Here is a 69302-nt window from a genome sequence, read left to right as displayed (position 1 = left end):
GAGGGGAGAGCGTCTCGGGGTGAGGTGAGAGTGTCCCGGGTGGAGGGGAGGGGAGAGTGTCCCGGGTGGAGGGGAGGGGAGTGTGTTCCGGGGGGAGGGGAGGGGAGTGTGTTCCGGGGGGAGGGGAGGGGAGTGTGTCCCGGGGGGTGGGGAGGGGAGAGTGTCCGGAGGGGATGGGAAAGTGTCCCAGGGGGAGGGGAGGGGACAGTGTCCCGAGGGGAGGGTAGAGTGTCCCAGGGGGAGGCGAAGGGACAGTGTCCCGAGGGGAGGGGAGAGTGTCCCAGGGGGTGGGGAGCGGAGAGTATCCCGAGGGGAGGGGAGAGTGTCACGGGGGGAGGGGAGAGTGTCCCGCGGGGAGGGGGGAGTGTTCCGTGGGGAGGGGAGAGTGTCTCGGGGAAAGGGGAGAGTGTCCCGAGGGGAAAGGAGGGGAGAGTGTCCCGGGGGGAGGGGAGAGTGTCTCAGGGGGAGGGGAGAGTGTCCCGAGGAGAGGGGAGAGTGTCCCGGGGGGAGGGGAGGGGAGAGTATCCCGAGGGGAGGGGTGGGGAGAGTGTCCCGAGGGAAGGGGAGGGGAGAGTGTCCGGAGGTGAGGGGAGAGTGTCCCGAGGGGAGGGGAGAGTATCTCGGGGGGAGGCGAGGGGAGAGTGTCTCGGGGTGAGGTGAGAGTGTCCCGGGTGGAGGGGAGGGGAGAGTGTCCCGGGTGGAGTGGAGGGGAGTGTGTTCCGGGGGGAGGGGAGGGGAGTGTGTTCCGGGGGGAGGGGAGGGGAGTGTGTCCCGGGGGGTGGGGAGGGGAGAGTGTCCGGAGGGGATGGGAAAGTGTCCCAGGGGGAGGGGAGGGGACAGTGTCCCGAGGGGAGGGTAGAGTGTCCCAGGGGGAGGCGAAGGGACAGTGTCCCGAGGGGAGGGGAGAGTGTCCCGAGGGGAGGGGAGAGTGTCCCAGGGGGAGGCGAAGGGACAGTGTCCCGAGGGGAGGGGAGAGTGTCCCGAGGGGAGGGGAGAGTGTCCCAGGGGGTGGGGAGCGGAGAGTATCCCGAGGGGAGGGGAGAGTGTCACGGGGGGAGGGGAGAGTGTCCCGCGGGGAGGGGGGAGTGTCCCGTGGGGAGGGGAGAGTGTCTCGGGGAAAGGGGAGAGTGTCCCGAGGGGAGAGGAGGGGAGAGTGTCCCGGGGGGAGGGGAGAGTGTCTCAGGGGGAGGGGTGAGTGTCCCGAGGAGAGGGGAGAGTGTCCCGGGGGGAGGGGAGGGGAGAGTATCCCGAGGGGAGGGGTGGGGAGAGTGTCCCGAGGGAAGGGGAGGGGAGAGTGTCCGGAGGTGAGGGGAGAGTGTCCCGAGGGGAGGGGAGAGTGTCTCGGGGGGAGGAGAGAGTGTCTCGGGGGGAGGGGAGAGTGTCCCGAGGGGAGGGGAGAGTGTCACGAGGGGAGGCGAGAGTGTCCAATAGTAGTCCAATCTGTGAACAGCAGCACCATTCACAACAATATGTCCAATAGTAGTCCAGTCTGTGAACAGCAGCACCATTCATAACATACAGTGAAATAGATTTCTAGCCAATCCACATACGCTTTAAAACCTTCCCGGTCATGTCTAGATTCCTCCAAATATCCGATTACACCTGCCATTTTTAATCTCGAGATGTTCACACCGTGTGCTTTTTTTTACCTCGGATTTTGTACCTTTTTTTTCTGAGACAGAAACATCCCAAGTCTTCTGTCGGCTGGCTGAATCCTTCACCAACAAAATTTAAGCTTTAAACATCAATAAATCTCCCAATCTCTAACTCTCTCTCTTTCAATCTATCGCTCTCTCTCTCTCTCCCTCTCTCTCTGTATTTTTCTCTGTCTCTCTCTCTCTCTGCCTCCCTCTCTGTGTCTCTCTCTCTTTCTCTCTCTTTCTCTCTATCTGTCTCTGTTTTTCTCTCTGACTCTCTCTATCCCTCGTTCCTTCTCTCTCTCTGTCTCTCTCTGTCTGTCTCTCTCGCTCTCTTTCTCTCTGTCTCTCTCTCAGTCTGTCTCTCGCTCTATCTTTCTCTCCCTCTCTGTCACTCTGTGTTTATCACTCGCTCTCTCTTTCTCTCTCTTTCTGTCTCTCCCTCTCTATCTGTCTATCTCTGTCTCTCTCTCTGTCTCTCTTTATCTCTCTCTCTTTCTGTCTTCTGCTCTGTCTCGCTCTCTCTCTGTCTCTGTGTTTCTCTCACTCTCTCTCGCTCTATCTTTCTCTCATTCTGTCTGTCTCTCTCTCTCACTCTCTCTCACTTTCTCTCTGTCGGTCTCTCAATCTCTGTCTCTCTGTCTCTCACTCTCTGTCTCTATTTCTCTCACTCTCTCTGTCTCACGCTCTCTGTCTCTGTCTCTTTATCTCCCTCTCTCTCTGTTTTGCTCTGGCTGTCTCTGACTCTCACATTCTGTCCCTCTCTATTTCTGTGTGTGTGTTTCTCTCTCTCTGTCTGTCTCTCTGTCACTCTCTCTCTCTCTGTATCTCCCACTCTCTCTCTCTGTCTCTCTCTCCCTTTTTCCCTCTCTCTGTCTGTCTCTCACTCTCACTCTCTCACTACCTCTCGATCTGTATCTCTATCTCTCTGTCTCTCTCTAGCTGTCTCTCTCTCTCTCTGTATCTGTACCTCTCTCTCTCTCTCATTGCCTGTCTCTCTCTATCTCTCGATCTTGCTCTATCTCTGTCACACTCTATCTCTCACTCGCTGTCTATCTGTTGCTCTATCTCGCTATTTATCTCTGTATCTGTGTCTCTCTCATACTCTATTTCTGTCCCTCTCGCTCTCGTGTCTCTTTATCTCTCTCTATCTCTGTCTTCTCTCTATCTCTCTCTCTCTCTCACTCTCGGTCTCTGTAACACACATCTCATGTAAAATGGCTGCTCAATCTCACACAAACTAATCCCACAGCCCCGCTCTCTCCCCATAGCCCTGTCTCAATCTCCAAACTAATCCCACTGCCCCGTTCTCTCCCCATAGTCCTGTATCAATCGTCAAACTAATCCCACTGCCCCGCTCTCTCCCCATAGTCCTGTATCAATCCCCAAACTAATCCCACAGCCCCGCTCACTCCACATAGCCCTGTATCAATCTCACCCAAACTAATCCCACTGCCCTGCTCTCTCCCCATAGCGCTGCATCAATCTCCAAACTAATCCCACTGCCCCGCTCTCTCCCCATAGCGCTGCATCAATCTCCAAACTAATCCCACTGCCCCGCTCTCTCCCCATAGCCCTGTCTCAATCTCCAAACTAATCCCACTGCCCCGCTCTCTCCCCATAGCGCTGCATCAATCTCCAAACTAATCCCACTGCCCCGCTCTCTCCCCATAGCCCTGTATCAATCCCAAACTAATCCCACTGCCCCATCTCTCCCCTTAGCCCTGTATCAATCCCAAACACACAGCCCCGCCCTCTCCCCATAGCCCTGTATCAATCCGCAAACTAATCCCCCTGCCCCGCTCTCTCCCGATAGCCCTGTATCAATCCCCAAACTAATCCCCCTGCCCCGCTCTCTCCCCATAGCCCTGTATCAATCCTAAAACTAATCCCACTGCCCCGCTCTCTCCCCATAGACCTGTCAATCCCAGAATCTATACAGAGTCTCTCTATCTGTCTCTCTCCCTCTCTCTCTCTGTCTCACTCTGCCTCTCTCTCTGTCTCTCTCTATGACTCCCTGTGTCTCTGTCTCACTCTGTCTTTCCCTCTCTCTCCCTCTCTCTCCGTCTCTGTTTTTCTCTCGCTATCTTTCCCTCTCCCTCTTCTTCTGTCTCTCTCTCCCTCTCGCTCTATTTTTCTCTCTCTCTATCTGTATCTCTCCATTTTATCTCTGTCTTTCCCTCTCTCTCTGTCAATCCATCTCTCTGTCTTTCTCACTCTGTCTCTCTCAATCTGTCTGTCTGTCTCTCTGCCTCTTTCTCTTTCTGCCTCTCTCTCTGTATCTCTCTTCAACTCTGTGTCTCTCTATCTCTGTCTCTCACTCTCCCGCTCTCTGTCTCTCTCTCTCTCTCTCTCTGTCTCTCTCTCTCTCACTCTGTCTGTTTGCCGATCGCTGTCTCTCTCTATCTATCTTTCTGTTTCTCTCTCGCTCTGTCTCTCTCCATCTGTGTAGCTCTCTCTGTCTCTCTCTGTCTGCCTGTCTCTGACTCTGTCTCTGTCTCTCTCTCTCTCTCGCTCTCTGACTCTCTCTATCTCTCTGTCTGCATATCTCTCTGTCTCTTTCTCTCTCTCTATCTATCTCTCACTCTGCATATCTCTCTCTCTCACTAGCTCTCTATCTGTCTCACTCTCTCTCTCGCTCTCTCTGACTCTTTGGCTCTCTCTCTGTATCTATCTCACTCTCTCTTTCTCTTTCTCTCTCTCTATGCCTCTCTCTCTCTCTCTCTCTCTCTCTCTCTGTCTCGCTATATATCTCTGTTTCGCTTTATCTCTATCTGTCTCTATCTATCTCGCTCTCTCACTCTATGTCCGTCTCTCTCCCTCTCTCGCTCTACCTCACTCTTTGTATCTCTCGGTCTCTCTCGGTCAATCTCTATGTCTGTTTCTTTCCCTCTCTCTCTCTCTCTCTCTATCTCTGTCTTTCTCTGTTTTCCCCTCTGTCTCAGTCTCTCTCTGTCTCTCTCTCACTCTCTGTCTCTATCTGTCTCTCTCTCTCTCTCTCATTCTCCCTCTCTTTCCATCTTTAATTCTGTCTCCATCTTTCACTCTCTCTCTCTGTCTCTATAATTCTGTCTCTCACTCTCTGTCTCTCTCTCCCACTCTGCCTGTTTGCCTATCGCTGTCTCTCTCTATCTGTCTGTCTCTCTCTCTGTCTCCTTCTCTCCGTCTCTCTCTGTCTCTCTCTCTGTCTCTGTTTCACTATCTCACCGTCTCTCTGTCTTTCTCTGTATTTTTTCTGTCTGTCTCTCTCTCTGTCTCTCTCCCTCTGTGACTCTATCTCTATACCTCTCTGTCTCTTTCTCTCTCACTCTGTGTCTCTCCCTTTCTCTATCTCTCGCTAACTCTCTCCCTGTCTCTCTCTCTCTCTCTCTCTCTCTCTCTCGTTCTCTCTGTGTCATTATCTCTCTCTGTCTCTGACTCTCCCTCTCTCTATCTCTCTGTCTCTCTATCTTTCTCAGTCTTCCCCTCTGTCTCCCTGTCTCGCTCTGTCTCTGTCTCTCTCTCTCTCTCTTTGTCTCCATCTCTGTCTCTCTCTCTTTCTCTCTGTCTGTCTGGCTCTGCTTCTCTCTCTCTGTCTTTCTGTCTCTCTCTCCCTCTTGCTCTGTCTCTCTCTCTCTGTATCTCGCCATATATTTATCTCCGCCTTTCCCTCTCTCTCGCTCTCTATCAATTTCTCTTTCTCTGTCTTTCTCCCACTCTGTCTCTCTCTGTCTCTCTCTCACTCTCTGTCTCTGTGTCTCTGTGTCTCACTTTGTCTGTCTTTCTCTCTGCCTCTGTCTTTCTCTCTCTTTTTCTCTCTCTTTCTCTCTCTCCCTCTCTCTCTCTCTCTTTCTCTCTCTCTCTCTCTCTCTCTCTCTCTCTCTGCCTCTCTCTCTGCCTCGCTCTCATTCTGTCTCTCTCTCTCTCTGCTTCTCTCTCTCTCTCACTCTCCCTATTTCTGTCTCTTTCTCTGACTCCCTGTCGCTCTCGCTCTCTGTCTCTATCACTGTCTCTCTGTTTGTCTCTCTGTCTGTCTTCCTCTCTGTCTCCCTCTCTGTCTCCCTCTCTGTCTCTGTCTCCCTTTCTCTCTCGCTCTCTGTCTATCTGTCTCTCTGTCTTTCTCTCTCTGACTCTCGCTGTCTCGATCTGTCTTTCTCTCTCTGTCTCTCACGATCTCTCTCTCTCTCTCTGTCTATCTCTCTCTCTCTCTCTCTCGCGCTCTCTCTCCCCATCTCTGTTTCTCTCTGGCTTTCTCTCTAGCTTTCCCTCTCTCTCTGTCTCTCTCTCCTTCTCGCTCCCTCTTTCTCTCTCTGAATGTCTCTCTCTGTCCTTATCTCTGTCTTTCCCTCACTCTCTCTATCTCTGTCTCTATCTACCTCTCTGTCTCTTGCTGTCGCTCTGTCTCTCTCTGTATGTCTCTCTTTATCTGTCTGTCTCTCCCCCTCACTCTGTTTGTCTCTCCCATTCTCTTTGTCTCTCGCTCTCTGTCTCTCTGACTCTCTCTCTGACTCTCTCTGTCTCGCTCTGTTTCTCTCTCTCTGTCTGGCTGTCTCTCTCTCCCTCTCCCTCTCTGTCTCCCTTTCTGTCTGTCTGTCTCTCTCTTTCTCTGACGCTCTCTCTCTCTGTGTTTCTGTCTCTCTCTGTCTCTCTCTCTCTCTCTCTGCCTCTCTCTCTGTCCAGCTTTCTGTCAGTCTGTCTCTCTCTGTATACTTCCTCCATGTCGCTCTCTCTCTCTCCCTCTCAATCTCTGTCTCTCTCTCGCTCTCTGTCTCTCTGTCTATCACTCCTTCTAGCTCGCTCTCTCTCTCTCTCTGTATCTCTCTCTCTCTGTCTCTCTCTCTCTCTCTTTCAGACTCTCTGTATTTCTCTCCCTCTCTCTCTCTCTTTCTCTCTGAAGCTCTCCAAGAACCACGGTGACAATGCACAGACAGATCTATAGCCATGCATTTTACATTTGTTCATGGACCCCATTTTATGAAAACACAGCACCGGGAGATTGATCACAGAGGCCGACAACTCTCTAATTTAATATTAACTGCTTAAAGTTGTACCTGCCCTCGGAGTGTGTGATGGAACAGTGTAGAGGGAGCTTTACTCTGTATCTAACACTTTGTACCTGCTCTGGGAGTGTTTGATGACACAGTATAGAGTGAGCTTTACTCTGCATCTAACACTCTGTACCTGCCCTGGGAGTGTTTGATGGGACAGTGTAGAGGGAGCTTTACTCTGTATCTAAACCCGTGCTGTACTTGCCCTGGGAGTGTTTGATGGGACAGTGTAGAGGGAGCTTTACTCTATATCTAAACCCCTGTACCTGCCCTGGGAGTGTTTGATGGGACATTGTAGAGGAAGCTTTACTCTGTATCTAACCCCATATACCTGCCCTGGGAGTGTTTGATGGGACAGTGTAGAGGGAACGTTACTCTTTATAGAACCCCGTGCTGTACCTGCCCTGGGAGTGTTTGATGGGACAGTGAAGAGGGAGCTTTACTCTGTATCTAACCCCGTGTTTGATGGGACAGTGTAGAGGGAGCTTTACTCTGTAACTAATCCCGTGCTGTACCTGCCCTGGGAGTGTTTGATGGGACAGTGTAGAGGGAGCTTTACTCTGTATCTAACACCGTGCTCTACTTGCCCTGGGAGTGTTTGATGGGACAGTGTAGAGGGAGCTTTATTCTATATCTAAACCCCTGTACCTGCTCTGGGAGTGTTTGATGAGACAGTGTAGAGGGAGCTTTACTCTGTATCTAACCCCCTGTACCTGCTCTGGGAGTGTTTGATGGGACAGTGCAGAGAGAGATTTACTCTGTATCTAACCCCGTGTGTACCTGCGCTGGGAGTGTTTGATGGGACAGTGTAGCGGGAGCTTTACTCTGTATCTAACCCCGTGCTGTACCTGTCCTGGGAGTGTTTGATGGGACAGTGTAGAGGGAGCTTTACTCTGTATCTAACCCCGTGCTTAACCTGCCCGCGGATTGTATGATGGGACAGTATGGAGGGAGATTAAATGCCCAACTCTCTCTGTCCCTCTCACTTTCTCTCTGTAAGTCTCTCTCTCTCTCTCTTGCTCTCTCTTTCAGTCTCCCTGTCTCTCCCTGTCTCTCCCTCTCTGTATCTCTGTCTCTCTCTCTCGCTCTCTGTCAGTCTCTCTGTCTCCCTCTCTCCATCTCGCTCTCTCACTCTCTCTTTCGCTCCCAATTTCTATCCATCTATCTCTCTTTCACATTTTCCTCTGTCTCTGCTGCCGTCCATTTCCGATCTCTCTTCCTTTCTCTTTTCTGCCAACACGCTCTCTCTATCCCTAATTCTCTCACTGCTTCTCCCTGTCCAACTCTTTTTTTCTCTCTCCCTGTCTCTCATTCCCATTCTAAGGTCTCCTTGATTGAAAAGTCCCTGACATATTGCAGTCTGACAGTCTCGTCCACACCAGAGCCGACTGGGGGCAGAGTGCCGTGTCTCTGAAACCCTGGCTGTGCATGAAGGTTCTGACGGGTAGGGACCTTCTCACTGCCAACCAAGCTACGGCTTGGTACTTGTGTGAAAGCTCTGGCGATGAGGCCTTCTGCCAAACCAGTTTGACAGTCTGCTTGGGGAACCGTCCGACAGATTCCACCCTCTCCTTCTTTTATCGGGCGTCCAGGACCTTGCGCGCTGACCACTGCTTTACGGCCTTGTGCTCAAAGGTGTTTGTCTTGAAAAACTTTTTCACGAAGGACAGGTGGTGTGGCATGGTCCAACTGGTTGGTGCATTCGGTGGTAGCCTGGCCAGACCCTTCCTTCACAACAGCGGGGAGAGATAGAACCTCAGCACGTACTGACACTTGGTTTCAGCGTACCGAGTGTCTCTGCACAGCTTGATGCAGCCGCATACAAAGGTGGCCATCAGGATGAGGGCCAGGTTCCCAACGGCCTTTCCTCACTTGTCCAGAGATTTCTATATCGTGTCTCTGCGGACGCGATGTTGGATCTCCAGGCGCCAGTGTCAGCTCTGGGAGTGAGTCTCGGGGTGGCTGGGTGATGTCACCCTGGAGGCTGGGCCCACACTACACACAGCTCCACATCACTGTCACCCTGAATTGTGACAATCTGTATTCTGCTCCTTTTACATCAAATCAATCTGTACTTAAACACCCTGATAAAGCAGCATGGCCCCCTCCCTCCCTCTCTCTCTCTCTATTTCTCTCTGTCTCTCTCTCTCTCTGTTTCTCTCTCTCCATCTTTCCCCCTCTCTCACTCTCTCTCTGTCTGCCACTCTCCTTCCATCTATCTGTCTCTTTCTATCTGTCTCCCTTGCTCGCTGTTTCCCTATGTCTCTTTCTGTCACTCTCTTTGTTTCTCTCTCTCTCTATCTGTTTCTCTCTCTCGCTCTCTGTCTTTCCCTCGCTCTCTCTCTCTCTCTCTGTCTCTCTCTACCTGTTTTTCCCTCTCTCTGTCTCTCTCTCTCTCTGTCACTGTCGTGCCCTCTCTCTCTGTGTCTCTCCCGCTCAGTCTCTCTCGCTGTCTTTCCCTCTCACTCTCTCTGTCTCTCTCTCACACTCGGACTCTGCAAAAAGGCTTAAAATGCTTGAACCAGGTTTGTTCACAGATCAACTAGACACTTGTCCTGGTGCAAAATCGTCACAACGCATCTGATGTAAAACGGGTGCTCAATTTCACCGAAACTAATCCCACTGCCCCGCTCTCTCCCCATACCCGTGTATCAATCCCCAAACTATTCCCAATGCCCCGCTCTCTCCCCATAGCCCTGTATCAATCCCCAAACTAATCCCACTGCCCCGCTCTCTCCCCTTAGCCCTGTATCAATCCCCAAACTAATCCCACTGCCCCGCTCTCTCCCCATAGCCCTGTCTCAATCCCCAAAATAATCCCACTGCCCCGCTCTCTCCCCTTAGCCCTGTATCAATCCCCAAACTAATCCAACTGCCCCGCTCTCTCCCCATAGTCCTGTATCAATTCCCAAACTAATCCCACTGCCCCGCTCTCCCCATAGCACTGTTTCAATCCCAAACTAATCCCACTGCCCCGCTCTCGCCCCATACCCGTGTATCAATCCCCAAACTATTCCCAATGCCCCGCTCTCTCCCCATAGCCCTGTATCAATCCCCAAACTAATCCCACTGCCCTGCTCTCTCCCCATAGCCCTGTCTCAATCACCAAACTAATCCCACTGCCCCGCTCTCTCCCCATAGCCCTGTCTCAATCCCCAAACTAATCCCACTGCCCCACTCTCTCCCCATAGTCCTGTATCAATCCCCAAACTAATCCCACTGCCCCGCTCTCTCCCCATAGCCCTGTCTCAATCCCCAAACTAATCCCACTGCCCCACTCTCTCCCCATAGTCCTGTATCAATCCCCAAAATAATCCCACTGCCCCGCTCTCTCCCCATATCCCTGTATCAATCTCCACTCCAAACTAATCCCACCGCCCCGCTCTCTCTCTGTCTGTCTCTGTGTGTGTGTCTCTCTCTCCCTGTGTCTCTCTGTCTATCCCACTCTCCCTCTCTCTCTCTCTCTCTTTGTTTCTCTCTCTTTGTCTCTCTGTCTCTTTGTCTCTCTCTCTATTTCTCTCTCACTCGTTTTCTTTCTCTCTCTCTCCCTCTCTCTCTTTGCCTCTCTCTCTTTCTGTCTCTATCTCTCTCTGTTTGTCTCTCTCTCTCTCTGTCCCCCTCTCGCTCTCTCCGTCTCTCTCCCTCCTTCTCTCTGTGCCTTTCCCTATTTTCTTCTCTCACTCTCTGTCTCCTTCTCTCTCTCTGTCCCTCTCCCTCTCTCTGTCTATCTCTCTATCCCTCTATCTCTCTCTCTCTCTGTCTGTCTGTCTCATTCTCACTCTCTTTCCCTCTCTCTCAATGTCTTTCCCTCTCTCTCTCTCTCTCTGTCTTTCCCACTTTCTGTCTCTCTCTCTGTCTCACCCCCCCCCCCCTCCCCTCTCTCTCTCTCTCTCTCTCTCTCTCTCTCTGTCTCTCTCTCTCTGTCTCTCTCTCTCTCTCTCACTCTCTGTGTGTCTCGGTTTATGTCTCTCTGCCTGTCTCTCTCTTTGTCTTTTCCTCTGGCTGTTTCTCTGTGTCTATCTTTCTCTCTGTCTCTCCCTCTCCCTCTGTCTCTCGCTCTCTGTCTCTCTCTCTCTCTCTCTCTCTCTCTGTCTTTCCCTCTCTCTCACTCTGTCTTTCCCCGCCTCTCTCTCTCTCTCTGTCTCTCACTCTCTGTTTCGGTATCTGTCTTTCCTTCTCTCTCGCTCTCTGTCTTTCCCTCTCTCCCTCTCTCTCTCTATCTGCGCCTTTCCCTCTCTCTCTCTCTCTCTCTGTCATTCACTCTCTCTGACTGTCGCTCTCTCTCCCTCTCTCTCTCTGTCTTTCTCTCTCTGTCTCTCTCTCTCTATATCTGTCTGTCTCTCTCCCTCTCCCTCTCTGTCTCTCTCTCTGCACGCATCATCCGTGACCTGACAACGACTTGACCCCGCGCGGATAGTGTCAGCAGCAGAGGTCAGAGTTCGGGAGTTAGAACATGTAATACCAAATGACACATTGTAAATCCCAGTGAGACTGTAAATAAACCGATACAAATATAAAATGTGAGAAGACTTTAATAAAATGTAAACGCAGACAGCAGCTCCATCCCCGCCCTTTCTCATCACTGCAACAAGTTGTGCTCTGAAAGTGAGCACATTGCTCAGGTATCAGCACCACGCACCATTGGTGATGGGTAATACACAAACTATCTCTCTTCACAGAGACCAGGAGTTTGTAAACCTTCGCTTTAAAGGGCTGAATGTTCACATTTCCTCCGTGTGGGCTGTAAAACTGGAGCAGATGCCCTAACACCCGAGTTGTGGGAGGTAAAAGTGAGAATTCACCCCAGAGTGTTTAACCTTCCCTTGTAGCCCATTGTAGACCACTGACAGCCAGGAGATGGGGATAGTGAGCTGGGCAAAGTACTGTAAAGTTTTACAGTACAATATCACCAGCTGCTGGTGTACATCAGTACTGCAGTAATACCAACATTGGAGAAACATTCGGTTCATTTCACAATTCAGGCAAGGTCTTTCTTCACAACTGAGAGATAATTGGATCAGAGAGAAGGTAAAATAAACAGGGGCCTGGGAAGCTGCCATTAAATCCCCTCACCTTTCTGAGTACATAACTCACTCAGAGAATTGTGAACCTGCGGAATTCTCTGCCTGACTCCAATGACTGAGTGAATCCCTCCCTACACTCAGAGAGGTGAACGGTCTCTCCCCAGTGTGAACACTCTGGTGTATCAGTAGGTGGGATAACTGAGTGAATCACTTCGCACACTCAGAGAGGTGAACGGTCTCTCCCCAGTGTGAACTCACTGGTGTATCAGTAGGTGGGATAACTGAGTGAATCCCTTCCCACACTTAGAGAGGTGAACAGTCTCTCCCCAGTGTGAACTCACTGGTGTATCAGTAGGTGGGATAACTGAGTGAATCCCTTCCCACACTCAGAGAGGTGAACGGTCTCTCCCCAGTGTGAACACGCTGGTGTATCAGTAGGTGCGATAACTGAGTGAATCCCTTCCCACACTCAGAGAGGTGAACGGCCTCTCCCCAGTGTGAACATTCTGGTGTATCAGCAGGTGGGATAACTGAGTGAATCCCTTCCCACACTCAGAGAGGTGAATGGTCTCTCCCCAGCGTGAACACTCTGGTGTATCAGCAGGTAGGATAACTGAGTGAATCCCTTCCCACACTCAGAGAGGTGAACGGTCTCTCCCCAGTGTGAACTCGCTGGTGTATCAGCAGGTGGGATAACTGCGTTAATCACTTCCCACATACAGAGAGGTGAATGGTCTCTCCCCAGTGTGAACTCGCTGGTGTGTCAATAGGTGGGATAACTGAGTGAATCCCTTCACACACTCAGAGAATTGAACAATTTCTCCCCAGTGTGAACTCGCCGATGTGTTTCCAGCTGGGACGGATAGTTGAAACGTTTCCCACGATCGCTACATTCGCACAGTTTTTCTCCAGTGTGACTGCACTTGTGAGACGTGGCTCCAGGATGATCAGGGCTGGGAACTCAACATCCAGGGGTATTCAAAATTCAGGAAAAATAGAATAAAAGGAAAAGGAGGTGGGGTAGCATTGCTGGTTAAGGAGGAGATTAAGGCAATAGTTAGGAAGGACATTAGCTTGGATGATGTGGAATCTATATGGGTCGAGCTGCAGAACACCAAAGGGCAAAAAACGTTAGTGGGAGTTGTGTACAGACCTCCAAACAGTAGTAGTGATGTTGGGGAGGGCATCAAACAGGAAATTAGGGGTGCATGCAATAAAGGTGCAGCAATTATAATGGGTGACTTAATATGCACATAGATTGGGTTAACCAAACTGGAAGCAATACGGTGGAGCCGGATTTCCTGGAGTGCATAAGGGATGTTTTTTTAGACCAATATGTTGAGGAACCAACTAGGGGGGAGGCCATCTTAGACTGGGTGTTGTGTAATGAGAGAGGATTAATTAGCAATCTCGTTGTGCGAGGCCCCTTGGGAAGAGTGACCATAATATGGTGGAATTCTGCATTAGGATGGAGAATGAAACAGTTAATTCAGAGACCATGGTCCAGAACTTAAAGAAGGGTAACTTTGAAGATATGAGGCGTGAATTGGCTAGGATAGATTGGTGAATGATACTTAAGGGGTTGACTGTGGATGGGCAATGGCAGACATTTCGAGACCGCATGGATGAACTACAACAATTGTACATTCCTGTCTGCCGTAAAAATAAAAAAGGGAAGGTGGCTCAACCGTGGCTATCAAGGGAAATCAGGGATAGTATTAAAGCCAAGGAAGTGGCATACAAATTGGCCAGAAATAGCAGCGACTGGGAGAAATTTAGAACTCAGCAGAGGAGGACAAAGGGTTTGATTCGGGCAGGGAAAATGGAGTACGAGAAGAAGCTTGCAGGGAACATTAAGACGGATTGCAAAAGTTTCTACAGATATGTAAAGGGAAAAAGGTTAGTAAAGTCAAACGTAGGTCCCCTGCAGTCAGAATCAGGGGAAGTCATAACGGGGAACAAAGAAATGGCGGAACAATTGAACAAGTACTTTGGTTCGGTATTCACTAAGGAAGACACGAACAACCTTCCGGATATAAAAGGAGTCAGAGGGTCTAGTAAGGAGGAGGAACTGAGGGAAATCCTTATTAGTCAGGAAATTGTGTTGGGGAAATTGATGGGATTGAAGGCCGATAAATCCCCAGGGCCTGATGGACTGCATTCCAGAGTCGTTGAGGAGGTGGCCTTGAAAATAGCGGATGCATTGACAGTCATTTTCCAACATTCCATTGACTCTGGATCAGTTCCTATGGAGTGGAGGGTAGCCAATGTAACTCCACTTTTTAAAAAAGGAGGGAGAGAGAAAACAGGGAATTACAGACCGGTCAGCCTGACATCGGTAGTGGGTAAAATGATGGAATCAATTATTAAGGATGTCATAGCAGTGCATTTGGAAAGAGGTGACATGATAGGTCCAAGTCAGCATGGATTTGTGAAAGGGAAATCATGCTTGACAAATCTTTTGGAATTTTTTGAGGATGTTTCCAGTAGAGTGGACAAGGGAGAACCAGTTGATTTGGTATATTTGGACTTTCAGAAGGCTTTCGACAAGGTCCCACACAAGAGATTGATGTGCAAAGTTAAAGCACATGGGATTGGGGGTAGTGTGCCGACATGGATTGAAAACTGGTTGTCAGACAGGAAACAAAGAGTAGGAGTAAATGGGTACTTTTCAGAATGGCAGGCAGTGACTAGTGGGGTACCACAAGGTTCTGTGCTGGGGCCCCAGCTGTTTACATTGTACATTAATGATTTAGATGAGGGGATTAAATGTAGTATCTCCAAATTTGCAGATGACACTAAGTTGGGTGGCAGTGTGAGCTGCGAGGAGGATGCTATGAGGCTGCAGAACGACTTGAATAGGTTAGGTGAGTGGGCAAAGGCATGGCAGATGAAGTATAATGTGGATAAATGTGAGGTTATCCACTTTGGTGGTAAAAACAGAGAGACAGACTATTATCTGAATGTTGACAGATTAGGAAAAGGGGAGGTGCAAAGAGACCTGGGTGTCATGGTACATCAGTCATTGAAGGTTGGCATGCAGGTACAGTAGACGGTTAAGAAAGCAAATGGCATGTTGGCCTTCATAGCAAGGGGATTTGAGTACAGGGGCAGGGAGGTGTTGCTACAGTTGTACAGGGCCTTGGTGAGGCCACACCTGGAGTATTGTGTACAGTTTTGGTCTCCTAACCTGAGTAATGACATTCTTGCTATTGAGGGAGTGCAGCGTAGGTTCACCAGACTGATTCCCGGGATGGCGGGACTGACCTATCAAGAAAGACTGGATCAACTGGGCTTGTATTCACTGGAGTTCAGAAGAATGAGAGGGGACCTCATAGAAACGTTTAAGATTCTGACGGGGTTAGACAGGTTGGATGCAGGAAGAATGTTCCCAATGTTGGGGAAGTCCAGAACCAGGGGACACAGTCTAAGGATAAGGGGTAAGTCATTTAGGACCGAGATGAGGAGGAACTTCTTCACCCAGAGAGTGGTGAACCTGTGGAATTCTCTGCCACAGAAAGTTGTTGAGGCCAATTCACTAAATATATTCAAAAAGGAGTTAGATGTAGTCCTTACTAGTAGGGGGATCAAGGGATATGGCGAGAAAGCAGGAATGTGATACTGAAGTTGCATGTTCAGCCATGAACTCATTGAATGGCGGTGCAGGCTAGAAGGGCCGAATGGCCTACTCCTGCACCTATTTTCTATGTTTCTATGTTTCTATGTCTCTCCAGGTTGGATGATCGGCTGAATCCTTGCCCACACACACAGCACGTGTACAGTTTATCCCCGCTGTGAACAGTGTTTTTTGCTTCCATGGTCAAAGGCCGAGGATATTCAGGTCCCGATGAAACGAGTGACTCCATCAGATTTGAATGTAATGCTTGGTTTTAACCTCTGGTCGACAAATCCTCCCCGTTTAATACCCTGTAAAGTGAACTTCTGTAAAGTAATGTGAAAGAATAACATTAGAACATAAGAAATAGGAGCAGGAGAAGGCCATACGGCCCCTCGAGCCTGCTCCACTATTCAATAAGATCATGGCTGATCTGATCATGGACTCAGCTCCACTTCGCTGCCCGCTCCCCATAAACCTTTACTCCCATAATCGCTCAAAAACCCTTCTATCTCCGCTTAAATATATTCAACGTCCAATCTTCCACAGCTCTCTGGGGCAGAGAATTCCACAGATTTACAACCCTCAAAGAAAAAATTCCTCCTCATCTCAGTTTTAAATGGGCGACCCCTTACTTTGAATCTGCGCCCCCTGGTTTTAGTTTCCCCTATGAGTGGGAACATCCTCTCTGCATCCACTATGTCACGCCCCCTCAGTAACCTTTTTGTTTCAATAAAATCACCTCTCATTCTTCTTAACTCCAATGTGTAAAGGCCCAAACTACTCAAACCTTTCTTCATAAGTCAACCCCCTCACCTCAGGAATCAACCTCGTGAACCTTCTCTGAACTGTCTCCAATGCAAGTATATCCTTCCTTAAAGACAGAGACCAAAACTGCACGCAGGACTCCAGGTGTGGCCTCATCAATACCCTGTCCAGTTGTAGCAGGACTTTTCTGATTTTATACTCTATTCCCCTTGCAATCCCAGCTTCTCCAGTCTGTCCAGATAACTGAAGTCCCTCATCCCTGGAATCATTCTCGTAAATCTTTCCTGCAACCTCTCGCAGGCCTTCATATTCTCCCTAAAGTGCGTTGCCCACAATTGGGCATAATGCTCCAGTTGAGGCCGAACCAATGCTTTGTGCAGGTTCATCATAATAGCCACACTTTTGTACTCTATACTTCTATTTATGAACAGAGATACTGTCTGGAACAGTGGCTCTCAACCTTTTTGTGTTCACGGCACACTTTCGAATACTAGAATTTTTGGCGGCACACATGAAGGGATTAAAAGGTGAACACAGGTTAAATAAAAGCAAGTTTCAGAAAATTTAAAAAACATTTTATTAATCACAGTATATGAAGATATTCAATATTGTACACATGTATATTATTAATTATTTTTCATTCTGAAAGTAACAATAACAATAACATAATAAACTATAATAATAATTCCTCAAGTTAATTATAGATTAATTAGTATTTTAACGTGATACTTTAACATAACTTTTTAGTTATGTCACCAGTATTTGGGCGTATAACCGATAAGGCGACTCTCATTTCGTGTTCAATTCCGCCAGCTTTTTCCCATTTTTTTACATTTGATGTTCGTAAGAGTTGAGAACCCGAATTCACAGAGATATGATGTTGAAAACTGCATCAGTATTATCAAGGCTTTTTTTGATATTACAGGATATTCTTCTTCAATAGAAATCCAGAACGCATCAAGAGACATACCTGAATGTTTCATTTTAAGACCCCGGTCTGTAGAAATAGAAGTCAATTCTTCTTCTTGCAATTTAAGATCAAAATCTGACATACTAATTGGAGAAAATGGATTTCTTACCCAATCACACCTCTACATCCAAAGATGGAAAATATGTGTTGATGTTCTCTTCCAGTGATGCCAAATGCTCTATCACTATAGAAGCAACCTTTTTAATACTGTGATTTGGTATCAAAGGGAACATTTCAAGATTGTTTTCTGTTGCTCTCTTTTTCCAGATAGAAATGTTTCCTGAACAGCTAATAGCTTGTCTGTAGAGGTGAGAATGTTTACATTTGGCCCTTGCATACTGGTATTAACACTGTTAAAACAATTAAATATACCTGCCAAATATGCTAATTTAGCACACCACATTTTACTCTTAAGATATTTGCAAAAGTTATCGTTTCCTTCTCTTTCAAAAATACTGAGAATTCTTCTTTTAAGTTCAAATACACGACATAAGACATTTCCCTTTGAAAGTCATCTTACGTCTGTTTGCAAAAGTAAACATTCGTGTTCTGCATCCATAGCTTTGCAGAGCTGTTCAAACAAGCGAGTTTTTGAAGCACTTGATTTTATATAATTTACAATATTAACAACTTGATCTAACAAGATTTTAATTCTAGTGGTAATGTCTTTGCAACAAGTGCTTGTCTATGCAAAAAGCAATGGGTGAATAAGATATTTGGATTATTTTTTTTGCGAGGGTAATGCATCATTTGACACATCCCACCATAGATGGAGCACCGTCCGTGCAGATTCCAACACATGGGTCCCATGAAATTTTGAAGTCTTCTAAATATGAATTCACAGAATCAAACATGTCTTGACCTCTAGCATATTCTGGAAGTTCTCTCCAGCACAGAAATTGGTGCAATATCTCGTTTTCATTAATGAAGTGAACAAATGATAATAATTGTGCTTTACCAATAATGTCGACAGACTCGTCGATTTGCAAAGCAAAATTCGAGTTTGTAAGTTTCTGGAATACATTTTCTTCAATGTTAGATGACATATCATTTATCCTTCTCCGAATTGTATGGTCAGACAGCGGAATTTTTGCAATTTCTTGTTGCGCTTCATCAACAAGCATTATTTTGACAATTTTACGATATGCAGGTAAAATAAGTGAGTGAGCTGTAGTATGAGACTGCATTTTCTGCACTATTAATTCAGCAACTTTTTACACTATCATTTACATTCATTTTTCTGCAAGGTGCTGGTGCAATGCCCGACCTCTTCCGTGCTAAAGACATATATTTCTGATTCAATTGCCAACCAGAACTCCCACAGTGAGACGGATGAGTGACGAACGCCTGGAGTGGTGTAAACATTGAAACATGTTTCAGAATTCGGGGAATTCAGTTGGTGCATCGACAGGATTTAACCGTCTCACATACCAGGAGGAAAACTGGAGCTGCTTCTGTTAAATGTGGTGCAGCAGAGCCCGGCTTTCTGTACATTGTTAGTTAGAAATGTGAGCAAAATATCACTCCAATCTTTGGGTGGTTTCACGTCAAACACTTGTATTATTAGTTTGGATATAATTAGTGCAGCACAAACATTACTGTGCAGGGTGTTGACGCGCTGCCAAATGACTGGAAGTAATATCAATACTCCTGATCTTTCATGGTCCCACGGGAAATCTCCCGCAATTATAATTACGTTTTTCTCTTCAGCTCTCATCTCACAGTCAGTTGGAGCCCTGTGTTCAGTGCCAAGAGTCATCATCACTTCTCGGACAGAATGAGAGTTCCGTTTGTTGCCTATCCATTTTCCTGGTTACCACCAGTTCTACAGGTGGTAATGATTTACTATCCGATTATAGCAGCCGTGGGAATCCCCGGTAAGTGATTATATTCCGTTACTAACGTCGTGAATAAAGTTGGGATTAACTTTATTCCTGCTCTTATGTCAGTAATTATATTTTTAAACTATTCTTCTCAATTCAATTAAAAGGCTGAGAGTCAGTGACTGTATTTCCCGCTCGACCTTTTTAAGTGACTGATGATTTGGTGCCTTTCTAATTTTCTTTAACCCCCCATAATATCTTCAGATTATTTCCCCATGTAATGTCTTTCAAACTGGTTCGGTTTTATCTGAGAATCGTGCAATGAGTGATTCAATGGATTATTTTAATCTCATGTTTCCGTGCCTGCTCTCCTTTCCCGTAACACTCGGTAATATCTGACAGATTATATTTTACTGAACATTCAGCGTGTTGTAAAATGTTCCATTGACTCCCGCTGTGGAGACAGACACTGACAGCCGATCATGGACATATACCTGGGAATTCGGACAGTCAGGACCGGGATTTGTTCAGTCCCGTTAATCAGAATCTACCCGCTGTTCTCGGTCTGGTTCCAGCAAAGTGCCAGATATTATTCCTGGTGATCACAATCCATGCCGAGAGTGCGATTGTGCTCCATGCAGGAACACAGACTCTCTCCCTCATCTTCTCCACTGACCGGTGACCAGCCTGTTCTCAGACTCGCCTTCACCCTCCCGGCGGAGATTGTTCTACCTTCAGCCGGTGGGAGGCAGCTGGTTTCTGTCACATCCATTCCTGCAGCGGTACAGGTCAGACCGGGAATCCGTGCTGTGAGAGAGCGATTGAAACAAGGCAGCGGCGCTCTATGCAGCTGTCCTGGGTTTGTCCATATTTAAAAACCCGTTTTAGATTCAATACCTGCATTTTAACCAAAGCACCGTCTCCATGCCGGGTCATGGTCCCATTATACTAATCGCACACATTTATTGTTCAGACCAAACGCTTGCAGGGTGATAGAACATCGACTGTACCCTCAGTAAGTCTGTCCGCTCGGTGATCCACACACATTCACTTTAATTTCGCTTCAGATACTGAGAGATAGAGGAATTTCTAGTCACATTTACCCACCCGGTCTCCATATCCCTTTATCGCCTCTTCCTCCAGCCACGGACCCAATCTACTTTGAATTCTGACAGTTTCTGCCTCAACCTCTATCCATGTGACTGAACTCCACCTCCTCCCCAATCCCTTTATGAAAAAGCTTCTCCTGCTCTCTCTACTCTCTGTTCCATTGTCTTCTATTTCACTTAGTTTCTACAGCGCCTCGTTCTGCAACACACTTCTACTGGAATCGGTCTGCTTCTATCTATCTTCTTCCATCCTGTCAAGAATTTTAAACACATCTGTCATATCGCCCTGTAATCTGTGTCTGTATTACATTCCTCTAACTAACATATACAGGTTATGTGGCAGAGCCCAGGGTATCACCCATTGTACCACAGACTAACTTTCCCACTTCAGTTGGGAAACTGAAATCTCACATTATGTCTCCTGTACTAATAAATTGCCTTGCATGTTTCTTGTGAAGAAATATGGTCAGCATTAAAGTCCAAAATTACGGCTGTTGTTTTTAACACTCTGCAGAGTCTGTTTGGAGAGGTTACTCAATGAGAACAGATTGAAGTGAGTTGTCTCACTATCCCGCTGACTCTCACAAATCTCAGGATCAACGCAGCCTAATGCTCCTACTGCAAGTTTCGCCCCTGTATTACTAAGAGTATCTCTGACTATATCAGCTCACATGGTCCATTGTAAAATGTGCCGCACCAAGAGTCCCCATCATTTCTCAGAGATCAGTACAGTTTGATTTATTGTATTACCATTTGCCGTGTTCCAGTTCTCGGCGTGGTAATTGGTGTTCCCGGTAACGGGCTTAGTTTGTGAAGCAAAAGCGCCAAATTCTTATTTCCATTCAATCTTGTGTCAGCTGCGGTAATTTTAACAATAAATATGATCAGTACTCGGTGCATTGGAATGTCTCTTCCCATCGTCTCAAATTGTATTACATTGTCAGTTAAGTCCCTGATTTGATAATATTTTTCAGTTATTATTCGTAAAAATGGGAACCCACGTAATTAGCTGTAATCTTACGACTTGGATCGATAGTTGGTTGCACGGAAGGAACCACAGAATAGGGATAAATGTGAAGCGAATTTTGGCTTTTATCACAAGGGGGAAGATATTTACAACTGAGGAAGTGCTGTTCTCGCTGTACAGAGATTTGGTCATATACCATTTGGAATATATACGTTCAGTTTTGGGCAACATATCGCAGGATAGATGGATTGGCCTTCGAGGGGTTTCAGCACAAGTTAACCAGACTGATAACACGGTTTAAATTATTCAAATATGAGGAAAGTTTACATAACCTTGCCTTGTATTCCATTGTGTTTAGAAGGGTGAAACGTGATATAACCGAGCTATTTAAATAGATAAAGGTGTTCGATAGTGCAGGCACAGAAACTGTTTCCGATGGCGGTTTAATCTAAACCAGAAGGCATTATCTTAAAATTGGAGCTCGGAGTGAAATCACGAAACACTTTCTCACACAAAGTCGATGAGAAATCTAACACTCCTTCTCCCAAAATTATTTCAATTGTCAGTTGTAATTTTACAGACTCTGATCGATAGATTTGTTAAGGTCAGGGTATCAAGGGATATGGAACTAAGACGGTAATTGGAGTGAGGGTGCCGATCACCCAAGGTCTACTGGAATGGTGGAAAAGGTTTGTGGGGCAGAATGATCTAATCCTGCGTTCCTATACGTCAAGCACCAGAGTCATCATTTCTGCAATGAGATTTCCGGTAATCGCAGGTCCAATTTCAGTGTATCTGTATGTTCTACACGAAAAAATGTCCGATGATATTATTGCAGCCTATAGAGGTTCCAGCGCTCATTTTAACAGGTTACCGATTGCATAAATCCGTGTCTCGCTGTATTACCTGGAGGGCCTGGTCATTGTTCTGTCGGTCCTGAGGTGATTATTTGTCAGGTTTGGGTCACTATCGGAAATTCCGAGGATATCTGTCCTCCATTCCCTCCAAACTTTGCGAGATGTTTATTGATATTACAATGTTTTTGAATCTCCAACTCAAAATCTAACATTGTTTTACATGGAATGTCTCGGAGCAATGCGGTTCGAAGTGAGAATGAGCCCAGTATTCACACAGTGGGATGTCGTTAGAGTGTGAAATTGTTTCAGTTAATCGTTAGCAGCGTCAGGAACCCCTCGCTAATGTTCTCCTCTTTGCATGCTCTGGTTAACTTATCTACCTCGCCTTTAAATGTAACAGCCGGGGCTCCCATCTGAATCAGATGTTTTTGGGTTTGATACCCTGTCGAAAATCTAGTCTGACATTCGTATGGCATTCCCATGACAGTTTCTCCGAATAACGCAAACCTTAGCCAACTTTACCAACCAGATGTTGTATTTGTGGATCTTGCTGTAGTATATATATACATTTAGTTACATTGCAAGGTATGTTACGAAGTTGTAGAAAACATCTTCTGACAAACAGTGAAAGGCCATATTAACTTTGCTAGAGTGTGAAATACAAGTGTATTATTTCACGCCAATTCTGGGAAATACAGTTGTGGTTTCAAGCAATTCATAGAAACCACAGTGGTGATGTATTTATTCAGAGCTGAATTCGTGTACCAAGCACAGTTATGGTCCGTGGCCGCAAATTTCATTTTCAATGTAATGATTATATTTGGGTCATTGCACAGGCAGTGGAACCGGAGACTGAAGGGATGGAGAGTTTGGAAAATAGAAACATTAAGACACAGCAGTAATGATATTTTAATTGTAGCTGGCAACAGTTGTGGTTGGATTCAGTGAGAGAAGGACATTGTTTCCCTTTTTGTCCTGTCATTATATAGCAGCTGCAATTAGAAACAAGAATAATTGTCAAATCGTTTTGTTACTAGAATATTTGTGAATCAGGTATCACCAATATTTAAACTGTGACTCTGTTTTAACCGAGGAGATAATGAATTAATTGACAATGACATTTCTACAGCCACCAATCTCCCCAAATATCCCCTCACCATCACCTTTGTTGCCCTATTTCCTATTAAAACAATGAATCTCTCACACCATGGCCTTTCCCCTGGTACGGCCCTCAGTCTCGCTCACTCAAGTACAAGGGCCGCAGACTTGTACGGATGTGTCGGACAACTGATTTAACCATTCTAAGCCAGATTTGGCTAGACCACATAAAGTATTATCGGGCCCTACTCGTGTCTGCTAAAACTGCTCACTATTCCAACATCATTCTAGAATGGAAATATAACCCGCGGCTACTATTCTCGACTGTTAACCTTCTTGTTAAACTCCTCTCCCCAGTCTCCACCACACTCACCTCCAATAACAAGTGTGAGTAGCTCATGGAATTATTTGTCTCAAAGATTGAGACCACCCAATCAGCTGCCTCTGCCACTTCTCTTCCTTCCTCTAGCCCAACGGGTCAAACATCCCCTAAGTTTCCACCCTGCGCTAGCCATGAATCGCATCTCTCTCTAGTCTCTCCCTGATCTGCCCCTCTTGACCTCTCCATGCTCATCTTATCCATGAGACCCACTTACAGCTCACTTGATCTTGACCCTATTCCCACCAAGCTGCTCACCACCCAACTTCCTTTTCTGGCTCCCCTGTTAGCTGACATTGTTAATGGTGCTCCCAGCTCAGGTCCTCTCCTCTCCTTCAAATCTATCGTTATCACCCCTCTCCTCAAAAAACAACCCTTCACCACACTAGCCTTGCAAGCTATCGCCCCCTCTCCAACCTTAATTTCCACCCCAAAGTCCTTGAACATGTTGTCGCCTCCCGGAACTCCATGTTTGCATTCCTTCAGTCTGGTATCCACCATGCCACACTACCGAAACTGCTCTTATCAAACTCACAAATGGCATCCTTTGTGACATTTACAAAGATAGACTTTCCCTCCTCATCATTCTCGACCAGTCCCAGCCTTTGATATGGTTGAGTACTCCATTTCCCACCAATGCCTCTCCAACTGGGTGGGAGTGCACCTGCCTGGTTCTATCCATATATCCCTAATAACAGCCAGAAAATCACTTGCATTCGCTTCTATTCTCATGATAAATCGTTGCATATCGTGTTCCCCAGGAATTTATCATTGGACACCTCCTGTTCTCCACTATATGAAGCCCCTTGCCGACATCAACCGAAAACACAGCTTCAGTTTCCACATGTAGGCTGCTGATACCTAGCTCTACCTCACCACCACTTCTCTCGAGGCATCCAAGGTCTCTAAATTGGCAGACTGCTTGTCCGACATTTCAGTACTTGTTGAGCAGAAATGTTGTCCAATTAAATATTGCGAATACCAATGACATTTTCTGCGGGTCCCGCCACAAACTGTGTTCACTAACCAACGACTCGATCCCTCTCCCGTGTTCTGTCTGTGACTGAACCAGACAGTTCGCAATCTAGCTATCCTATTAGAACGGGAAATGATCTTCTGGCCATATACCTGCAGCATAACTAAATCCACCTGTTTCCACCTCCATAACATTGCCCGTCTCCGCCCCTTCCTCAGTTCCTCTGCTGATGAAACCTCCACCCATGCCTTAATTACCTCTAGTTTGTACAGCTTCAACACACTCCTGGCTCACCTCCTACATTCTACCCTATGTAAACTTGAGCTCATTCAAAACTCGCCAGTGCATGTCCAATCTCGCACGAAATCCCACCTGTGCTCGCTGAGCGACATTGATCCCGGTTCAACAATACCTCGATTCCAAAATTCTCCTTCTGTCTACAAATCCCTCCATGGCCTCATCCCTCGCTATCTCTGTAATTGGCTTTAGCATCACAACCACCCAAGATGTCTGCGCTCCTCAAATTCTACCCTCTTGTGCATCCCTGATTATAACTGCTCAAACATTGTGGCCGTGCCTACAGCTGTCCGAGCCCTGAGCTCTGGAACAGCCTCCCCAAATGCTCACCGCCTCTATACCTCCCTTTCTTCCTTGAAGACAGTGCTTATAACCTCCCTCTGACCAAACTTTTGGTCATCGGTCGTAATTTATTCTTATGTGGCTCAGTGCCAAATTTATTTGTTATGTCTTGTAACACTCCTGTGAAGCGCCTCGGGAAGTTTTATAAAGGCGCTATATAAGTAGAAATTATTGTTGTTGTTGTAATAATGTTACAATTATTGAATTAATTAAGTGATTTGACAAATACTGAATATGGGACGTGATTTTAGCAACTTTTATAAGGCTCTTTAGTTCAGATACATAAATTACTGACAGATTTGTCCGTTTGCAAAGTCCAGTCGGAAATATTATCTACTCATATCTTCGCCATTATTTTATGCAGCTCACCAGCTAACAACTCTGTGGAGCACCGTCACCACACGGACTGCAGCGGTTCAAGAAGGAGGCTCACCTCCGTCTTGTAAACAGCACAGGACGGCCCATTTCTTGTGTTTGATTCAGAGTTACTTTGTCCATTTTTCTGTGTAGATTTTCATGATACTTCTGTATCCATGGTAACCACACGCCGCCCCCACCCCACATTCCACACACTCATACTTAACTATATTAATCTCCTATACCCATGTGATTTAATTCCCAGCTAAGACTGTATTGTCTAAACACAGTTGAACGGGAATTCAGTTAATTATTTCTACACCAGCCGCCTTATCTTGTTCAGGATATCTTTTCAGTACCGACGTTTCTTTTGTATATGTAGTCTCTCTCTCGCTCTCTGTCTGTCTCTATTTCTTTACAAATGAACACATGGAGCTCTTTACGTATATCAAGTTGGAACAATTGCTATATGTCACACTATCCTGCACACCAAAGGAATCCGAATCAAACACTTCTGAGCATATCTTACATTGTTGATAAATTGTGCTGGAAGCTCAGGTACATATAATGTCCCACATCCCCTGGGATGTACTTTCCGGCAGTCTTTCTCACCAGAGACAGATTCTCCATATTGCTATGTGCCGGATTAATATTAAAGATGGATTCTGCCAATTCAGAGCTAAGACCTTACCACGGAGCCTTTCTGAAGCTGAATCTCGGCAGGTATCTCCTGGGCTGGACTGCAGCCTCTATTGTCAATTGTACTGTATCTTTGCTTCGGTCTAGAGATCGCCACCCACAACTCCCTCTGAAGTTTGCTGCATTATTAGAGGCGTCAAAAGCGAGGAGAAGATTATGCCCCTCGTGCCATTGTGAACTTTGGAATGTATATTTTTCCTAGGATCACAGAAGAAGGTGCAAGATAAAGTTGTTTTTTCATGATCACATCTGAACTTCTCCCCCTTGTGGTTATTGTTAGAGTTTGTCCAGATGGGGGTTGCACTGCACAAGACACCAATGTAAAGACCTGAGACTTCCAGGCAAGAAGTCAGTTGTTCAGATTAAATGTTTATCTGATGGATTATAAACGTAACTGTTGCAACTTGGTTGAGTTCAAACATACCAACTCCCCTATTATCGTGGTGTTTGACAGTAGTTTGTCCAAAGGTCTTTACTCATAGCCTCCAGTCTGCGAATACAACATGAGAACTCTGAGCCATTCCGTACCCACACCTTGTATCCGCTCCCCTTTCCTGTCCACGGTCCCAAATCCCGCACTTTGTCTCACGCTCGGTTGTACCCCTTTAGTATTCACTGCATTTCGGTCAGGCGTCATTCTCACCGCTCCTCAACCATCTCCCAATTTAGAATTGACCATTCATGACTTATTTTCAAATAGTTTTCTGTTCATTTCTTCCTCTGTCACTGAACTGCTACTTTTCACAATTATCCATAACTCCTTCTCACACAGTCCATTTATTCCTACAATTAAATGGCCAGTAGTTTACTCGGATCTCCGGTGGATTTCTACACCACTTTCTACGAAGTTGCAGTGGCAGAAGGGGAACAGCTCCGAGGAAATCTCCAGAGTCTATTTGTATATTCCATACTCTTTGTGCATCGTTTATTTTCGGGTAGTTACCCCACACTCATAGATATTTAACATTGCAATTGTATGTTAAAATCCTGTTCTGCTGGACAATTCTAGCAGCGGTAAAGAGTTCAGTTCCAGTCCCCAGATCCTGCAGTAAAGTACATTTCACACCAAATCCTGTGTAACTGGCTCCCTTGCTGTAACCTGACGGCTGATTCCCTGTTCCTGTGTGTTTCCCTTTTACAGCTAATGTGGTGACGATTGTGATCCTGTCCCGGGGAAAGTGCGGTCTCTCCAGATGTATCACTCGCTACCTGGTGACCATGGCAGCGGCGGATTTACTGGTCATTATCACTGATGTGATACTGGTTCGGATTAATGATTATTATTTCCCGACTACCTTCCTGCACATCACACCTGTGTGTTCTTTCCTCCGAGCGCTGATGCGTGCAGTCACCGATATTTCTGTCTGGTTAACAATCGCTTTCACTTTCGATCGTTTTGTTACCATTTGTTGGCAGAAGCTGAGGACTAAATATTGCACCGAGAAAACTGCATCCCTGGTTATAGGAACCGTGTGCCTGCTGTTCTGTATAAAAAACATCCCCTGGTTCTTTATATATGAACCCTTCTATACAATCGACCATGTACCCTGGGGCTGTAATGTAAAACCCGAGTATTACACTGTAACTGCTTGGGTAACATTTGGCTGGATTAACCGCTGTTTAACCCCACTGCTCCCAATATTCCTCATACTGCTGCTCAATGCTCTGACTGTAGGAAACATTTTGGCGGCCAGCAGAGTCCGCAGGAGGCTGAAGGGCAGCAAGAAAGATGAGAATCACAATGATCCGGAGATGGAGAACCGAAGGAAATCCATCATCTTACTCTTCGCTATATCCGGTAACTTCATACTGCTCTGGATGGCGTATGTGATATATTTCTTATTATACCGAATTACAAACCACTATTATTCTGCAGATTTCAATGACCCGATGTATATTGCAGACTTTACCAGCTACATGCTGCTGCTTTTGAGCTGCTGTACAAACACGTGTATTTATGCAGTAACCCAGACTAAATTCAGAGATGAGCTGAAAAATGGGTTGAAGTATCCTCTGAGAATAATATTTAATTTAGTTCAGGAAAGAAAAGTTCAGAGCAATTCCCAACATTAGATCTGCATTACATCACATATCGTATCCTGAGTTATATTTTACCTGAACCTCAGCAGGCTACAACTCAGGTCCAGGCTTCTTAAGACATGACATGGGCAATATCTGACAAGGCCTGCGGTTTGCTATGTAAGTGTCTGTGAACAAGGTAGAAGACCATTATGTAGACAGTGGGTTATAACAGCGGTAGCAGTTTAATTGGATGAAATCATGCTCCTGGACACAAAGAGATACAAGTCCCAGCATTGAGGTTTAGGATGTTGTGACCATGGAATGTTTATTGCCGGATGAACATCAGAACACGTGGGTTACCCCAGGGGAGTTTAAAAGGAGAATACACCTTTCGATTTAATAGCTGAAGAATATCAGGAAGTGAATGATAACTGTATTGGTTTTTGAGTGTGGAAATGCCTGGAGAATAATAAACAGATCATTATATCAATCAGCATGTATTGGCTTTGAAATTTTCCATTCTCAAGTTCACGAACAGCTTCTCCATCACCTGCGGCTCTGTGGAATTTATTGGAACTGAAGTGATGTTGATTGTGGACCTGAGTCCATTGTCCTGGTGTCTGTGAACGGTGGTGTTTCCAGCAGCGAGTCCCCTTTACCACTGTCTCTGTACAATGCTGTTTGAAGAGTTACAATACCACTGGCAATGAGAACCAGTAGCACGGTGTGTGGACAGCTGCAGACACTTCTCAGGAAAACGACCCAGGTGGCCATTGACTGCTGTCAGATATCTGTGACCTCAGGTCAGATTGGGCACCGTGACAGCAATGTGATTCTAAGCTTGTGACCAATAAAATAGCGGTGCTTTCATCGAGCTCTCCTTCACCAAAAACATACTGAGGCTCACTTTCTGCAGGAAAACCCCGCCATTGTCCGAACTCATTCGCTGCATATCCGGTATCAGGGTCCAGTGATCCAGACCTAGCTGAAGTTTGTGTGAATGTGAGGCTCAGTGTGTGAGGGACCAGTCTCAGGGTCCAGTGATCCAGACCCAGCTGAAGTGTGTGTGAATGTGAGGCTCAGTATGTGAGGGACCAGTCTCAGGGTCCAGTGAACCAGATCCAGCTGAAGTGTGTGTGAATGTGAGGCTCAGTGTTTGAGGGACCAGTCTCAGGGTCCAGTGATCCAGACCCAGCTGAAGAGTGTGTGAATGTGAGGCTCAGTGAGTGAGGGACCAATCTCAGGGTCCAGTGATCCAGATCCAGCTGAAGTGTGTGTGAATGTGAGGCTCAGTGTGTGAGGGACCAGCCTCAGTGTCCAGTGATCCAGACTCAGCTGAAGTTTGTGTGAATTTGAGGCTCAGTGTGTGAGGGACCAGTCTCAGGGTCCAGTGATCCAGACCCAGCTGAAGTGTGTGTCAATGTCTGGCTCAGTGTGTGATGGACCAGCCTCAGGGTCCTGTGATCCAGACCCAACTGAAGTGTGTGTGAATGTGAGGCTCAGTGTATGAGGGACCAGCCTCAGTGTCCAGTGATCCAGACCCAGCTGAAGTGTGTGTGAATGTGAGGCTCAGTGTGTGAGGGACCAGGCTCAGGGTCCAGTGATCCAGACCCAGCTGAAGTGTGTGTGAATGTGAGGCTCAGTGTGTGAGGGACCAGTCTCAGGGTCCAGTGATCCAGACCCAGCTGAAGTGTGTGTGAATGTGAGGCTCAGTGTGTGAGGGACCAGTCTCAGGGTCCAGTGATCCAGACCCAGCTGAAGTGTGTGTGAATGTGAGGTTCAGTGTGTGAGGGACCAGTCTCAGGGTCCAGTGATCCAGACCCGGCTGAAGTGTGTGTGTATGTGAGGCTCAGTGTGTGTGGGACCAGCCTCAGTGTCCAGTGATACAGACTCAGCTGAAGGGTGTGTGAATGTGAGGTTCAGTGTGTGAGGGACCAGTCTCAGGGTCCAGTGATACAGACCCAGCTGAAGTGTGTGTGAATGTGAGGCTCAGTGTGTGAGGGACCAGTCTCAGGGTCCAGTGATCCAGACCCAGATGAAGTTTGTGTGAATGTGAGGCTCAGTGTGTGAGGGACCAGCCTCAGGGTCTAGTTATCCAGACCCAGCTGAAGTGTGTGTGAATGTGAGGCTCAGTGTGTGAGGGACCAGTCTCAGGCTCCAGTGAACCAGACCCAGCTGAAGTGTGTGTGAAGGTGAGGCTCAGTGTGTGAGCGACCAGTCTCAGGGTCCAATGATCCAGACCCAGCTGAAGTGTGTGTGTATATGAGGCTCAGTGTGTGAGGGACCAGTCTCAGGGTCCAGTGATCCAGACACAGCTGAAGTGTGTGTGAATGTGTTGCTCAGTGTGTGAGGGACCAGTCTCAGGGTCCAGTGATCCAGACCCAGCTGAAGTGTGTGTGAATGTGAGGTTCAGTGTGTGAGGGACCAGTCTCAGCGTCCAGTGATCCAGACCCAGCTGAAGTGTGTGTGAATGTGAGGCTCAGTGTGTGAGGGACCAGTCTCATGGTCCAGTGATCCAGACCGAGCTGAAGTGTGTGTGAATGTGAGGCTCAGTGTGTGAGGGACCAGTCTCATGGTCCTGTGATCCAGACCCAGCTGAAGTGTGTGTGAATGTGAGGCTCAGTGTGTGAGGGACCAGCCTCAGGGTCTAGTTATCCAGACCCAGCTGAAGTGTGTGTGAATATGAGGCTCAGTGTGTGAGGGACCAGTCTCAGGCTCCAGTGATCCAGACCCAGCTGAAGTGTGTGTGAAGGTGAGGCTCAGTGTGTGAGGGACCAGTCTCAGGGTCCAATGATCCAGACCCAGCTGAAGTGTGTGTGTATGTGAGGCTCATTGTGTGAGGGACCAGTCTCAGGGTCCAGTGATCCAGACACAGCTGAAGTGTGTGTGAATGTGAAGCTCAGTGTGTGAGGGACCAGTCTCAGGGTCCAGTGATCCAGACCCAGCTGAAGTGTGTGTGAATGTGAGGCTCAGTGTGTGAGGGACCAGTCTCAGGGTCCAGTGATCCAGACCCAGCTGAAGTGTGTGTGAATGTGAGGCTCAGTGTGTGAGGGACCAGTATCATGGTCCAGTGATCCAGACCGAACTGAAGTGTGTGTGAATGTGAGGCTCAGTGTGTGAGAGACCAGTCTCATTGTCCTGTGATCCAGACCCAGCTGAAGTGTGTGTGAATGTGAGGCTCAGTGTGTGAGGGACCAGTCTCAGGGTCCAGTGATCCAGACCCAGCTGAAGTGTGTGTGAATGTGAGGCTCAGTGTGTGAGGGCCCAGTCTCAGGGTCCAGTGATCCAGACCCAGCTGAAGTGTGTGTGTATGTGAGGCTCAGTGTGTGAGGGACCAGTCTCATGGTCCAGTGATCCAGAACCAGCTGAAGTGTGTGTGAATGTGAGGATCAGTGTGTGAGGGACCAGTCTCAGGGTCTAGTGATCCAGACCCAGCTGAAGTGTGTGTGAATGTGAGGCTCAGTGTGTGAGGGACCAGTCTCAGGATCCAGTGATCCAGACCCAGCTGAAGTGTTTGTGAATGTGAGGCTCAGTGTGTGAGGAACACGTTTCAGGGTACTGTGATCCAGACCCAGCTGAAGTGTGTGTGAATGTGAGGCTCAGTGTGTGAGGAACCATTCTCAGTGTCCAGTGATCCTACCCAGCTGAAGTGTGTGTGAATGTGAGGCTCAGTGTGTGAGGGACCAGTCTCAGGGTGCAATGATCCAGACGCAGCAGAAGTGAGTGTGAATGTGAGGCTCAGTGTGTGAGGGACCAGTCTCAGGGTCCAGTGATCCAGACCCAGCTGAAGTGTGTGTGAATGTGAGGCTCAGTGTGTGAGGGACCAGCCTCAGGGTCCAGTGATCCAGACCCAGCTGAACTGTGTGTGAATGTGAGGCTCAGTGTGTGAGGGACCAGTCTCAGGGTCCAGTGATCCAGACCCAGCTGAAGTGTGTGTGAATGTGAGGCTCAGTGTGTGAGGGACCAGCCTCAGGCTCCAGTGATCCAGACCCAGCTGAAGTGTGTGTTAATGTGAGGCTCTGTTTGTGATGGTCCAGTCTCAGGGTCCAGTGATCCAGACCCAGCTGAAGTGTGTGTGAATGTGAGGCTCAGTGTGTGAGGGACCAGTCTCAGTGTCCAGTGATCCAGACCCAGCTGAAGTGTGTGTGAATGTGAAGCTCAGTGTGTGAGGGACCAGTCTTAGGGTCCAGTGATCCAGACCCAGCTGAAATGTGTGTGAATGTGAGGCTCAGTGTGTGAGGGACCAGTCTCAGGTTCCAGTGATCCAGACCCAGCTGAAGTGTGTGTGAATGTGAAGCTCAGTGTGTGAGGGACCAGCCTCAGGGTCCAGTGATCCAGACCCAGCTGAAGTGTGTGTGAATGTGAGGCTCAGTGTGTGAGGGACCAGCCTCAGAATCCAGTGATCCAGACCCAGCTGAAGTGTGTGTGAATGTGAGGCTCAGTGTGTGAGGGACCAGTCTCAGGGTCCAGTGATCCAGACGCAGCTGAAATTTGTGTGAATGTGAGGCTCAGTGTATGAGGGACCAGTCTCAGGGTCCAGTGATCCAGACCCAGCTGAATTGTGTGTAAATGTGAGGCTCAGTGTGTGAGGGATGAGTCTCAGGGTCTCGTGATCCAGACCCAGCTGAAGTGTGTGTGAATGGGAGGCTCAGTGTGTGAGGGACTAGTCTCAGGGTCCAGTGATCCAGACCCAGCTGAAGTGGGTGTGAATGTAAGGCTCAGTGTGTGAAGGACCAGTCTCAGGGTCCAGTGATCCAGACCCAGCTGAATTGGGTGTGAATATGAGGCTCAGTGTGTGAGGGACCAGTCTCAGGGTTCAGTGATCCAGACCCAGCTGAAGTGTGTGTGAATGTGAGGCTCAGTGTGTGAGGGACCAATCTTAGGTTCCAGTGATCCAGATCCAGCTGAAGTGTGTGTGAATGTGAGGCTCTGTGTTTGATGGACCAGTCTCAGGGTCCAGTGATCCAGACCCAGCTGAAGTGTGTGTGAATGTGAGGCTCAGTGTGTGAGGGACCAGTCTCAGTGTCCAGTGATCCAGACCCAGCTGAAGTGTGTGTGAATGTGAAGCTCAGTGTGTGAGGGACCAGTCTCAGGATCCAGTGATCCAGACCCAGCTAAAGTGTGTGTGAATGTGAGGCTCAGTGTGTGAGGGACCAGTCTCAGTATCCAGTGATCCAGACCCAGCTGAAGTGTGTGTGAATGTGAAGCTCAGTGTGTGAGGGACCAGTCTTCGGGTCCAGTGATCCAGACCCAGCTGAAATGTGTGTGAATGTGAGGCTCAGTGTGTGAGGGACCAGTCTCAGTGTCCAGTGATCCAGACCCAGCTGAAGTGTGTGTGAATGTGAAGCTCAGTGTGTGAGGGACCAGCCTCAGGGTCCAGTGATCCAGACCCAGCTGAAGTGTGTGTGAATGTGAGGCTCAGTGTGTGAGGGACCAGCCTCAGAATCCAGTGATCCAGACCCAGCTGAAGTGTGTGTGAATGTGAGGCTCAGTGTGTGAGGGACCAGTCTCAGGGTCCAGTGACCCAGACGCAGCTGAAATTTGTGTGAATGTGAGGCTCAGTGTATGAGGGACCAGTCTCAGGGTCCAGTGATCCAGACCCAGCTGAAGTGTGTGTAAATGTGAGGCTCAGTGTGTGAGGGATGAGTCTCAGGGTCTCGTGATCCAGACCCAGCTGAAGTGTGTGTGAATGTGAGGCTCAGTGTGTGAGGGACCAGTCTCAGGTCCAGTGATCCAGACCCAGCTGAAGTGGGTGTGAATGTAAGGCTCAGTGTGTGAAGGACCAGTCTCAGGGTCCAGTGATCCAGACCCAGCTGAAGTGTGTGTGAATATGAGGCTCAGTGTGTGAGGGACCAGTCTCAGGGTTCAGTGATCCAGACCCAGCTGAAGTGTGTGTGAATGTGAGGCTCAGTGTGTGAGGGACCAATCTCAGGTTCCAGTGATCCAGATCCAGCTGAAGTGTGTGTGAATGTGAGGCTCAGTGTGTGAGGGACCAGTCTCAGGGTCCAGTGATCCAGACCCAGCTGAAGTGTGTGTGAAGGTGAGGATCAGTGTGTGAGGGACCAGTCTCAGGGTCTAGTGATCCAGACCCAGCTGAAGTGTGTGTGAATGTGAGGTTCAGTGTGTGAGGGACCAGTCTCAGGATCCAGTGATCCAGACCCAGCTGCAGTGTTTGTGAATGTGAGGCTCAGTGTGTGAGGAACAAGTTTCAGGGTACTGTGATCCAGACCCAGCTGAAGTGTGTGTGAATGTGAGGGTCAGTGTGTGAGGAACCAGTCTCAGTGTCCAGTGATCCTACCCAGCTGAAGTGTGTGTGAATGTGAGGCTCAGTGTGTGAGGGACCAGCCTCAGGGTGCAATGATCCAGACGCAGCAGAAGTGAATGTGAATGTGAGGCTCAGTGTGTGAGGGACCAGTCTCAGGGTCCAGTGATCCAGACCCAGCTGAAGTGTGTGTGAATGTGAGGCTCAGTGTGTGAGGGACCAGCCTCAGGGTCCAGTGATCCAGACCCAGCTGAAGTGTGTGTGAATGTGAGGCTCAGTGTGTGAGGGACCAGTCTCAGGGTCCAGTGATCCAGACCCAGCTGAAGTGGGTGTGAATGTAAGGCTCAGTGTGTGAAGCACCAGTCTCAGGGTCCAGTGATCCAGACCCAGCTGAAGTGTGTGTGAATATGAGGCTCAGTGTGTGAGGGACCAGTCTCAGGGTTCAGTGATCCAGACCCAGCTGAAGTGTGTGTGAATGTGAGGCTCAGTGTGTGAGGGACCAATCTCAGGTTCCAGTGATCCAGATCCAGCTGAAGTGTGTGTGAATGTGAGGCTCAGTGTGTGAGGGACCAGTCTCAGGGTCCAGTGATCCAGACCCAGCTGAAGTGTGTGTGAATGTGAGGATCAGTGTGTGAGGGACCAGTCTCAGGGTCTACTGATCCAGACCCAGCTGAAGTGTGTGTGAATGTGAGGCTCAGTGTGTGAGGGACCAGTCTCAGGATCCAGTGATCCAGACCCAGCTGAAGTGTGTGTGAATGTGAGGCTCACTGTGTGAGGGACCAGTGTCAGGGTCTAGTGATTCAGACCCAGCTGAAGTGTGTGTGAATGTGAGGCTCAGTGTGTGAGGGACCAGTCTCAGGGTCCAGTGATCCAGACCCAGCTGAAGTGTGTGTGAATGTGAGGCTCAGTGTGTGAGTGACCAGTCTCAGGATCCAGTGCTCCAGACCCAGCTGAAGTGTGTGTGAATGTGTGGCTCAGTGTGTGAGGGACCAGCCTCAGAATCCAGTGAACCAGAACCAGCTGAAGTGTGTGTGAATGTGAGGCTCAGTGTGTGAGGGACCAGTCTCAGGGTCCAGTGATCCAGACCCAGCTGAAGTGTGTGTGCATCTCATGCTCAGTGTGTGAGGGACCAGTCTCAGGGTCCAGTGATCCAAACCCAGCTGAAGTGTGTGTGAATGTGAGGCTCAGTGTATGAGGGACCAGTCTCAGGGTCCAGTGATCCAGATCCAGCTGAAGTGTGTGTGAATGTGAGGCTCAGTGTGTGAGGGACCAGTCTCAGTGTCCAGTGATCCAGACCCAGCTGAAGTGTGTGTGAATGTGAGGCTCAGTGTGTGAGGGACCAGTCTCAGGATCCAGTGATCCAGACCCAGCTGAAGTGTGTGTGAATGTGAGGCTCAGTATGTGAGTGACCAGTCTCAGGGTCCAGTGATTCAGACCCAGCTGAAGTGTGTGTGAATGTGAGGCTCAGTGTGTGAGGGACCAGTCTCAGGGTCCAGTGATCCAGACCCATCTGAAGTGTGTGTGAATGTGAGGCTCAGTGTGTGAGGGACCAGTCTCAGGGTCCAGTGATCCAGACACAGCTGAAGTGTGTGTGAATGTGAGGCTCAGTGTGTGAGGGACCAGTCTCAGGGTCCAGTGATCCAGACGCAGCTGAAATGTGTTTGAATGTGATACTCAGTGTGTGAGGGACCAGTCTCAGGGTCCAGTGATCCAGACCCAGCTGAAGTGTGTGTGAATGTGAGGCTCAGTGTGTGAGGGACCAGTCTCAGAGTCCAGTGATCCAGACCCAGCTGAAGTGTGTGTGCATCTCATGCTCAGTGTGTGAGGGACCAGTCTCAGGGTCCAGTGATCCAAACCCAGCTGAAGTGTGTGTGAATGTGAGGCTCAGTGTATGAGGGACCAGTCTCAGGGTCCAGTGATCCAGATCCAGCTGAAGTGTGTGTGAATGTGAGGCTCAGTGTGTGAGGGACCAGTCTCAGGGTCCAGTGATCCAGACCCAGCTGAAGTGTGTGTGAATGTGAGGATCAGTGTGTGAGGGACCAGTCTCAGGGTCTACTGATCCAGATCCAGCTGAAGTGTGTGTGAATGTGAGGCCCAGTGTGTGAGGGACCAGTCTCAGGATCCAGTGATCCAGACCCAGCTGAAGTGTGTGTGAATGTGAGGCTCAGTGTGTGAGGGACCAGTGTCAGGGTCTAGTGATTCAGACCCAGCTGAAGTGTGTGTGAATGTGAGGCTCAGTGTGTGAGGGACCAGTCTCAGGGTCCAGTGATCCAGACCCAGCTGAAGTGTGTGTGAATGTGAGGCTCAGTGTGTGAGTGACCAGTCTCAGGATCCAGTGCTCCAGACCCAGCTGAAGTGTGTGTGAATGTGAGGCTCAGTGTGTGAGGGACCAGTCTCAGGGTCCAATGATCCAGATCCAGCTGAAGTGTGTGCGAATGTGAGGCTCAGTGTGTGAGGGACCAGTCTCAGTGTCCAGTGATCCAGACCCAGCTGAAGTGTGTGTGAATGTGAGGCTCAGTGTGTGAGGGTCCAGTCTCAGGATCCAGTGATCCAGACCCAGCTGAAGTGTGTGTGAATGTGAGGCTCAGTATGTGAGTGACCAGTCTCAGGGTCCAGTGATTCAGACCCAGCTGAAGTGTGTGTGAATGTGAGGCTCAGTGTGTGAGGGACCAGTCTCAGGGTCCAGTGATCCAGACCCATCTGAAGTGTGTGTGAATGTGAGGCTCAGTGTGTGAGGGACCAGTCTCAGGGTCCAGTGATCCAGACACAGCTGAAGTGTGTGTGAATGTGAGGCTCAGTGTGTGAGGGACCAGTCTCAGGGTCCAGTGATCCAGACGCAGCTGAAATGTGTTTGAATGTGATACTCAATGTGTGAGGGACCAGTCTCAGGGTCCAGTGATCCAGACCCAGCTGAAGTGTGTGTGAATGTGATACTCAGTGTGTGAGGGACCAGTCTCAGGGTCCAGTGATCCAGACCCAGCTGAAGTGTGTGTGAATGTGAGGCTCAGTGTGTGAGGGACCAGTCTCAGGGTCCAGTGATCCAGACCCAGCTGAAGTGTGTGTGAATGTGAGGCTCAGTGTGTGAGGGACCAGTCTCAGGGTCCAGTGATCCAGACCCAGCTGAAGTGTGTGTGAATGTGAGGCTCAGTGTGCGAAGGGCCAGTCTCAGGGTCCAGTGCTCCAGACCCAGCTGAAGTTTGTGTGAATGTGAGGCTCAGTGTGTGAGGGACCAGTCTCAGGATCCAGTGATCCTGACCCAGCTGAAGTGTGTGTGAATGTAAGGCTCAGTATGTGAGGGACCAGTCTCAGGGTCCAGTGATCCAGACCCAGCTGAAGTGTGTGTGAATGTGAGGCTCAGTGTGTGAGGGACCCGTCTCAGGGTCCAGTGATCCAGACCCAGCTGAAGTGTGTGTGAATGTGAGGCTCAGTGTGTGAGGGACCAGTCTCAGGGTCCAGTGATCCAGACCCAGCTGAAGTGTGTGTGAATGTGAGGCTCAGTGTGCGAAGGGCCAGTCTCAGGGTCCAGTGCTCCAGACCCAGCTGAAGTTTGTGTGAATGTGAGGCTCAGTGTGTGAGGGACCAGTCTCAGGATCCAGTGATCCTGACCCAGCTGAAGTGTGTGTGAATGTAAGGCTCAGTATGTGAGGGACCAGTCTCAGGGTCCAGTGATCCAGACCCAGCTGAAGTGTGTGTGAATGTGAGGCTCAGTGTGTGAGGGACCCGTCTCAGGGTCCAGTGATCCAGACCCAGCTGAATTGTGTGTGAATGTGAGGCTCAGTGTGTGAGGAACCAGTCTCAGGGTCCAGTGATCCAGACCCAGTTGAAGTGTGTGTGAATGTGATGCTCAGTTTGTGAGGGCCCTGCCTCAGGGTCCAGTGATCCAGACCCGGCTGAAGTGTCTGTGAATGTGAGGCTCAGTGTGTGAGGGACCAGTCTCAGGGTCCAGTGATCCAGACCCAGCTGAAGTGTGTGTGAATGTGAGGCTCAATGTGTGAGGGACCAGTCTCAGGGTCCAGTGATCCAGACCCAGCTGAAGAGTGTCTGAGATGAGGCTCAGTGTGTGAGGGACCAGCCTCAGGGTCCAGTGATCCAGACCCAGCTGAAGTGTGTGTGAATGTGAAGCTCAGTGTGTGAGGGACCAGTCTCAGGGTCCAGTGATCCAGACCCAGCTGAAGTGTGTGTGAATGTGAGGCTCAGTGTGTGAGGGACCAGCCTCAGGGTCCAGTGATCCAGACCCAGCTGAAGTGTGTGTGAATGTGATGCTCAGTGTATGAGGGATGAGTCTCAGGGTCTCGTGATCCAGACGCAGCTGAAGTGTGTGTGAAGGTGAGGCTCAGTGTGTGAGGGACCAGTCTCAGGGTCCAGTGATCCAGACCCAGCTGAAGTGTGTGTGAATGTGAGGCTCAGTGTGTGAGGGACCAGTCTCAGGGTCCAGTGATCCAGACGCAGCTGAAGTGTGTGTGATTGTGAGGCTCAGTGTGTGAGGGACCAGTCTCAGGGTCCAGTGATCCAGACCCAGCTGAAGTGTGTGTGAATGTGAGGCTCAGTGTGTGAGGGACCAGTCTCAGGGTCCAGTGCTCCAGACCCAGCTGAAGTATGTGTGAATGTGAGGCTCAGTGTGTGAGGGACCAGTCTCAGGGTCCAGTGATCCAGACCCAGCTGAAGTGTGTGTGCATCTCATGCTCAGTGTGTGAGGGACCAGTCTCAGGGTCCAGTGATCCAAACCCAGCTGAAGTGTGTGTGAATGTGAGGCTCAGTGTATGAGGGACCAGTCTCAGGGTCCAGTGATCCAGATCCAGCTGAAGTGTGTGTGAATGTGAGGCTCAGTGTGTGAGGGACCAGTCTCAGGGTCCAGTGATCCAGACCCAGCTGAAGTGTGTGTGAATGTGAGGATCAGTGTGTGAGGGACCAGTCTCAGGGTCTACTGATCCAGACCCAGCTGAAGTGTGTGTGAATGTGAGGCTCAGTGTGTGAGGGACCAGTCTCAGGATCCAGTGATCCAGACCCAGCTGAAGTGTGTGTGAATGTGAGGCTCAGTGTGTGAGGGACCAGTGTCAGGGTCTAGTGATTCAGACCCAGCTGAAGTGTGTGTGAATGTGAGGCTCAGTGTGCGAGGGACCAGTCTCAGGGTCCAGTGATCCAGACCCAGCTGAAGTGTGTGTGAATGTGAGGCTCAGTGTGTGAGTGACCAGTCTCAGGATCCAGTGCTCCAGACCCAGCTGAAGTGTGTGTGAATGTGAGGCTCAGTGTGTGAGGGACCAGCCTCAGAATCCAGTGAACCAGAACCAGCTGAAGTGTGTGTGAATGTGAGGCTCAGTGTGTGAGGGACCAGTCTCAGGGTCCAGTGATCCAGACCCAGCTGAAGTGTGTGTGCATCTCATGCTCAGTGTGTGAGGGACCAGTCTCAGGGTCCAGTGATCCAAACCCAGCTGAAGTGTGTGTGAATGTGAGGCTCAGTGTATGAGGGACCAGTCTCAGGGTCCAGTGATCCAGATCCAGCTGAAGTGTGTGTGAATGTGAGGCTCAGTGTGTGAGGGACCAGTCTCAGTGTCCAGTGATCCAGACCCAGCTGAAGTGTGTGTGAATGTGAGGCTCAGTGTGTGAGGGACCAGTCTCAGGATCCAGTGATCCAGACCCAGCTGAAGTGTGTGTGAATGTGAGGATCAGTGTGTGAGGGACCAGTCTCAGGGTCTACTGATCCAGACCCAGCTGAAGTGTGTGTGAATGTGAGGCTCAGTGTGTGAGGGACCAGTCTCAGGATCCAGTGATCCAGACCCAGCTGAAGTGTGTGTGAATGTGAGGCTCAGTGTGTGAGGGACCAGTGTCAGGGTCTAGTGATTCAGACCCAGCTGAAGTGTGTGTGAATGTGAGGCTCAGTGTGTGAGGGACCAGTCTCAGGGTCCAGTGATCCAGACCCAGCTGAAGTGTGTGTGAATGTGAGGCTCAGTGTGTGAGTGACCAGTCTCAGGATCCAGTGCTCCAGACCCAGCTGAAGTGTGTGTGAATGTGAGGCTCAGTGTGTGAGGGACCAGTCTCAGGGTCCAATGATCCAGATCCAGCTGAAGTGTGTGCGAATGTGAGGCTCAGTGTGTGAGGGACCAGTCTCAGTGTCCAGTGATCCAGACCCAGCTGAAGTGTGTGTGAATGTGAGGCTCAGTGTGTGAGGGACCAGTCTCAGGATCCAGTGATCCAGACCCAGCTGAAGTGTGTGTGAATATGAGGCTCAGTATGTGAGTGACCAGTCTCAGGGTCCAGTGATTCAGACCCAGCTGAAGTGTGTGTGAATGTGAGGCTCAGTGTGTGAGGGACCAGTCTCAGGGTCCAGTGATCCAGACCCATCTGAAGTGTGTGTGAATGTGAGGCTCAGTGTGTGAGGGACCAGTCTCAGGGTCCAGTGATCCAGACACAGCTGAAGTGTGTGTGAATGTGAGGCTCAGTGTGTGAGGGACCAGTCTCAGGGTCCAGTGATCCAGACGCAGCTGAAATGTGTTTGAATGTGATACTCAGTGTGTGAGGGACCAGTCTCAGGGTCCAGTGATCCAGACCCAGCTGAAGTGTGTGTGAATGTGATACTCAGTGTGTGAGGGACCAGTCTCAGGGTCCAGTGATCCAGACCCAGCTGAAGTGTGTGTGAATGTGAGGCTCAGTGTGTGAGGGACCAGTCTCAGGGTCCAGTGATCCAGACCCAGCTGAAGTGTGTGTGAATGTGAGGCTCAGTGTGTGAGGGACCAGTCTCAGGGTCCAGTGATCCAGACCCAGCTGAAGTGTGTGTGAATGTGAGGCTCAGTGTGCGAAGGGCCAGTCTCAGGGTCCAGTGCTCCAGACCCAGCTGAAGTTTGTGTGAATGTGAGGCTCAGTGTGTGAGGGACCAGTCTCAGGATCCAGTGATCCTGACCCAGCTGAAGTGTGTGTGAATGTAAGGCTCAGTATGTGAGGGACCAGTCTCAGGGTCCAGTGATCCAGACCCAGCTGAAGTGTGTGTGAATGTGAGGCTCAGTGTGTGAGGGACCCGTCTCAGGGTCCAGTGATCCAGACCCAGCTGAAGTGTGTGTGAATGTGAGGCTCAGTGTGTGAGGAACCAGTCTCAGGGTCCAGTGATCCAGACCCAGTTGAAGTGTGTGTGAATGTGATGCTCAGTTTGTGAGGGACCTGCCTCAGGGTCCAGTGATCCAGACCCGGCTGAAGTGTCTGTGAATGTGAGGCTCAGTGTGTGAGGGACCAGTCTCAGGGTCCAGTGATCCAGACCCAGCTGAAGTGTGTGTGAATGTGAGGCTCAATGTGTGAGGGACCAGTCTCAGGGTCCAGTGATCCAGACCCAGCTGAAGAGTGTCTGAGATGAGGCTCAGTGTGTGAGGGACCAGCCTCAGGGTCCAGTGATCCAGACCCAGCTGAAGTGTGTGTGAATGTGAAGCTCAGTGTGTGAGGGACCAGTCTCAGGGTCCAGTGATCCAGACCCAGCTGAAGTGTGTGTGAATGTGAGGCTCAGTGTGTGAGGGACCAGCCTCAGGGTCCAGTGATCCAGACCCAGCTGAAGTGTGTGTGAATGTGATGCTCAGTGTATGAGGGATGAGTCTCAGGGTCTCGTGATCCAGACGCAGCTGAAGTGTGTGTGAAGGTGAGGCTCAGTGTGTGAGGGACCAGTCTCAGGGTCCAGTGATCCAGACCCAGCTGAAGTGTGTGTGAATGTGAGGCTCAGTGTGTGAGGGACCAGTCTCAGGGTCCAGTGATCCAGACGCAGCTGAAGTGTGTGTGATTGTGAGGCTCAGTGTGTGAGGGACCAGTCTCAGGGTCCAGTGATCCAGACCCAGCTGAAGTGTGTGTGAATGTGAGGCTCAGTGTGTGAGGGACCAGTCTCAGGGTCCAGTGCTCCAGACCCAGCTGAAGTGTGTGTGAATGTGAGGCTCAGTGTGTGAGGGACCAATCTCAGGGTCCAGTGATCCAGACCCAGCTGAAGTGTGTGTGCATCTCATGCTCAGTGTGTGAGGGACCAGTCTCAGGGTCCAGTGATCCAAACCCAGCTGAAGTGTGTGTGAATGTGAGGCTCAGTGTATGAGGGACCAGTCTCAGGGTCCAGTGATCCAGATCCAGCTGAAGTGTGTGTGAATGTGAGGCTCAGTGTGTGAGGGACCAGTCTCAGGGTCCAGTGATCCAGACCCAGCTGAAGTGTGTGTGAATGTGAGGATCAGTGTGTGAGGGACCAGTCTCAGGGTCTACTGATCCAGACCCAGCTGAAGTGTGTGTGAATGTGAGGCTCAGTGTGTGAGGGACCAGTCTCAGGATCCAGTGATCCAGACCCAGCTGAAGTGTGTGTGAATGTGAGGCTCAGTGTGTGAGGGACCAGTGTCAGGGTCTAGTGATTCAGACCCAGCTGAAGTGTGTGTGAATGTGAGGCTCAGTGTGTGAGGGACCAGTCTCAGGGTCCAGTGATCCAGACCCAGCTGAAGTGTGTGTGAATGTGAGGCTCAGTGTGTGAGTGACCAGTCTCAGGATCCAGTGCTCCAGACCCAGCTGAAGTGTGTGTGAATGTGAGGCTCAGTGTGTGAGGGACCAGCCTCAGAATCCAGTGAACCAGAACCAGCTGAAGTGTGTGTGAATGTGAGGCTCAGTGTGTGAGGGACCAGTCTCAGGGTCCAGTGATCCAGACCCAGCTGAAGTGTGTGTGCATCTCATGCTCAGTGTGTGAGGGACCAGTCTCAGGGTCCAGTGATCCAAACCCAGCTGAAGTGTGTGTGAATGTGAGGCTCAGTGTATGAGGGACCAGTCTCAGGGTCCAGTGATCCAGATCCAGCTGAAGTGTGTGTGAATGTGAGGCTCAGTGTGTGAGGGACCAGTCTCAGTGTCCAGTGATCCAGACCCAGCTGACGTGTGTGTGAATGTGAGGCTCAGTGTGTGAGGGACCAGTCTCAGGGTCCAGTGATCCAGACCCAGCTGAAGTGTGTGTGAATGTGAGGCTCAGTATGTGAGTGACCAGTCTCAGGGTCCAGTGATTCAGACCCAGCTGAAGTGTGTGTGAATGTGAGGCTCAGTGTGTGAGGGACCAGTCTCAGGGTCCAGTGATCCAGACCCATCTGAAGTGTGTGTGAATGTGAGGCTCAGTGTGTGAGGGACCAGTCTCAGGGTCCAGTGATACAGACACAGCTGAAGTGTGTGTGAATGTGAGGCTCAGTGTGTGAGGGACCAGTCTCAGGGTCCAGTGAACCAGACGCAGCTGAAATGTGTTTGAATGTGATACTCAGTGTGTGAGGGACCAGTCTCAGGGTCCAGTGATCCAGACCCAGCTGAAGTGTGTGTGAATGTGATACTCAGTGTGTGAGGGACCAGTCTCAGGGTCCAGTGATCCAGACCCAGCTGAAGTGTGTGTGAATGTGAGGCTCAGTGTGTGAGGGACCAGTCTCAGGGTCCAGTGATCCAGACCCAGCTGAAGTGTGTGTGAATGTGAGGCTCAGTGTGTGAGGGACCAGTCTCAGGGTCCAGTGATCCAGACCCAGCTGAAGTGTGTGTGAATGTGAGGCTCAGTGTGCGAAGGGCCAGTCTCAGGGTCCAGTGCTCCAGACCCAGCTGAAGTTTGTGTGAATGTGAGGCTCAGTGTGTGAGGGACCAGTCTCAGGATCCAGTGATCCTGACCCAGCTGAAGTGTGTGTGAATGTAAGGCTCAGTATGTGAGGGACCAGTCTCAGGGTCCAGTGATCCAGACCCAGCTGAAGTGTGTGTGAATGTGAGGCTCAGTGTGTGAGGGACCCGTCTCAGGGTCCAGTGATCCAGACCCAGCTGAAGTGTGTGTGAATGTGAGGCTCAGTGTGTGAGGAACCAGTCTCAGGGTCCAGTGATCCAGACCCAGTTGAAGTGTGTGTGAATGTGATGCTCAGTTTGTGAGGGACCTGCCTCAGGGTCCAGTGATCCAGACCCGGCTGAAGTGTCTGTGAATGTGAGACTCAGTGTGTGAGGGACCAGTCTCAGGGTCCAGTGATCCAGACCCAGCTGAAGTGTGTGTGAATGTGAGGCTCAATGTGTGAGGGACCAGTCTCAGGGTCCAGTGATCTAGACCCAGCTGAAGAGTGTCTGAGATGAGGCTCAGTGTGTGAGGGACCAGCCTCAGGGTCCAGTGATCCAGACCCAGCTGAAGTGTGTGTGAATGTGAAGCTCAGTGTGTGAGGGACCAGTCTCAGGGTCCAGTGATCCAGACCCAGCAGATGTGTGTGTGAATGTGAGGCTCAGTGTGTGAGGGACCAGCCTCAGGGTCCAGTGATCCAGACCCAGCTGAAGTGTGTGTGAATGTGATGCTCAGTGTATGAGGGATGAGTCTCAGGGTCTCGTGATCCAGACGCAGCTGAAGTGTGTGTGAAGGTGAGGCTCAGTGTGTGAGGGACCAGTCTCAGGGTCCAGTGATCCAGACCCAGCTGAAGTGTGTGTGAATGTGAGGCTCAGTGTGTGAGGGACCAGTCTCAGGGTCCAGTGATCCAGACGCAGCTGAAGTGTGTGTGATTGTGAGGCTCAGTGTGTGAGGGACCAGTCTCAGGGTCCAGTGATCCAGACCCAGCTGAAGTGTGTGTGAATGTGAGGCTCAGTGTGTGAGGGACCAGTCTCAGGGTCCAGTGCTCCAGACCCAGCTGAAGTATGTGTGAATGTGAGGCTCAGTGTGTGAGGGACCAGTCTCAGGATCCAGTGATCCTGACCCAGCTGAAGTGTGTGTGAATATGAGGCTCAGTGTGTGAGGGCCAGTCTCAGGATCCAGTGATCCTGACCCAGCTGAAGTGTGTGTGAATGTGAAGCTCAGTGTGTGAGGGACCAGTCTCAGGGTCCAGTGATCCAGACCCAGCAGATGTGTGTGTGAATGTGAGGCTCAGTGTGTGAGGGACCAGCCTCAGGGTCCAGTGATCCAGACCCAGCTGAAGTGTGTGTGAATGTGATGCTCAGTGTATGAGGGATGAGTCTCAGGGTCTCGTGATCCAGACGCAGCTGAAGTGTGTGTGAAGGTGAGGCTCAGTGTGTGAGGGACCAGTCTCAGGGTCCAGTGATCCAGACCCAGCTGAAGTGTGTGTGAATGTGAGGCTCAGTGTGTGAGGGACCAGTCTCAGGGTCCAGTGATCCAGACGCAGCTGAAGTGTGTGTGATTGTGAGGCTCAGTGTGTGAGGGACCAGTCTCAGGGTCCAGTGATCCAGACCCAGCTGAAGTGTGTGTGAATGTGAGGCTCAGTGTGTGAGGGACCAGTCTCAGGGTCCAGTGCTCCAGACCCAGCTGAAGTATGTGTGAATGTGAGGCTCAGTGTGTGAGGGACCAGTCTCAGGATCCAGTGATCCTGACCCAGCTGAAGTGTGTGTGAATATGAGGCTCAGTGTGTGAGGGCCAGTCTCAGGATCCAGTGATCCTGACCCAGCTGAAGTGTGTGTGAATGTGAGGCTCAGTGTGTGAGGGACCAGTCTCAGGGTCCAGTGATCCAGACCCAGCTGTAGTGTGTGTGAATGTGAGGCTCAGTGTGTGAGGGACCAGTCTCAGGGTCCAGTGATCCAGACCCAGCTGAAGTGTGTGTGAATGTGAGGCTCAGTGTGTGAGGAACCAGTCTCAGTGTCCAGTGATCCAGACCCAGTTGAAGTGTGTGTGAATGTGAGGCTCAGTTTGTGAGGGACCTGCCTCAGGGTCCAGTGATCCAGACCCAGCTGAAATGTGTGTGAATGTGAGGCTCAGTGTGTGAGGGACCAGTCTCAGGGGCCAGTGATCCAGACCCAGCTGAAGTGTGTGTGAATGTGAAGCTCAGTGTGTGAGGGACCAGTCTCAGGGTCCAGTGATCCAGACCCAGCTGAAGTGTGTGTGAATGTGAGGCTCAGTGTGTGAGGGACCAGCCTCAGGCTCCAGTGATCCAGACCCAGCTGAAGTGTGTGTGAATGTGAGGCTCAGTGTGTGATGGACCAGTCTCAGGGTCCAGTGATCCAGACCCAGCTGAAGTGTGTGTGAATGTGAGGCTCAGTGCGTGAGGGACCAGTCTCAGGGTCCAGTGATCCAGACCCAGCTGAAGTGTGTGTGAATGTGAAGCTCAGTGTGTGAGGGACCAGTCTCAGGGTCCAGTGATCCAGACCCAGCTGAAATCTGTGTGAATGTGAGGCTCAGTGTGTGAGGGACCAGTCTCAGGGTCCAGTGATCCAGACCCAGCTGAAGTGTGTGTGAATGTGAAGCTCAGTGTGTGAGGGACCAGCCTCAGGGTCCAGTGATCCAGACCCAGCTGAAGTGTGTGTGAATGTGAGGCTCAGTGTGTGAGGGACCAGCCTCAGAATCCAGTGATCCAGACCCAGCTGAAGTGTGTGTGAATGTGAGGCTCAGTGTGTGAGGGACCAGTCTCAGGGTCCAGTGATCCAGACGCAGCTGTAATTTGTGTGAATGTGAGGCTCAGTGTATGAGGGACCAGTCTCAGGGTCCAGTGATCCAGACCCAGCTGAAGTGTGTGTAAATGTGAGGCTCAGTGTGTGAGGGATGAGTCTCAGGGTCTCGTGATCCAGACCCAGCTGAAGTGTGTGTGAATGTGAGGCTCAGTGTGTGAGGGACCAGTCTCAGGGTCCAGTGATCCAGACCCAGCTGAAGTGGGTGTGAATGTAAGGCTCAGTGTGTGAAGGACCAGTCTCAGGGTCCAGTGATCCAGACCCAGCTGAAGTGTGTGTGAATATGAGGCTCAGTGTGTGAGGGACCAGTCTCAGGGTTCAGTGATCCAGACCCAGCTGAAGTGTGTTTGAATGTGAGGCTCAGTGTGTGAGGGACCAATCTCAGGTTCCAGTGATCCAGATCCAGCTGAAGTGTGTGTGAATGTGAGGCTCAGTGTGTGAGGGACCAGTCTCAGGGTCCAGTAATCCAGACCCAGCTGAAGTGTGTGTGAATGTGGGGATCAGTGTGTGAGGGACCAGTCTCAGGGTCTAGTGATCCAGACCCAGCTGAAGTGTGTGTGAATGTGAGGCTCAGTGTGTGAGGGACCAGTCTCAGGATCCAGTGATCCAGACCCAGCTGAAGTGTGTGTGAATGTGAGGCTCAGTGTGTGAGGGACCAGTCTCAGGGTCCAGTGATCCAGACCCAGCTGAAGTGGGTGTGAATGTAAGGCTCAGTGTGTGAAGGACCAGTCTCAGGGTCCAGTGATCCAGACCCAGCTGAAGTGTGTGTGAATATGAGGCTCAGTGTGTGAGTGACCAGTCTCAGGGTTCAGTGATCCAGACCCAGCTGAAGTGTGTGTGAATGTGAGGCTCAGTGTGTGAGGGACCAATCTCAGGTTCCAGTGATCCAGATCCAGCTGAAGTGTGTGTGAATGTGAGGCTCAGTGTGTGAGGGACCAGTCTCAGGGTCCAGTGATGCAGACCCAGCTGAAGTGTGTGTGAATGTGAGGCTCAGTGTGTGAGGGACCAGTCTCAGGGTCCAGTGATCCAGACCCAGCTGAAGTGTGTGTGAATGTGAGGCTCAGTGTGTGAGGGACCAGTCTCAGGATCCAGTGATCCAGACCCAGCTGAAGTGTGTGTGGATGTGAGGCTCAGTGTGTGAGGGACCAGTCTCAGGGTCTAGTGATCCAGACCCAGCTGAAGTGTGTGTGAATGTGAGGCTCAGTGTGTGAGGGACCAGTCTCAGGGTCTAGTATTCCAGACCCAGCTGAAGTGTGTGTGAATGTGAGGCTCAGTGTGTGAGGGACCAGTCTCAGGGTCCAGTGATCCAGACCCAGCTGAAGTGTGTGTGAATGTGAGGCTCAGTGTGTGAGTGACCAGTCTCAGGGTCCAGTGCTCCAGACCCAGCTGAAGTGTGTGTGAATGTGAGGCTCAGTGTGTGAGGGACCAGCCTCAGAATCCAGTGATCCAGAACCAGCTGAAGTGTGTGTGAATGTGAGGCTCAGTGTGTGAGGGACCAGTCTCAGGGTCCAGTGATCCAGACCCAGCTGAAGTGTGTGTGCATCTCATGCTCAGTGTGTGAGGGACCAGTCTCAGGGTCCAGTGATCCAAACCCAGCTGAAGTGTGTGTGAATGTGATGCTCAGTGTATGAGGGACCAGTCTCAGGGTCCAGTGATCCAGATCTAGCTGAAGTGTGTGTGAATGTGAGGCTCAGTGTGTGAGGGACCAGTCTCAGTGTCCAGTGATCCAGACCCAGCTGAAGTGTGTGTGAATGTGAGGCTCAGTGTGTGAGGGACCAGTCTCAGGATCCAGTGATCCAGACCCAGCTGAAGTGTGTGTGAATGTGAGGCTCAGTGTGTGAGGGACCAGTCTCAGGGTCCAGTGATTCAGACCCAGCTGAAGTGTGCGTGAATGTGAGGCTCAGTGTGTGAGGGACCAGTCTCAGGGTCCAGTGATCCAGACCCAGCTGAAGTGTGTGTGAATGTGAGGCTCAGTGTGTGAGGGACCAGTCTCAGGGTCCAGTGATCCAGACGCAGCTGAAATGTGTGTGAATGTGATACTCAGTGTGTGAGGGACCAGTCTCAGGGTCCAATGATCCAGACCCAGCTGAAGTGTGTGTGAATGTGAGGCTCAGTGTTTGAGGGACCAGTCTCAGGGTCCAGTGATCCAGACCCAGCTGAAGTGTGTGTGAATGTGAGGCTCAGTGTGCGAAGTGCCAGTCTCAGGGTCCAGTGCTCCAGACCCAGCTGAAGTTTGTGTGAATGTGAGGCTCAGTGTGTGAGGGACCAGTCTCAGGATCCAGTGATCCTGACCCAGCTGAAGTGTGTGTGAATGTAAGGCTCAGTATGTGAGGGACCAGTCTCAGGGTCCAGTGATCCAGACCCAGCTGAAGTGTGTGTGAATGTGAGGCTAAGTGTGTGAGGGACCAGTCTCAGGGTCCAGTGATCCAGACCCAGCTGAAGTATGTGTGAATGTGAGGCTCAGTGTGTGAGGAACCAGTCTCAGGGTCCAGTGATCCAGACCCAGTTGAAGTGTGTGTGAATGTGAGTCTCAGTTTGTGAGGGACCTGCCTCAGGGTCCAGTGATCCAGACCCGGTTGAAGTGTCTGTGAATGTGAGGCTCAGTGTGTGAGGGACCAGTCTCAGGGTCCAGTGATCCAGACCCAGCTGAAGAGTGTGTGAGATGAGGCTCAGTGTGTGAGGGACCAGCCTCAGGGTCCAGTGATCCAGACACAGCTGAAGTGTGTGTGAATGTGAAGCTCAGTGTGTGAGGGACCAGTCTCAGGGTCCAGTGATCCAGACCCAGCTGAAGTGTGTGTGAATGTGAGGCTCAGTGTGTGAGGGACCAGTCTCAGGGTCCAGTGCTCCAAACCCAGCTGAAGTGTGTGTGAATGTGAGGCTCAGTGTATGAGGGACCAGTCTCAGGGTCCAGTGATCCAGATCCAGCTGAAGTGTGTGTGAATGTGAGGCTCAGTGTGTGAGGGACCAGTCTCAGTGTCCAGTGATCCAGACCCAGCTGAAGTGTGTGTGAATGTGAGGCTCAGTATGTGAGGGACCAGTCTCAGGGTCCAGTGATTCAGACCCAGCTGAAGTGTGTGTGAATGTGAGGCTCAGTGTGTGAAGGACCAGTCTCAGGGTCCTGTGATCCAAACCCAGCTGAAGTGTGTGTGAATGTGTGGCTCAGTGTGTGAGGGACCAGTCTCAGGGTCCAGTGATCCAGACACAGCTGAAGTGTGTGTGAATGTGAGGCTCAGTGTGTGAGGGACCAGTCTCAGGGTCCAGTGATCCAGACGCAGCTGAAATGTGTGTGAATGTGATACTCAGTGTGTGAGGGACCAGTCTCAGGGTCCAGTGATCCAGACCCAGCTGAAGTGTGTGTGAATGTGAGGCTCAGTGTGTGAGGGACCAGTCTCAGGGTCCAGTGATCCAGACCCAGCTGAAGTGTGTGTGAATGTGAGGCTCAGTGTATGAGGGACCAGTCTCAGGGTCCAGTGATCCAGACCCAGCTGAAGTGTGTGTGAATGTGAGGCTCAGTGTGCGAAGGGCCAGTCTCAGGGTCCAGTGCTCCAGACCCAGCTGAAGTGTGTGTGAATGTGAGGCTCAGTGTATGAGGGATGAGTCTCAGGGTCTCGTGATCCAGACGCAGCTGAAGTGTGTGTGAAGGTGAGGCTCAGTGTGTGAGGGACCAGTCTCACGGTCCAGTGATCCAGACCCAGCTGAAGTGTGTGTGAATGTGAGGCTCAGTGTGTGAGGGACCAGTCTCAGGGTCCAGTGATCCAGACGCATCTGAAGTGTGTGTGAATGTGAGGCTCAGTGTGTGAGGGAATAGTCTCAGGCTCCAGTGATCCAGACCCAGCTGAAGTGTGTGTGAATGTGAGGCTCAGTGTGTGAGGGACCAGTCTCAGGGTCCAGTGCTCCAAACCCAGCTGAAGTGTGTGTGAATGTGAGGCTCAGTGTATGAGGGACCAGTCTCAGGGTCTAGTGATCCAGACCCAGCTGAAGTGTGTGTGAATGTGAGGCTCAGTGTGTTTGGGACCAGTCTCAGGGTCCAGTGATCCAGATCCAGCTGAAGTGTGTGTGAATGTGAGGCTCAGTGTGTGAGGGACCAGTCTCAGTGTCCAGTGATCCAGACCCAGCTGAAGTGTGTGTGAATGTGAGGCTCAGTGTGTGAGGGACCAGTCTCAGGATCCAGTGATCCAGACCCAGCTGAAGTGTGTGTGAATGTGAGGCTCAGTGTGTGAGGGACCAGTCTCAGGGTCCAGTGATTCAGACCCAGCTGAAGTGTGTGTGAATGTGAGGCTCAGTGTTTGAAGGACCAGTCTCAGGGTCCTGTGATCCAAACCCAGCTGAAGTGTGTGTGAATGTGAGGCTTAGTGTGTGAGGGACCAGTCTCAGGGTCCAGTGATCCAGACACAGCTGAAGTGTGTGTGAATGTGAGGCTCAGTGTGTGAGGGACCAGTCTCAGGGTCCAGTGATCCAGACGCAGCTGAAATGTGTGTGAATCTGATACTCAGTGTGTGAGGGACCAGTCTCAGGGTCCAGTGAACCAGACCCAGCTGAAGTGTGTGTGAATGTGATACTCAGTGTGTGAGGGACCAGTCTCAGGGTCCAGTGATCCAGACCCAGCTGAAGTGTGTGTGAATGTGAGGCTCAGTGTGTCAGGGACCAGTCTCAGGGTCCAGTGATCCAGACCAAGCTGAAGTGTGTGTGAATGTGAGGCTCAGTGTGTGAGGGACCAGTCTCAGGGTCCAGTGATCCAGACCCAGCTGAAGTGTGTGTGAATGTGAGGCTCAGTGTGCGAAGGGCCAGTCTCAGGGTCCAGTGCTCCAGACCCAGCTGAAGTTTGTGTGAATGTGAGGCTCAGTGTGTGAGGGACCAGTCTCAGGATCCAGTGATCCTGACCCAGCTGAAGTGTGTGTGAATGTAAGGCTCAGTATGTGAGGTACCAGTCTCAGGGTCCAGTGATCCAGACCCAGCTGAAGTGTGTGTGAATGTGAGGCTCAGTGTGTGAGGGACCAGTCTCAGGGTCCAGTGATCCAGACCCAGCTGAAGTGTGTGTGAATGTGAGGCTAGTGTGTGAGGCCCCAGTCTCAGGGTCCAGTGATCCAGACCCAGTTGAAGTGTGTGTGAATGTGAGGCTCAGTTTGTGAGGGACCTGCCTCAGGGTCCAGTGATCCAGACCCGGCTGAAGTGTCTGTGAATGTGAGGCTCAGTGTGTGAGGGACCAGTCTCAGGGTCCAGTGATCCAGACCCAGCTGAAGTGTGTGTGAATGTGAGGCTCAATGTGTGAGGGACCAGTCTCAGGGTCCAGTGATCCAGACCCAGCTGAAGATTGTGTGAGATGAGGCTCAGTGTGTGAGGGACCAGCCTCAGGGTCCAGTGATCCAGACCCAGCTGAAGTGTGTGTGAATGTGAAGCTCAGTGTGTGAGGGACCAGTCTCAGGGTCCAGTGATCCAGACCCAGCTGAAGTGTGTGTGAATGTGAGGCTCAGTGTGTGAGGGACCAGCCTCAGGGTCCAGTGATCCAGACCCAGCTGAAGTGTGTGTGAATGTGAGGCTCAGTGTATGAGGGATGAGTCTCAGGGTCTCATGATCCAGACGCAGCTGAAGTGTGTGTGAAGGTGAGGCTCAGTGTGTGAGGGTCCAGTCTCAGGGTCCAGTGATCCAGACCCAGCTGAAGTGTGTGTGAATGTGAGGCTCAGTGTGTGAGGGACCAGTCTCAGGGTCCAGTGATCCAGACCCAGCTGAAGTGTGTGTGAATGTGAGGCTCAGTGTGTGAGGGACCAATCTCAGGTTCCAGTGATTCAGATCCAGCTGAAGTGTGTGTGAATGTGAGGCTCAGTGTGTGAGGGACCAGTCTCAGGGTCCAGTAATCCAGACCCAGCTGAAGTGTGTGTGAATGTGAGGATCAGTGTGTGAGGGACCAGTCTCAGGATCTAGTGATCCAGACCCAGCTGAAGTGTGTGTGAATGTGAGGCTCAGTGTGTGAGGGACCAGTCTCAGGATCCAGTGATCCAGACCCAGCTGAAGTGTGTGTGAATGTGAGGCTCAGTGTGTGAGGGACCAGTCTCAGGGTCTAGTGATTCAGACCCAGCTGAAGTGTGTGTGAATGTGAGGCTCAGTGTGTGAGGGACCAGTCTCAGGGTCCAGTGATCCAGACCCAGCTGAAGTGATTGTGAATGTGAGGCTCAGTGTGTGAGTGACCAGTCTCAGGGTCCAGTGCTCCAGACCCAGCTGAAGTGTGTGTGAATGTGAGGCTCAGTGTGTGAGGGACCAGCCTCAGAATCCAGTGATCCAGAACCAGCTGAAGTGTGTGTGAATGTGAGGCTCAGTGTGTGAGGGACCAGTCTCAGGGTCCAGTGATCCAGACCCAGCTGAAGTGCGTGTGCATCTCATGCTCAGTGTGTGAGGGACCAGTCTCAGGGTCCAGTGATCCAAACCCAGCTGAAGTGTGTGTGAATGCGAGGCTCAGTGTATGAGGGACCAGTCTCAGGGTCCAGTGATCCAGATCCAGCTGAAGTGTTTGTGAATGTGAGGCTCAGTGTGTGAGGGACCAGTCTCAGTGTCCAGTGATCCAGACCCAGCTGAAGTGTGTGTGAATGTGAGGCTCAATGTGTGAGGGACCAGTCTCAGGGTCCAGTGATCCAGACCCAGCTGAAGATTGTGTGAGATGAGGCTCAGTGTGTGAGGGACCAGCCTCAGGGTCCAGTGATCCAGACCCAGCTGAAGTGTGTGTGAATGTGAAGCTCAGTGTGTGAGGGACCAGTCTCAGGGTCCAGTGATCCAGACCCAGCTGAAGTGTGTGTGAATGTGAGGCTCAGTGTGTGAGGGACCAGCCTCAGGGTCCAGTGATCCAGACCCAGCTGAAGTGTGTGTGAATGTGAGGCTCAGTGTGTGAGGGACCAGTCTCAGGGTCCAGTGATTCAGACCCAGCTGAAGTGTGCGTGAATGTGAGGCTCAGTGTGTGAGGGACCAGTCTCAGGGTCCAGTGATCCAGACCCAGCTGAAGTGTGTGTGAATGTGAGGCTCAGTGTGTGAGGGACCAGTCTCAGGATCCAGTGATCCAGACCCAGCTGAAGTGTGTGTGAATGTGAGGCTCAGTGTGTTAGTGACCAGTCTCAGGGTCCAGTGATTCAGACCCAGCTGAAGTGTGCGTGAATGTAAGGCTCAGTGTGTGAGGGACCAGTCTCAGGGTCCAGTGATCCAGACCCAGCTGAATTGTGTGTGAATGTGAGGCTCAGTGTGTGAGGGACCAGTCTCAGGGTCCAGTGATCCAGACGCAGCTGAAATGGTGTGTGAATGTGAAACTCAGTGTGTGAGGGACCAGTCTCAGGGTCCAATGATCCAGACCCAGCTGAAGTGTGTGTGAATGTGATACTCAGTGTGTGAGGGACCAGTCTCAGGGTCCAGTAATCCAGACCCAGCTGAAGTGTGTGTGAATGTGAGGCTCAGTGTGTGAGGGACCAGTCTCAGGGTCCAGTGATCCAGACCCAGCTGAAGTGTGTGTGAATGTGAGGCTCAGTGTGTGAGGGACCAGTCTCAGGGTCCAGTGATCCCGACCCAGTTGAAGTGTGTGTGAATGTGAGGCTCAGTGTGCGAAGGGCCAGTCTCAGTGTCCAGTGCTCCAGACCCAGCTGAAGTTTGTGTGAGTGTGAGGCTCAGTGTGTGAGGGACCAGTCTCAGGATCCAGTGATCCTGACCCAGCTGAAGTGTGTGTGAATGTAAGGCTCAGTATGTGAGGGACCAGTCTCAGGGTCCAGTGATCCAGACCCAGCTGAAGTGTGTGTGAATGTGAGGCTAAGTGTGTGAGGGACCAGTCTCAGGGTCCAGTGATCCAGACCCAGCTGAAGTATGTGTGAATGTGAGGCTCAGTGTGTGAGGAACCAGTCTCAGGGTCCAGTGATCCAGACCCAGTTGAAGTGTGTGTGAATGTGAGGCTCAGTTTGTGAGGGACCTGCCTCAGGGTCCAGTGATCCAGACCCGGCTGAAGTGTCTGTGAATGTGAGGCTCAGTGTGTGAGGGACCAGTCTCAGGGTCCAGTGATCCAGACGCAGCTGAAGAGTGTGTGAGATGAGGCTCAGTGTGTGAGGGACCAGCCTCAGGGTCCAGTGATCCAGACCCAGCTGAAGTGTGTGTGAATGTGAAGCTCAGTGTGTGAGGGACCAGTCTCAGGGTCCAGTGATCCAGACCCAGCTGAAGTGTGTGTGAATGTGAGGCTCAGTGTGTGAGGGACCAGCCTCAGGGTCCAGTGATCCAGAGCCAGCTGAAGTGTGTGTGAATGTGAGGCTCAGTGTATGAGGGATGAGTCTCAGGGTCTCGTGATCCAGACGCAGCTGAAGTGTGTGTGAAGGTGAGGCTCAGTGTGTGAGGGACCAGTCTCAGGGACCAGTGATCCAGACCCAGCTGAAGTGTGTGTGAATGTGAGGCTCAGTGTGTGAGGGACCAGTCTCAGGGTCCAGTGATCCAGACGCAGCTGAAGTGTGTGTGAATGTGAGGCTCAGTGTGTGAGGGACCAGTCTCAGGGTCCAGTGATCCAGACCCAGCTGAAGTGTGTGTGAATGTGAGGCTCAGTGTGTGAGGGACCAGTCTCAGGGTCCAGTGCTCCAAACCCAGCTGAAGTATATGTGAATGTGAGGCTCAGTGTATGAGGGACCAGTCTCAGGGTCCAGTGATCCAGATCCAGCTGAAGTGTGTGTGAATGTGAGGCTCAGTGTGTGAGGGACCAGTCTCAGTATCCAGTGATCCAGACCCAGCTGAAGTGTGTGTGAATGTGAGGCTCAGTGTGTGAGGGACCAGTCTCAGGATCCAGTGATCCAGACCCAGCTGAAGTGTGTGTGAATGTGAGGCTCAGTGTGTGAGGGACCAGTCTCAGGGTCCAGTGATTCAGACCCAGCTGAAGTGTGTGTGAATGTGAGGCTCAGTGTGTGAAGGACCAGTCTCAGGGTCCTGTGATCCAAACCCAGCTGAAGTGTGTGTGAATGTGAGGCTCAGTGTGTGAGGGACCAGTCTCAGGGTCCAGTGATCCAGACACAGCTGAAGTGTGTGTGAATGTGAGGCTCAGTGTGTGAGGGACCAGTCTCAGGGTCCAGTGATCCAGACGCAGCTGAAATGTGTGTGAATGTGATACTCAGTGTGTGAGGGACCAGTCTCAGGGTCCAGTGATCCAGAACCAGCTGAAGTGTGTGTGAATGTGATACTCAGTGTGTGAGGGACCAGTCTCAGGGTCCAGTGATCCAGACCCAGCTGAAGTGTGTGTGAATGTGAGGCTCAGTGTGTGAGGGACCAGTCTTAGGGTCCAGTGATCCAGACCCAGCTGAAGTGTGTGTGAATGTGAGGCTCAGTGTGTTTGGGACCAGTCTCAGGGTCCAGTGATCCAGATCCAGCTGAAGTGTGTGTGAATGTGAGGCTCAGTGTGTGAGGGACCAGTCTCAGTGTCCAGTGATTCAGACCCAGCTGAAGTGTGTTTGAATGTGAGGCTCAGTGTGTGAGGGACCAGTCTCAGGATCCAGTGATCCAGACCCAGCTGAAGTGTGTGTGAATGTGAGGCTCAGTGTGTGAGGGACCAGTCTCAGGGTCCAGTGATTCAGACCCAGCTGAAGTGTGTGTGAATGTGAGGCTCAGTGTTTGAAGGACCAGTCGCAGGGTCCTGTGATCCAAACCCAGCTGAAGTGTGTGTGAATGTGAGGCTCAGTGTGTGAGGGACCAGTCTCAGGGTCCAGTGATCCAGACACAGCTGAAGTGTGTGTGAATGTGAGGCTCAGTGTGTGAGGGACCAGTCTCAGGGTCCAGTGATCCAGACGCAGCTGAAATGTGTGTGAATCTGATACTCAGTGTGTGAGGGACCAGTCTCAGGGTCCAGTGATCCAGACCCAGCTGAAGTGTGTGTGAATGTGATACTCAGTGTGTGAGGGACCAGTCTCAGGGTCCAGTGATCCAGACCCAGCTGAAGTGTGTGTGAATGTGAGGCTCAGTGTGTGAGGGACCAGTCTCAGGGTCCAGTGATCCAGACCCAGCTGAAGTGTGTGTGAATGTGAGGCTCAGTGTGTGAGGGACCAGTCTCAGGGTCCAGTTATCCAGACCCAGTTGAAGTGTGTGTGAATGTGAGGCTCAGTGTGCGAAGGGCCAGTCTCAGGGTCCAGTGCTCCAGACCCAGCTGAAGTTTGTGTGAATGTGAGGCTCAGTGTGTGAGGGACCAGTCTCAGGATCCAGTGATCCTGACCCAGCTGAAGTGTGTGTGAATGTAAGGCTCAGTATGTGAGGGACCAGTCTCAGGGTCCAGTGATCCAGACCCAGCTGAGTGTGTGTGAATGTGAGGCTCAGTGTGTGAGGGACCAGTCTCAGGGTCCAGTGATCCAGACCCAGCTGAAGTGTGTGTGAATGTGAGGCTAGTGTGTGAGGAACCAGTCTCAGGGTCCAGTGATCCAACCCAGCTGAAGAGTGTGTGAGATGAGGCTCAGTGTGTGAGGGACCAGTCTCAGGGTCCAGTGATCCAGACCCAGCTGAAGTGTGTGTGAATGTGAGGCTCAGTGTGTGAGGGACCAGCCTCAGGGTCCAGTGATCCAGACCCAGCTGAAGTGTGTGTGAATGTGAGGCTCAGTGTATGAGGGATGAGTCTCAGGTTCTCGTGATCCAGACGCAGCTGAAGTGTGTGTGAAGGTGAGGCTCAGTGTGTGAGGGACCAGTCTCACGGTCCAGTGATCCAGACCCAGCTGAAGTGTGTGTGAATGTGAGGCTCAGTGTGTGAGGGACCAGTCTCAGGGTCCAGTGATCCAGACGCAGCTGAAGTGTGTGTGAATGTGAGGCTCAGTGTGTGAGGGAATAGTCTCAGGGTCCAGTGATCCAGACCCAGCTGAAGTGTGTGTGAATGTGAGGCTCAGTGTGTGAGGGACCAGTCTCAGGGTCCAGTGCTCCAAACCCAGCTGAAGTGTGTGTGAATGTGAGGCTCAGTGTATGAGGGACCAGTCTCAGGGTCTAGTGATCCAGACCCAGCTGAAGTGTGTGTGAATGTGAGGCTCAGTGTGTTTGGGACCAGTCTCAGGGTCCAGTGATCCAGATCCAGCTGAAGTGTGTGTGAATGTGAGGCTCAGTGTGTGAGGGACCAGTCTCAGTGTCCAGTGATGCAGACCCAGCTGAAGTGTGTGTGAATGTGAGGCTCAGTGTGTGAGGGACCAGTCTCAGGATCCAGTGATCCAGACCCAGCTGAAGTGTGTGTGAATGTGAGGCTCAGTGTGTGAGGGACCAGTCTCAGGGTCCAGTGATTCAGACCCAGCTGAAGTGTGTGTGAATGTGAGGCTCAGTGTTTGAAGGACCAGTCTCAGGGTCCTGTGATCCAAACCCAGCTGAAGTGTGTGTGAATGTGAGGCTCAGTGTGTGAGGGACCAGTCTCAGGGTCCAGTGATCCAGACACAGCTGAAGTGTGTGTGAATGTGAGGCTCAGTGTGTGAGGGACCAGTCTCAGGGTCCAGTGATCCAGACGCAGCTGAAATGTGTGTGAATCTGATACTCAGTGTGTGAGGGACCAGTCTCAGGGTCCAGTGATCCAGACCCAGCTGAAGTGTGTGTGAATGTGATACTCAGTGTGTGAGGGACCAGTCTCAGGGTCCAGTGATCCAGACCCAGCTGAAGTGTGTGTGAATGTGAGGCTCAGTGTGTGAGGGACCAGTCTCAGGGTCCAGTGATCCAGACCCAGCTGAAGTGTGTGTGAATGTGAGGCTCAGTGTGTGAGGGACCAGTCTCAGGGTCCAGTTATCCAGACCCAGTTGAAGTGTGTGTGAATGTGAGGCTCAGTGTGCGAAGGGCCAGTCTCAGGGTCCAGTGCTCCAGACCCAGCTGAAGTTTGTGTGAATGTGAGGCTCAGTGTGTGAGGGACCAGTCTCAGGATCCAGTGATCCTGACCCAGCTGAAGTGTGTGTGAATGTAAGGCTCAGTATGTGAGGGACCAGTCTCAGGGTCCAGTGATCCAGACCCAGCTGAAGTGTGTGTGAATGTGAGGCTCAGTGTGTGAGGGACCAGTCTCAGGGTCCAGTGATCCAGACCCAGCTGAAGTGTGTGTGAATGTGAGGCTAGTGTGTGAGGAACCAGTCTCAGGGTCCAGTGATCCAACCCAGCTGAAGAGTGTGTGAGATGAGGCTCAGTGTGTGAGGGACCAGTCTCAGGGTCCAGTGATCCAGACCCAGCTGAAGTGTGTGTGAATGTGAGGCTCAGTGTGTGAGGGACCAGCCTCAGGGTCCAGTGATCCAGACCCAGCTGAAGTGTGTGTGAATGTGAGGCTCAGTGTATGAGGGATGAGTCTCAGGGTCTCGTGATCCAGACGCAGCTGAAGTGTGTGTGAAGGTGAGGCTCAGTGTGTGAGGGACCAGTCTCACGGTCCAGTGATCCAGACCCAGCTGAAGTGTGTGTGAATGTGAGGCTCAGTGTGTGAGGGACCAGTCTCAGGGTCCAGTGATCCAGACGCAGCTGAAGTGTGTGTGAATGTGAGGCTCAGTGTGTGAGGGAATAGTCTCAGGGTCCAGTGATCCAGACCCAGCTGAAGTGTGTGTGAATGTGAGGCTCAGTGTGTGAGGGACCAGTCTCAGGGTCCAGTGATCCAGACCCAGCTGAAGTGTGTGTGAATGTGAGGCTAGTGTGTGAGGAACCAGTCTCAGGGTCCAGTGATCCAACCCAGCTGAAGAGTGTGTGAGATGAGGCTCAGTGTGTGAGGGACCAGCCTCAGGGTCCAGTGATCCAGACCCAGCTGAAGTGTGTGTGAATGTGAAGCTCAGTGTGTGAGGGACCAGTCTCAGGGTCCAGTGATCCAGACCCAGCTGAAGTGTGTGTGAATGTGAGGCTCAGTGTGTGAGGGACCAGTCTCAGGGTCCAGTGATCCAGACCCAGCTGAAGTGTGTGTGAATGTGAGGCTCAGTGTGTGAGGGACCAGTCTCAGGGTCCAGTGCTCCAAACCCAGCTGAAGTGTGTGTGAATGTGAGGCTCAGTGTATGAGGGACCAGTCTCAGGGTCCAGTGATCCAGATCCAGCTGAAGTGTGTGTGAATGTGAGGCTCAGTGTGTGAGGGACCAGTCTCAGTGTCCAGTGATCCAGAACCAGCTGAAGTGTGTGTGAATGTGAGGCTCAGTGTGTGAGGGACCAGTCTCAGGATCCAGTGATCCAGACCCAGCTGAAGTGTGTGTGAATGTGAGGCTCAGTGTGTGAGGGACCAGTCTCAGGGTCCAGTGATTCAGACCCAGCTGAAGTGTGTGTGAATGTGAGGCTCAGTGTGTGAAGGACCAGTCTCAGGGTCCTGTGATCCAAACCCAGCTGAAGTGTGTGTGAATGTGAGGCTCAGTGTGTGAGGGACCAGTCTCAGGGTCCAGTGATCCAGACACAGCTGAAGTGTGTGTGAATGTGAGGCTCAGTGTGTGAGGGACCAGTCTCAGGGTCCAGTGATCCAGACGCAGCTGAAATGTGTGTGAATGTGATACTCAGTGTGTGAGGGACCAGTCTCAGGGTCCAGTGATCCAGACCCAGCTGAAGTGTGTGTGAATGTGATACTCAGTGTGTGAGGGACCAGTCTCAGGGTCCAGTGATCCAGACCCAGCTGAAGTGTGTGTGAATGTGAGGCTCAGTGTGTGAGGGACCAGTCTCAGGGTCCAGTGATTCAGACCCAGCTGAAGTGTGTGTGAATGTGAGGCTCAGTGTGTGAAGGACCAGTCTCAGGGTCCTGTGATCCAAACCCAGCTGAAGTGTGTGTGAATGTGAGGCTCAGTGTGTGAGGGACCAGTCTCAGGGTCCAGTGATCCAGACACAGCTGAAGTGTGTGTGAATGTGAGGCTCAGTGTGTGAGGGACCAGTCTCAGGGTCCAGTGATCCAGACGCAGCTGAAATGTGTGTGAATGTGATACTCAGTGTGTGAGGGACCAGTCTCAGGGTCCAGTGATCCAGAACCAGCTGAAGTGTGTGTGAATGTGATACTCAGTGTGTGAGGGACCAGTCTCAGGGTCCAGTGATCCAGACCCAGCTGAAGTGTGTGTGAATGTGAGGCTCAGTGTGTGAGGGACCAGTCTCAGGGTCCAGTGATCCAGACCCAGCTGAAGTGTGTGTGAATGTGAGGCTCAGTGTGTTTGGGACCAGTCTCAGGGTCCAGTGATCCAGATCCAGCTGAAGTGTGTGTGAATGTGAGGCTCAGTGTGTGAGGGACCAGTCTCAGTGTCCAGTGATTCAGACCCAGCTGAAGTGTGTTTGAATGTGAGGCTCAGTGTGTGAGGGACCAGTCTCAGGATCCAGTGATCCAGACCCAGCTGAAGTGTGTGTGAATGTGAGGCTCAGTGTGTGAGGGACCAGTCTCAGGGTCCAGTGATTCAGACCCAGCTGAAGTGTGTGTGAATGTGAGGCTCAGTGTTTGAAGGACCAGTCGCAGGGTCCTGTGATCCAAACCCAGCTGAAGTGTGTGTGAATGTGAGGCTCAGTGTGTGAGGGACCAGTCTCAGGGTCCAGTGATCCAGACACAGCTGAAGTGTGTGTGAATGTGAGGCTCAGTGTGTGAGGGACCAGTCTCAGGGTCCAGTGATCCAGACGCAGCTGAAATGTGTGTGAATCTGATACTCAGTGTGTGAGGGACCAGTCTCAGGGTCCAGTGATCCAGACCCAGCTGAAGTGTGTGTGAATGTGATACTCAGTGTGTGAGGGACCAGTCTCAGGGTCCAGTGATCCAGACCCAGCTGAAGTGTGTGTGAATGTGAGGCTCAGTGTGTGAGGGACCAGTCTCAGGGTCCAGTGATCCAGACCCAGCTGAAGTGTGTGTGAATGTGAGGCTCAGTGTGTGAGGGACCAGTCTCAGGGTCCAGTTATCCAGACCCAGTTGAAGTGTGTGTGAATGTGAGGCTCAGTGTGCGAAGGGCCAGTCTCAGGGTCCAGTGCTCCAGACCCAGCTGAAGTTTGTGTGAATGTGAGGCTCAGTGTGTGAGGGACCAGTCTCAGGATCCAGTGATCCTGACACAGCTGAAGTGTGTGTGAATGTAAGGCTCAGTATGTGAGGGACCAGTCTCAGGGTCCAGTGATCCAGACCCAGCTGAGTGTGTGTGAATGTGAGGCTCAGTGTGTGAGGGACCAGTCTCAGGGTCCAGTGATCCAGACCCAGCTGAAGTGTGTGTGAATGTGAGGCTAGTGTGTGAGGAACCAGTCTCAGGGTCCAGTGATCCAACCCAGCTGAAGAGTGTGTGAGATGAGGCTCAGTGTGTGAGGGACCAGTCTCAGGGTCCAGTGATCCAGACCCAGCTGAAGTGTGTGTGAATGTGAGGCTCAGTGTGTGAGGGACCAGCCTCAGGGTCCAGTGATCCAGACCCAGCTGAAGTGTGTGTGAATGTGAGGCTCAGTGTATGAGGGATGAGTCTCAGGTTCTCGTGATCCAGACGCAGCTGAAGTGTGTGTGAAGGTGAGGCTCAGTGTGTGAGGGACCAGTCTCACGGTCCAGTGATCCAGACCCAGCTGAAGTGTGTGTGAATGTGAGGCTCAGTGTGTGAGGGACCAGTCTCAGGGTCCAGTGATCCAGACGCAGCTGAAGTGTGTGTGAATGTGAGGCTCAGTGTGTGAGGGAATAGTCTCAGGATCCAGTGATCCAGACCCAGCTGAAGTGTGTGTGAATGTGAGGCTCAGTGTGTGAGGGACCAGTCTCAGGGTCCAGTGCTCCAAACCCAGCTGAAGTGTGTGTGAATGTGAGGCTCAGTGTATGAGGGACCAGTCTCAGGGTCTAGTGATCCAGACCCAGCTGAAGTGTGTGTGAATGTGAGGCTCAGTGTGTTTGGGACCAGTCTCAGGGTCCAGTGATCCAGATCCAGCTGAAGTGTGTGTGAATGTGAGGCTCAGTGTGTGAGGGACCAGTCTCAGTGTCCAGTGATGCAGACCCAGCTGAAGTGTGTGTGAATGTGAGGCTCAGTGTGTGAGGGACCAGTCTCAGGATCCAGTGATCCAGACCCAGCTGAAGTGTGTGTGAATGTGAGGCTCAGTGTGTGAGGGACCAGTCTCAGGGTCCAGTGATTCAGACCCAGCTGAAGTGTGTGTGAATGTGAGGCTCAGTGTTTGAAGGACCAGTCTCAGGGTCCTGTGATCCAAACCCAGCTGAAGTGTGTGTGAATGTGAGGCTCAGTGTGTGAGGGACCAGTCTCAGGGTCCAGTGATCCAGACACAGCTGAAGTGTGTGTGAATGTGAGGCTCAGTGTGTGAGGGACCAGTCTCAGGGTCCAGTGATCCAGACGCAGCTGAAATGTGTGTGAATCTGATACTCAGTGTGTGAGGGACCAGTCTCAGGGTCCAGTGATCCAGACCCAGCTGAAGTGTGTGTGAATGTGATACTCAGTGTGTGAGGGACCAGTCTCAGGGTCCAGTGATCCAGACCCAGCTGAAGTGTGTGTGAATGTGAGGCTCAGTGTGTGAGGGACCAGTCTCAGGGTCCAGTGATCCAGACCCAGCTGAAGTGTGTGTGAATGTGAGGCTCAGTGTGTGAGGGACCAGTCTCAGGGTCCAGTTATCCAGACCCAGTTGAAGTGTGTGTGAATGTGAGGCTCAGTGTGCGAAGGGCCAGTCTCAGGGTCCAGTGCTCCAGACCCAGCTGAAGTTTGTGTGAATGTGAGGCTCAGTGTGTGAGGGACCAGTCTCAGGATCCAGTGATCCTGACCCAGCTGAAGTGTGTGTGAATGTAAGGCTCAGTATGTGAGGGACCAGTCTCAGGGTCCAGTGATCCAGACCCAGCTGAAGTGTGTGTGAATGTGAGGCTCAGTGTGTGAGGGACCAGTCTCAGGGTCCAGTGATCCAGACCCAGCTGAAGTGTGTGTGAATGTGAGGCTAGTGTGTGAGGAACCAGTCTCAGGGTCCAGTGATCCAACCCAGCTGAAGAGTGTGTGAGATGAGGCTCAGTGTGTGAGGGACCAGTCTCAGGGTCCAGTGATCCAGACCCAGCTGAAGTGTGTGTGAATGTGAGGCTCAGTGTGTGAGGGACCAGCCTCAGGGTCCAGTGATCCAGACCCAGCTGAAGTATGTGTGAATGTGAGGCTCAGTGTATGAGGGATGAGTCTCAGGGTCTCGTGATCCAGACGCAGCTGAAGTGTGTGTGAAGGTGAGGCTCAGTGTGTGAGGGACCAGTCTCACGGTCCAGTGATCCAGACCCAGCTGAAGTGTGTGTGAATGTGAGGCTCAGTGTGTGAGGGACCAGTCTCAGGGTCCAGTGATCCAGACGCAGCTGAAGTGTGTGTGAATGTGAGGCTCAGTGTGTGAGGGAATAGTCTCAGGGTCCAGTGATCCAGACCCAGCTGAAGTGTGTGTGAATGTGAGGCTCAGTGTGTGAGGGACCAGTCTCAGGGTCCAGTGCTCCAAACACAGCTGAAGTGTGTGTGAATGTGAGGCTCAGTGTATGAGGGACCAGTCTCAGGGTCTAGTGATCCAGACCCAGCTGAAGTGTGTGTGAATGTGAGGCTCAGTGTGTTTGGGACCAGTCTCAGGGTCCAGTGATCCAGATCCAGCTGAAGTGTGTGTGAATGTGAGGCTCAGTGTGTGAGGGACCAGTCTCAGTGTCCAGTGATGCAGACCCAGCTGAAGTGTGTGTGAATGTGAGGCTCAGTGTGTGAGGGACCAGTCTCAGGATCCAGTGATCCAGACCCAGCTGAAGTGTGTGTGAATGTGAGGCTCAGTGTGTGAGGGACCAGTCTCAGGGTCCAGTGATTCAGACCCAGCTGAAGTGTGTGTGAATGTGAGGCTCAGTGTTTGAAGGACCAGTCTCAGGGTCCTGTGATCCAAACCCAGCTGAAGTGTGTGTGAATGTGAGGCTCAGTGTGTGAGGGACCAGTCTCAGGGTCCAGTGATCCAGACACAGCTGAAGTGTGTGTGAATGTGAGGCTCAGTGTGTGAGGGACCAGTCTCAGGGTCCAGTGATCCAGACGCAGCTGAAATGTGTGTGAATCTGATACTCAGTGTGTGAGGGACCAGTCTCAGGGTCCAGTGATCCAGACCCAGCTGAAGTGTGTGTGAATGTGATACTCAGTGTGTGAGGGACCAGTCTCAGGGTCCAGTGATCCAGACCCAGCTGAAGTGTGTGTGAATGTGAGGCTCAGTGTGTGAGGGACCAGTCTCAGAGTCCAGTGATCCAGACCCAGCTGAAGTGTGTGTGAATGTGAGGCTCAGTGTGTGAGGGACCAGTCTCAGGGTCCAGTTATCCAGACCCAGTTGAAGTGTGTGTGAATGTGAGGCTCAGTGTGCGAAGGGCCAGTCTCAGGGTCCAGTGCTCCAGACCCAGCTGAAGTTTGTGTGAATGTGAGGCTCAGTGTGTGAGGGACCAGTCTCAGGATCCAGTGATCCTGACCCAGCTGAAGTGTGTGTGAATGTAAGGCTCAGTATGTGAGGGACCAGTCTCAGGGTCCAGTGATCCAGACCCAGCTGAAGTGTGTGTGAATGTGAGGCTCAGTGTGTGAGGGACCAGTCTCAGGGTCCAGTGATCCAGACCCAGCTGAAGTGTGTGTGAATGTGAGGCTAGTGTGTGAGGAACCAGTCTCAGGGTCCAGTGATCCAACCCAGCTGAAGAGTGTGTGAGATGAGGCTCAGTGTGTGAGGGACCAGCCTCAGGGTCCAGTGATCCAGACCCAGCTGAAGTGTGTGTGAATGTGAAGCTCAGTGTGTGAGGGACCAGTCTCAGGGTCCAGTGATCCAGACCCAGCTGAAGTGTGTGTGAATGTGAGGCTCAGTGTGTGAGGGACCAGCCTCAGGGTCCAGTGATCCAGACCCAGCTGAAGTGTGTGTGAATGTGAGGCTCAGTGTGTGAGGGACCAGTCTCAGGGTCCAGTGCTCCAAACCCAGCTGAAGTGTGTGTGAATGTGAGGCTCAGTGTATGAGGGACCAGTCTCAGGGTCCAGTGATCCAGATCCAGCTGAAGTGTGTGTGAATGTGAGGCTCAGTGTGTGAGGGACCAGTCTCAGTGTCCAGTGATCCAGAACCAGCTGAAGTGTGTGTGAATGTGAGGCTCAGTGTGTGAGGGACCAGTCTCAGGATCCAGTGATCCAGACCCAGCTGAAGTGTGTGTGAATGTGAGGCTCAGTGTGTGAGGGACCAGTCTCAGGGTCCAGTGATTCAGACCCAGCTGAAGTGTGTGTGAATGTGAGGCTCAGTGTGTGAAGGACCAGTCTCAGGGTCCTGTGATCCAAACCCAGCTGAAGTGTGTGTGAATGTGAGGCTCAGTGTGTGAGGGACCAGTCTCAGGGTCCAGTGATCCAGACACAGCTGAAGTGTGTGTGAATGTGAGGCTCAGTGTGTGAGGGACCAGTCTCAGGGTCCAGTGATCCAGACGCAGCTGAAATGTGTGTGAATGTGATACTCAGTGTGTGAGGGACCAGTCTCAGGGTCCAGTGATCCAGACCCAGCTGAAGTGTGTGTGAATGTGATACTCAGTGTGTGAGGGACCAGTCTCAGGGTCCAGTGATCCAGACCCAGCTGAAGTGTGTGTGAATGTGAGGCTCAGTGTGTGAGGGACCAGTCTCAGGGTCCAGTGATCCAGACCCAGCTGAAGTGTGTGTGAATGTGAGGCTCAGTGTGTGAGGGACCAGTCTCAGGGTCCAGTGATCCAGACCCAGCTGAAGTGTGTGTGAATGTGAGGCTCAGTGTGCGAAGGGCCAGTCTCAGGTTCCAGTGCTCCAGACCCAGCTGAAGTTTGTGTGAATGTGAGGCTCAGTGTGTGAGGGACCAGTCTCAGGATCCAGTGATCCTGACCCAGCTGAAGTGTGTGTGAATGTAAGGCTCAGTATGTGAGGGACCAGTCTCAGGGTCCAGTGATCCAGACCCAGCTGAAGTGTGTGTGAATGTGAGGCTCAGTGTGTGAGGGACCAGTCTCAGGGTCCAGTGATCCAGACCCAGCTGAAGTGTGTGTGAATGTGAGGCTAGTGTGTGAGGAACCAGTCTCACGGTCCAGTGATCCAGACCCAGTTGATGTGTGTGTGAATGTGAGGCTCAGTGTGTGAGGGACCAGTCTCAGGGTCCAGTGATCCAGACCCAGCTGAAGTGTGTGTGAATGTGAGGCTCAGTGTGTGAGGGACCAGTCTCAGGGTCCAGTGATCCAGACCCAGCTGAAGTGTGTGTGAATGTGAGGCTCAGTGTGCGAAGGGCCAGTCTCAGGGTCCAGTGCTCCAGACCCAGCTGAAGTTTGTGTGAATGTGAGGCTCAGTGTGTGAGGGACCAGTCTCAGGGTCCAGTGATCCACACCCAGCTGAAGTGTGTGTGAATATGAGGCTAGTGTGTGAGGAACCAGTCTCAGGGTCCAGTGATCCAGACCCAGCTGAAGAGTGTGTGAGATGAGGCTCAGTGTGTGAGGGACCAGCCTCAGGGTCCAGTGATCCAGACCCAGCTGAAGTGTGTGTGAATGTGAAGCTCAGTGTGTGAGGGACCAGTCTCAGGGTCCAGTGATCCAGACCCAGCTGAAGTGTGTGTGAATGTGAGGCTCAGTGTGTGAGGGACCAGCCTCAGGGTCCAGTGATCCAGACCCAGCTGAAGTGTGTGTGAATGTGAGGCTCAGTGTATGAGGGATGAGTCTCAGGGTCTCGTGATCCAGACGCAGCTGAAGTGTGTGTGAATGTGAGGCTCAGTGTGTGAGGGACCTGTCTCACGGTCCAGTGATCCAGACCCAGCTGAAGTGTGTGTGAATGTGAGGCTCAGTGTGTGAGGGACCAGTCTCAGGGTCCAGTGATCCAGACGCAGCTGAAGTGTGTGTGAATGTGAGGCTCAGTGTGTGAGGGAATAGTCTCAGGGTCCAGTGATCCAGACCCAGCTGAAGTGTGTGTGAATGTGAGGCTCAGTGTGTGAGGGACCAGTCTCAGGGTCCAGTGCTCCAAACCCAGCTGAAGTGTGTGTGAATGTGAGGCTCAGTGTATGAGGGACCAGTCTCAGGGTCCAGTGATCCAGATCCAGCTGAAGTGTGTGTGAATGTGAGGCTCAGTGTGTGAGGGACCAGTCTCAGTGTCCAGTGATGCAGACCCAGCTGAAGTGTGTGTGAATGTGAGGCTCAGTGTGTGAGGGACCAGTCTCAGGATCCAGTGATCCAGACCCAGCTGAAGTGTGTGTGAATGTGAGGCTCAGTGTGTGAGGGACCAGTCTCAGGGTCCAGTGATTCAGACCCAGCTGAAGTGTGTGTGAATGTGAGGCTCAGTGTTTGAAGGACCAGTCTCAGGGTCCTGTGATCCAAACCCAGCTGAAGTGTGTGTGAATGTGAGGCTCAGTGTGTGAGGGACCAGCCTCAGGGTCCAGTGATCCAGACCCAGCTGAAGTGTGTGTGAATGTGAGGCTCAGTGTATGAGGGATGAGTCTCAGGGTCTCGTGATCCAGACGCAGCTGAAGTGTGTGTGAAGGTGAGGCTCAGTGTGTGAGGGACCAGTCTCACGGTCCAGTGATCCAGACCCAGCTGAAGTGTGTGTGAATGTGAGGCTCAGTGTGTGAGGGTCCAGTCTCAGGGTCCAGTGATCCAGACGCAGCTGAAGTGTGTGTGAATGTGAGGCTCAGTGTGTGAGGGAATAGTCTCAGGGTCCAGTGATCCAGACCCAGCTGAAGTGTGTGTGAATGTGAGGCTCAGTGTGTGAGGGACCAGTCTCAGGGTCCAGTGCTCCAAACCCAGCTGAAGTGTGTGTGAATGTGAGGCTCAGTGTATGAGGGACCAGTCTCAGGGTCTAGTGATCCAGACCCAGCTGAAGTGTGTGTGAATGTGAGGCTCAGTGTGTTTGGGACCAGTCTCAGGGTCCAGTGATCCAGATCCAGCTGAAGTGTGTGTGAATGTGAGGCTCAGTGTGTGAGGGACCAGTCTCAGTGTCCAGTGATGCAGACCCAGCTGAAGTGTGTGTGAATGTGAGGCTCAGTGTGTGAGGGACCAGCCTCAGGATCCAGTGATCCAGACCCAGCTGAAGTGTGTGTGAATGTGAGGCTCAGTGTGTGAGGGACCAGTCTCAGGGTCCAGTGATTCAGACCCAGCTGAAGTGTGTGTGAATGTGAGGCTCAGTGTTTGAAGGACCAGTCTCAGGGTCCTGTGATCCAAACCCAGCTGAAGTGTGTGTGAATGTGAGGCTCAGTGTGTGAGGGACCAGTCTCAGGGTCCAGTGATCCAGACACAGCTGAAGTGTGTGTGAATGTGAGGCTCAGTGTGTGAGGGACCAGTCTCAGGGTCCAGTGATCCAGACGCAGCTGAAATGTGTGTGAATCTGATACTCAGTGTGTGAGGGACCAGTCTCAGGGTCCAGTGATCCAGACCCAGCTGAAGTGTGTGTGAATGTGATACTCAGTGTGTGAGGGACCAGTCTCAGGTTCCAGTGATCCAGACCCAGCTGAAGTGTGTGTGAATGTGAGGCTCAGTGTGTGAGGGACCAGTCTCAGGGTCCAGTGATCCAGACCCAGCTGAAGTGTGTGTGAATGTGAGGCTCAGTGTGCGAAGGGCCAGTCTCAGGGTCCAGTGCTCCAGACCCAGCTGAAGTTTGTGTGAATGTGAGGCTCAGTGTGTGAGGGACCAGTCTCAGGATCCAGTGATCCTGACCCAGCTGAAGTGTGTGTGAATGTAAGGCTCAGTATGTGAGGGACCAGTCTCAGGGTCCAGTGATCCAGACCCAGCTGAAGTGTGTGTGAATGTGAGGCTCAGTGTGTGAGGGACCAGTCTCAGGGTCTAGTGATCCAGACCCAGCTGAAGTGTGTGTGAATGTGAGGCTAGTGTGTGAGGAACCAGTCTCAGGGTCCAGTGATCCAAC

The 69302-nt window shown here is 51.0% G+C and overlaps 1 protein-coding gene across 1 annotated transcript; it reads left to right on the top strand.

The window, feature by feature from the left end:
- The first annotated feature begins 18819 nt into the window (after positions 1-18819).
- LOC139256455 (probable G-protein coupled receptor 139) lies at positions 18820-28594 on the top strand. Its single transcript, XM_070874232.1, has 3 exons — positions 18820-18919; positions 27088-27997; positions 28507-28594. The coding sequence occupies exons 1-3, from the start codon at positions 18820-18822 to the stop codon at positions 28592-28594; spliced, it is 1098 nt and encodes a 365-aa protein (XP_070730333.1).
- The last annotated feature ends 40708 nt before the right edge of the window (positions 28595-69302 follow it).

The sequence above is a fragment of the Pristiophorus japonicus genome, unplaced genomic scaffold (assembly GCF_044704955.1).
Source record: "Pristiophorus japonicus isolate sPriJap1 unplaced genomic scaffold, sPriJap1.hap1 HAP1_SCAFFOLD_73, whole genome shotgun sequence".
In the NCBI taxonomy this organism is placed as follows: domain Eukaryota; kingdom Metazoa; phylum Chordata; class Chondrichthyes; family Pristiophoridae; genus Pristiophorus; species Pristiophorus japonicus.
This window is presented reverse-complemented; position numbering and strand designations above follow the sequence as displayed.

Excerpts from the sequence above, each read along its gene's own strand:
- LOC139256455 (XM_070874232.1), top strand. The coding sequence starts at position 18,820 with ATGAGAGTTCCGTTTGTTGCCTATCCATTTTCCTGGTTACCACCAGTT. Across the intron at positions 18,920-27,087 it reads AGCAGCCGTGGGAATCCCCG|CTAATGTGGTGACGATTGTG; the intron begins GTAAGTGATTAT and ends TCCCTTTTACAG. Across the intron at positions 27,998-28,506 it reads TTAGTTCAGGAAAGAAAAGT|CTTCTCCATCACCTGCGGCT; the intron begins TCAGAGCAATTC and ends GTTCACGAACAG.